Source organism: Talpa occidentalis, unplaced genomic scaffold, assembly GCF_014898055.3.
Source record: "Talpa occidentalis isolate TD23 unplaced genomic scaffold, MPIMG_talOcc4v2.1 talOcc4.5, whole genome shotgun sequence".
Lineage (NCBI taxonomy): Eukaryota > Metazoa > Chordata > Mammalia > Eulipotyphla > Talpidae > Talpa > Talpa occidentalis.
In genome coordinates, this window is record NW_023604861.1 from 130,110,424 (window position 1) to 130,181,735 (window position 71,312).

Below are 71,312 nucleotides of genomic sequence, written 5' to 3' on the forward strand. Positions count from 1 at the left end.
GGTCTGTGCCTCAGACCGTGGGCCCCTTGGCAGGAGGGTGAGGGGCATCCCCGAGCAGAGGGAATTACTGACTATTGGCCCCAGGGAGTTGAGATTAGGATGAGAAACTGACCTTGAGTTAGTCCCCTGGGAAGGCTTTGTACCTGTGGGTGTCCACTTGGTCACGAGGCACCTCTGCCCCTTCCTCCTGACCCCATGCTGGCCATTCATTCTCCTTTGTTCACTTCACCTTGGATTTGGACAAATAAACACATGTAGGTCTATTTCTTTCTCTCATTACCTTAAATGAGTTCATGGAATGAGAGACATCAGTGAGTGCCATCACGCCAGGCCCTGCAAGGGCCCCATGGGGGTCGGTGAGGCCACATTGGCTGTAGGACACTCCTAGCTTATCCAAGATGCATTTTCAGTGCTTGGAGAAAGGGGACCTTGGAAGATGTGCTTGGATTTAGACATAGGACTATGAGTCCTCACAAAATGCCAGGCAACAAAGGAGGTCAGACTGGGCTCCCCGTGTGTAAGGAGTGGGTCACAGCATCGCCATTCATCGTGGGGCCAGGGGTGGGCTCTGTCCACATGAGGCTGCCTCATCCCCGTGGCACGGGGCGGTGTCCCGCTCGGGCTTAATTTCCATTGGGTACAAAAACCAGGCTTTCTCTGTATCTGGGGAAATCCCCTTCAAGGAGATAGGAAGCCACTGGCCCAGAACGAAGAAACTGGTGCCAGCGAGGAAGGCCAGGATTGACTTTTCTGTGGAGTCTTTGAAACCTGACCTCTCTTCCCCCAAGAGAGACAACTGACTTTAATCTTTCGAGTCTCTTCCTCTCAGATGTCCATGCCGTCTGCCGCTGAGGCCCCTGCCAGCACTCACAGGAGGGCGTTGGATAGATGCACTTGCCACTTACAGCCGCCCTCGCTGGACTCGAGTCTGGGCCCTAGAGCAGAAGGCACAGGCCTGGGCTTCTGTCTGGGGTGGGAAAAGAAGAAATCTGTCCCAGGCCTGGTGGAACCCAACATTACTGACCCCTGGGAGGACGTGAGGTCCTGGCCCCTCCAGGACACTCAGGTGTGGAGGCAGAGACAGGCCTCAAGGGTGTCCTGTCTGGGTCCTCAGAAAGCTCGTGAAGAAACAAATTTGTCATCTAAGGATGAAATTGGTGGAAAGGGCAGGACACAGAAGGGACAGGAATGTCACCCTCTGGCAGCTGGAAAAGGTGAAGAGAACACAGGAGAATGAATGCCCAGCACGGGGTCAGGAGGAAGGGGCAGAGGTGCCTCTTGACCAAGTGGACACCCACAGGTACAAAGCCTCCCAGCCATGCGGAGTGTCTGAAGCTGCGCCCTGTGGTCCAGGGGAGTGTCAGAGACCCGGGACTCGGCTGGGAAGAGGGAGCCCGTCCCCATCCAGGTGATCCACAAACCTCACCAGAGTCCCTGTCTGTGGCCAGCACTGTGCTAGGCCCTGGACGCAGGAACTGGGGCTGGCCCCAGCCTCTGGACTGAAGATGGCGGCACTCATAGGGCTAAGGACTAGTGTGAGTCTGTAGTTCTGGAAATGGAAGTGCTTTCCTCTGGGACTCTGCAGCCCCTCCAGGCCTGTTCCCAGGATCTTGGAACACAGAGGTGAGGCTAAGGGAAGAAAGGAAACACCAACTCGGTGCCTACCCCGACGTCCAGAACCACCTTTCCCCTATCCTTGTCTATCTTGGCCAAGTTCAAACTCAATCCAACTCATTAGCCAACCCAAGTCAATGGCCCAAGAATAAGGACAGCTCCATCTCCCTGGGGCCTGCTCGCACCTGAGGCCATCCTGGACCCTCTTTGCCAGGACAGGCAGTGCACTGAGCCAGAGAGTGAAGCAAGGCAGCTGAGGCAGGGACTCTTCTCTGTAGCATCTGCTGAGACAGCACATCACTCCAGGCCCTGCAAGGGCCCCATGGGGGTCGGTAAGGCCACATTGGCTATAGGACACTCCTGGCTTATCCAAGGAGCATTTAAAGTGCTTGGAGAAAGGGGACCTTGGAAGATGTGCTTGGATTTAGACATAGGACTAGGAGTCCTCACAAAATGCCAACTTCAGAAGCTCCTTTGCCTGTCAAATCATTCCAACAGCTCCGGCTGGTCCTGCCCCCGCGTGGCCTGCCCTTTACCGCTCAGCCAGCCCTGCGGCCACTCCTCCGGCTGCCCATGCGCCAGCAGGGACAAATGACCGGCTGGATCCCACGTAGGCCTGGCTTGCTGGCTGCTGTGTACCTTAGCTCAGGACACACTCTTCCTTGTCTTTCTGGAAAGCCTCTCATCTTCAAACACTGTCTGAAGTCCAGCTCTTCAGTAACAGAGTAGAGGGCACTCACTGATGTCTCTCATTCCGTGAACTCATTTAAGGTAACGAGAGAAAGAAATAGACCTACATGTGTTTATTTTTCCAAATCCAAGAGGGAGAAATGGCTAAAGAGGTGGGGGTGGGGGTGGGGGCGGAAGGAGAAGAATCTGGTGGAGGAATCATCTATATCAGGCTTATATGAAAAACGTGAAAAAATATAAAGGCGGGTAGAATTGTATCAGAATTCATTTATTCAATATAAAAGTAGCAACCAAAAATAAGTAAACAATTAAATATTCAAATACAAGTTTTTCTTAAAAAAAACTTTTCCAAATCCAAGGTAAGGGCTCCAAACGTGCTCAAGTTCTAAATGTACTTCAAAGTGTGTTAGACCTTTGAAGGTCTGGCGTACAGACTGCAGACATTTGAGTTTAACTCATTAAAAACAACAACAGGGCCTCCCCTGATGGCGCAGCGGTTGAGCGCTGGGCTGCGAAGCTGCCCGCAGCCTCTGCAGTGCCAGTTCGATCCCAGGCCACCTTCGATCCCCGGCCACCAGGCGAGGGTCCCACATGGCACTCAGACCTCTCCTGCCGCCCGCTGCTCCCCTCAGCAGTGTACTTCGGTCCTTCTGCCTGCTCTGTTCCCCGCTCTGGCTCTGGTGAGTCCTCTCACCCTCCCGCACTTCTGACTGTACCCAGTGCTTGTATAAATAAAATAAATAATTTTTTAAAAAACAACAACAACATTGGGACACTGGGATAGGCATTGGGGCACCCCAAGCCGTTGCCTCGGCTGTGTACTCACCCACCCCTAAGTGGGAGCCTGGAGGGGAGACCACAGGGTATGAGAGTCCATTCTAGAATTCACCGAATGAAGCTGGATGACTTCCAGAACCCCAGCTTGGTGGGTGGCCTAGTTGGGTAGGGTGAGGCCCCGGCAGCTGGTGAGGTGGGAGGAGTCATGCAGAGACCCCTCCCGAAGGCTCCATCCAGCCTCTCCCTCCAAACTGCTCCTCCCGGCTCTGCCCCTGCTCCTGCCAGGCCCTGACACTTGCTCTCTGGCTTCCCGCACTGCCGGGTCTGCGCAGCGCCAAGGAGGGTGTGTCAGGGCTGCAGCTGAAAGGGACACAAAGGCTGTTTTCATGAGAGACGGTGTTGATTCTGTTTTCAAAAAACACAAACCCCACTTCTGAAATGAGTCATGATAGAAGCGATTTGAAATGTGGCATCTTTCTTTTCATCTCTTCTTTTCCTTCTGGATTTTCAAAGTCGAGTCTGGCCATGGAAGTGGGTGCAGATTTAACAGTGAGTTTAGAGAATGCTCCTTCTTTCTCTTCCCTCCCTCCTGCCCTCCCTCCCGCATTCCCAAGCAGCCCATGGTACAAAGACAAGAGTGTGGATTTGCAGTGAGAAGACGGAGATCCAGGTCCCAGAAGACTATAGTCCTCCTGGGGCTACCCACAGTTTCTTGGGGTGCACAGAGTCTCTGGAAGGCACCGCGGACACTGCTGGTTCTGACCTGGCCTGACGGCAGGCAGTGAGTGGGTGGGCTGGCTAGGCTCCCGGCTGCGGTCAGCACTCACAAAGCCCGTACCCTCTGCTGGGTCAGGGCTGAGGCCTGCTTCTGCCTCCCCTGCAGAGAGAGCCACTGTGGAAACATTAGGACTTATCGCCTCAGAGGACTTTGGGCAGGTATGACTGTAAACCAGAAAGAAAAGGAAAAAGAGTAATAGAAGAAGTAATAGAAGTAATAGAAGTAATAGAATAATAGAAGTAATAGAAGAAGTCAAAAAGAGTAATTTGACTTCCAGTTCTAGCCCCTGCCTTGCTGAGATTCCCCAAAAAATACCTCAGCACTTCCCTAAGTCTTTTCTCTGCAACAGGGGGGCACAACAGAGAAGCTTCTGGAATAGCTGAAACATAGCTGGCTCATCCTCAGTCCCCAGACTGAGGGCCCAAGTTCATCTCCAGAAAGGGTTGGTTCTGTGGAGAAGGACGTGGTAAGCTCCAGCCGCATCCCCACATCCAGCCAGGCACGCACAGAGAGGGAGGCCGGGCAGGAAACAGCGGGGCCTTGGGGCAGGCAACTGGACTTGCCCAGGTAGCACAAGTCCCTCACCACCCACGAACCCCCAGCCCCCAGGATGAAGCCCAGGGGACTGAGGATCCCTAGCAACCCCCAGACAGACAGCTGCTACATATATATCCACAAGTGGGATCCACACACAGTGGCCTCATGTCTGGGTGATGGCAGAGGTCTCCAAGTTGGGCTCCCACTCCACCCTAAATGTGGCGTCCTTGGGATGGGCCGTCCGTGCACCATCTGCCACAAGGATCCTCACAACCTCGAGTCTTCTCCCCATATACGTACGTTACTCTTCAGAGTCTCTCCGGATCCCTGCCCCAAATTATCCCACAGTCACTTTGCAAGGTGGGAAGGCCAAACATTACTTATTCCCATTTTACAGGTGAGGAAAACTGAGGCCCAGAGCTCACACTGGATGTACCAGAGTCACAAAAGTTCCATGAGGCAGCTAGCCCTTGAACTCTACTTCCTGGCTCCAGGCTCCTCCCACAGCAGGCCCAAAAAACACATGAACCAGATAATCCCCAAAGACAGGCCTTTGTTTCTGGTGTGCAACCTCACAGGGAGGCGGGCACAGTCGTGGGCGAGCTCCTTTCTATCTTTTAAGGAGCAAACAACGGAAGCTCAGGGCCGCAGCCCTGCTCCATTCAACAGGGGGCTCGTCCAGGCATTTTCTGCCGCTTGATAGGCTAATTGCTTAATTGAATTAGTGCAAATTCCTGATGTCTGAGAATTAAGTTGTCCACGAAATAGTCTGAGTTGGCAGGTCAGAAAGGCAGAGGCAGGGGAGGCAGTAGCAATCGTCTTGCGGAACCTCAGCCAGGCTATTGGAGCCTTCACTCAGGTGGGCGTGTGGCTCTTGGGTGCCAGGGTAGGCACAGAGGTCACGGTCGGTGCCCGGAGGCCCAGGCACTGCATGTATGCTCCTCTTGGGCTGCTAAGTCAGTCTGCTTTCCCTGGCAAAGTGGAGCAAGAGAGGTGGGGTGGGGTGGCTGAGAGGGCCATGGTTCCTGGTCAGCCTGGACTTGCCCAGATGGCATGAGTCCCTCACCAACCAGGATGAAGCCCATCTTGGTTGCATGAGTACAGCCTGCACCCCCCTTCTGGCTGCAAGGGGTAGGGGGGACCTCTTTCAACCCCATCCAGGGTCCAGCCTCACCTGGCCAGCAAAGCTTCTCTGCAGAAGGAAGAGAAAGGAAGCAGGACAGAGGGGCCTGGAAATGTATTCTCCGGCCACCTGCAGCGACAATTTCTGTTCATGACTTTGCACCAGATTGGCTGGGTGACACCCTAATCAGGTCATCCTGACATTGACTTTGGGCATGAGTTCAGATGAAGAGAAAAATATTACTGGAGGTGGATTTGGCAGAGGCGGGCACTGTGATGTGTGAAGCAATTCCTGCTCCTGAGCACACAGTGAGACCATGTTTCCCACCCTCCCTTTCCGGTTAAGGGAGGCCCATGCAACTGGGTTCTGACTAATGGAATAAAATGTTCATCACTGAGCTGCAGACTGATTGTTCCAGTGATGAGTCCCACCTGAGTTAATAATAGTGACACTGACATTTAACCTGCTTTGTTAGGAGATAACAAGGCGTGGAGGCTTTGGACTGTCTTGATTCTGCCACTTCCTAGCTGTGTGACCTCAGGCAAGTTATTTGACCTCTCTGAACCCATTTTTTTTCCCATTTGTAAGAGAATAATCTGCCTTTTCACAAAGTGATCGTAAGAACTCAGCACACAGCATGGCACACAGATAAGTATATGAATTCTAACTGCTATTATTTCAAATGAAATTGAAAATAGTTTAAAAGATTGTTTTAGAATGGGTATCTGTTTAAAACTGTAAAATTCCCTTCACAAGTAGCATGAAAGGACATTGAGATGGATGAAAGGAAAGCGGTCACTTGGCCTCTATAAAAACCCTGGACTTTGTTACCCAGCTGGGAGTTCAAAATTAGCTGATTTTAGAAACAGTTTGTCCTGGATGGTCCAGAGCAGCAGAGCAGGGTGCCTGGCTCCTCTCTGGAGAGAGGGCAGCGTGACCCTAGCCGGCCCGCACTGTGGGTGGTGGGCCTGGCAGAGGCCACAGCAGGTGGCCCAGGCCTCGGGGTGGGCTCTTCCCGGCAGGGGCCAAGCCACTCTCTGGACTGACTCCTCCCAGCTCCAGAGCCGCTCAGCCCTAGTGGTAGCTCTTTGTCCCCCTCGTCATTCTGATGGGTGTGTCGTGATGCCCCTTTGTGGTTTTGATGCCCACTTCCCTGGCGGCTAAAGATGAACCCCCCACCACACACTGATTTCCACCGCCGTGTCCTTTCCTCTGAAATGCCTTTTCTTGTCTTTTACCCATTTTCTAATTGGATCATGTGGTTTTTTTCACTGTTGAATTTTAGGCTTCTTTATAGAGCCTAAACATTAGTCCTGTGTGGGATCGGTAGTTTGCAAATATTTTCTCTTAGTTTGTAGTCTGCCTTTTACACTTAATAGGGCCATTCACCAAGCAAAAGCTTTTAATTTTGATGAAACTCATAGCTTTCCTTTTCATGCGTCAAGCTTTTGTTGTCAAGTCTAAGGACTCCTTGCCTAGTGCTAGTGCTTGCAATAGATCACAAAACCTATGTGTATTTTCCTGAAAGTGAATTGCATCCTGCATACATTATGGCTTTATATTGTTGCCTGCTGCACCCTGCTCCCTCCTGTGTGCTGCTGACACTGTAGAGGCCATCCTACTGGATGTCTCTGTAAGCTTATTGTGTGTCCAGATCACGTGTGCACTATTTTACATGCATGTGTACATATTAGACCATACTATACGTATTCTTTTGTGCCTTTTCCTCTGTGCTGTTGGAAGTAGCTATCATAGCCGTTAGTGGCTATTTACTCAGTCTATTTTCATGGACATTCTTAGCTATCTTTCTAGTGCCATTTAGGTTGTTCATAATTATTTGTTAATCAAGATAATGTTGGTTGAGTTTCCTTATGTTCACGTCTTTGGGGATATAACCCTAGAAGCAGAGCTCTGTGTGAAAGGGATGATCATTTAAATTTAAATGCTGTCTTTCGCTGTTGCACCTTCTTTCTGTTAGGTTGAGCTGATTTCTACTTCCAGTGAGGTGGCAGGAAAGGATCCCTTTCCCAAACCTTTCAATATGGGGTGTTGCTGATCTTTTTCATCTTTGCTACTTTCATACTTTCCCTGAGAGAAGGGGTGGGTGGCGGCATGGGCCCCATCTAAACTGTCTGAGGCTTAGGTCCATCAGGGCCTTGTCCATGGAGGAGCTTCTCCGCCAGGCCAGGCTGGGTGTCGGCCCCCTCTCTACTCCGGCACCACTTGTTTAGGTCACTGGTATCCCAGAGGACGGCAGGAGCACGGAATTATCTACTGCAGGACAACAGATATTCACCTGTAAGGGATGAGCTGACTGTCATCTATGATGTGGAGACTCATGCAGCTGTAAGAAGGAATGACGACCACCTCCTTTATTGCTTGGAGTGCTCTACTGACCACACCACTGACTAAGTGACATGCCTACGCAAAACAGAAGAATGGGTCAAGAGGATGTGGTATATATGCGCAAAGGAGTCAGCGATCAAAAATACAAATGCACGCCATTTGCAGGAACATGGAAGGAGCTGCAAAGAATGATGTCAAGCAAAGTAAGTCAGAAGGAAAAAGATGACTATCAGATGGTTTCACTTATATTCAGGATATAGAGAAACTGCACAAAGGGTCAGGAAAAAGACAAAATCTGCAAGCTGACCACAGATCTGAACTCCTCCCAGGGAAGGACACAGTTTTGAGCATATTGGTGCATCCGGCTGAGGACAGAGGGGAGCAGCACAGCAAACCCCAGATCCTACATGCTGAGCTCCAGCATGGGATCCTCCATGGCTCTTCTTCCTCCACTGTACCCCTTTCCTTGCCAGGCCGGACTGGCTGGTCCTGGCCCATCAGACAGCCTCCAGTGTGCAGACTCTGTCCAGTTTCCCTCCACCCTCCAGTAGACTTACCTCTGGCTCTTGCCCTCACCTGGATCAAACCTTCCGCTGCTTCACTGGCGTTCATGTCCCATGACTCCCTCTGCATATGCCCGGTTCCAGCAGTACCTCCCTTAGGAGGGAGTTAGGCTTGAATTACAAACACCAGGCAAAATGCCACCTTTGCACTTCTGTCCCCACTGTCCTTCGCCTCCTGAGACACCCTCTCTGCATCTGCTGGAACCTCTCTGCAGGGGTTGGGGGGTGGGCTTCATGACACAGCCGCAAGGGAGCTGGGGGCAGGGGGAGCAGGAGGTTGTCTGCCAGGCCTCAGCTCACTCTGGGGCTCTGCAGCTGCTGTCGGTCACAGCTGTGCCTGCTGCCTGGCTAAGGAATGTCCCCAGATCCCTCCTCCCCCAGCCCACAAATGGTAGCTGCTCCTCTCAGCTCTCCACCACCTCTCCCTGACTTTGCTCTGCCTTCTTGTACCCCCATTTGCCACCGTGGCCCGGGGGCAGGGGTCACTTTCCTGGAAGCCCATACAGATCCAGAAGGCGAAGACGAATATCCTTGCTATAAACGGCGTCCTATGTGCAGAAATTGACAGATGTCGTTATTACATTTCAGAGCAGTTTGATGCTTTCCGAAGTGTGAGCTCCTGTCTCCGGAGAAGGGACGTGTTTGTGCCAAGCCTCTGATGAGCTTCCAATGGAGCCACCAAATGCACAAAGCTGCCTGGCAGCAGCCTGCTTCTCAGTCTGGCGCCCACGAGGCTTCCTTGAGCTGCATGGTGACCCTCAGGCAGTGTTTGGTGCCAGGCCCTGCTCCATCTCCTGGGGGTAGTGGGAAGAAGCTCGCATCAGAGCATGGTGAGGAGGCAGGCGGGGTCTGCTCCACTTGCCAAGACACGAGCAGAGTTCCAGTGAGGCTCCACCACATTCCCTTGGAATTGATTTTGTCCTATCATCCTAATGAGGTAGAAAGGGGATAGGAAGGGATGGAGGGTAAAGAGATCCATGCAGGTTGTCCCCTAAAAGGCCCCCATCACCATCCTGCTCCAAATCTGAAAGGGGTCAGTAGCCCTATTCCCCAGATCTGGAGTGGGGTAGTGTGCCACCATGGCCACTACCCAGCACACTGAGTCACCAGCCAACAACTAGCTCCTTAACTACCAGTGGAGACTGCAGATCAGGAATTACCAGTTGTTCCTGCACCCATAAGTGCCAAAATGCCCCCCCGGATATTTTTAGTTCTCTCTAGAAATAGAAAGTGTACCTTGCCAGCATTAGCATCTCAGGATCTATGTGTTGTGGGATATTTAAGAGCACAAATTCTGGAGTCAGAATGTGTACATGAAATCCCACATTGTCCATTTACATGCTGTGTGACCTCGGGCCAATGACTTAACTTCTCTGTGCTTAGTTTTCTTACTTGTATCAATAAAATGGGGATTCTAATACTACTTACCTCTTAAGGTTTTCTCACTACATTTAATATGTTAATATACTTAAAACACATGTAACCATACCCAGCACAGAATTAAGACACTGCTATTTAGCTTTGGGGGATTCAGGATGACGTAAGTGAAGAACACAGGCTTTTGATTGGAATTTGAATCCTGGCTCTGTTGTGTGACTTTGGTCCAGTTATTAATGCTTTGTGCTTCCATTTTCTCATCTGTACAGAGAGCATGATTTAAGTAAAATGGGTAAAGGATTAGATGAATCAGTGTTTGCAAAGAGCTTAGAACAATGCCCAGCAACATACTGGCCATTACTATGGTTACACATTAGCTGTGAAGATGCTGATGATAGTACGATAAGTACCATCATCATCACTGTCATCATCATTATCATTTTTCAGTTGTGATTATGATGGGAGTAGCCACAGGTCCCCAGTTTCCCAAGAGACAGGGGCCCGAAGGTAGCGGCCTTCTTTGGCTCTGGGTTTAGGGACAGAGCAACACCCAGCTTGGCTGAAGGGTCTTTATTTGCCAATAGGGAAGAAGAAGGTACTGACCTCCTCTGGGGGAGGTGTGGAGGGGAAGGGTGGCCCAGACAAGGGCACATCCTCTACAACTCCACAGATGCCCCATCCCTGGCTCTCACTCAGCAGCCTGGGACCCTGAACCTCAGTTTCCCATCGCCCGTTGGTGGGAAGTGCTTCCCTGTGGAGTCAGCTAAACTGCAGGACTGGGCACCTAGTTCAGAAAAGCAGGTCCTGCCCCCTCCCTGGCCACTTAACTCTGTGATATGGGGCCAGCAGAGGCTGTTAAGTTTTAGATTTAGGGAACAAATACTCATTGCATTTCACTTTCCCTCTCAGGACCAAAAGCTTCAGGTCAAAGTCAATTCGTCAAAATAAGAATCCTTCTAACTTTCTAGATTATGATCTTCTCAAAATCTGAGAAGAAGGCATCTAGGTTAGGATGTGGCATTTCTAATTCTGATACTGGGTTGCTGTTTTTTTTTTTTTTAATTTAACCTACAGAATAAATAAATACGTGTGTTGTTAATAAATATAGCAGTGGGTGTTCTTTTTAAGAATTCTAGCAATGCAGGAATATTCTAAGTTAAAAAAAAACGAAGTCCCGCTTTATAATGGCCCTCACCCCTTCCCTACACGTGTCACTACCATTAATTATCCCTGCACTATTTTCTATGCATTTGCAAATATATATACATATTATTTTACTGACATGGGTCCCATCGTATGTTTCCCTAAGACGTCCTGCTTTTGCACGTGGGGCTGCCTCTTCTGCTGCCTGCAGATGAGCCATTAGTGTGGACGCTGAAAGTGATCGTCCATCTCCTCTGCTGGTCGGGAACTGACGACTACAGTTTTGCGCATGTGTGCGCACGCACACGTGAGTGTTCTGTGAGCATGTCCTAGAAATGGGATTACTAGGCCAAAGGATTAAAGAACTACAACTTACCTGTTTTATTTACTACAAATTACAGAACATTCTTGTCTATTGCCTGCTTCTCCCACTAAAATGCAAGCTTAACCAGAGGCGGCCCCAGAGCCGTCTGACTCACCACTGTATCCTCAACACCTAGAATGGTGTCTGGCACATAGTAGGGGCGCAATGATTAAATGAAAATATTTTTTTCCATCTGATAGGGAAAAAATGCTCCCTTCTCAACACCCTTGTTTTACAAGCTCCTCCTGAGCCACACCTGGATCTCACCTGAAGGTGAGCGGCCAGACTGATTGGGAAGTCGTTAGCAGTGAAGATGCCACAAGCCTGGAAGCTGCCTGGGCATGGGTAAGAGGGAGGAGGGGAGCAGGGCCCAGTCAAGGGGGAGCTGTGGGGGTTCAGACCACGTCACAGCTGCTGCTGTAGATGGATGAGAACAGCTGCCACACAACTAGAGGCAGAGAAAACCGCTCCAGGGAGGGGACACTCGGAAGCCAAGATGGGGGAGGGGTAGTGTCCCATCAAAGGGACAGTGTGTGGGCAGGAGGCTGCCAGGCCTGGCCAGGCCCTGTCCTCACAGAGGGATTGAGGTGCCAGTGTGGCCGGCTCTGACAGGCTTGGAGTCATCGACCTTCATCTTCAAAGGTCCTTCTGAAACTCTGTTTCTTCCCTCCCTGAGGAACCTGGTGTGACCAAGAGCATGTCCACGCCTTTATTCTCATCCTGGGCCATCTGCCGCTGCCCCTTCTGCCTGTCACAGTGGATCACCCATAAGGGATGATTTCTCTGGGGGTTCCAGGGTTCAAAGCAGAAACTCTGCAGGTCCCAGTGCCCCCTCACCTCTTCAGCAGGTGCCTGCAGGAGACTCCAGGGCCAGGAGAAAGACATGGGGCTTCTTTTCCAACACCCCTGCCCTGGAGGCCACAGGTCCCGCCCAAGACTAGTAGGAGCTAGCAACTGACCTGGTTGTACCTAGCGCTGTCTCTACCTAGGGAAGGATGGTGCAGTCCTATTCTGTCCCCCACTCCATCTCTGGTGAATCCTCTCACACTCCTGCACATCTGGCCTGTACCCCAGCTCTTGTATAAATAAATAATAAAATCTTTAAAAAAAAAGAGAGAGAGAGAAACCAAGGTGATAGAATGACCTAATGCAAGGTGTGAATCCAGCTTTGAATTCTAATTTAAGTGAACCGAGACCACAACCTCCCCCAAATTTTTTAGTTAGAGAAAGATGAACGCGGCATGATTTCACTCACGTGTGGCAGGAAAAGAAAACAAATGATCAAAACAAAAACAAACGTTAAGACTAGAAGAACAAAATAGTGGCTACAGAGGGGACAGGGGTGGGAGGGAGGGGTAAATAAATTAAAGAAAAGGATCAAATGTAGAGTGAAGGAGAGAGACGAGGCTTGGTCAGAGTGACGTAGTCTGCACAGGTGTTGACTATAAGGCTGTACACCTGAAACCCACTCTCAGCCAAAAAACACTTAAGAACAAGGGGGAAAAAACGTTTTCGTGACAATTGGAGAAATTTATATTTCTAGACTAGATGTTAGATGAGATTAAGAAATCGTTCATTTCAATGGATGCAACAATGAAATTGTGGTTATGTAGAAAACTTTATTTTTTACAGGGTAAAATGTACGTCCATAGGTTGCTTTAAAATACTTAAGCGGGGCCTCCCCAGTGACGCAGAGGTTGAGCGCTGGGTTGCAAGGCTGCCCACAGCCTCTGCAGCATTGGTTCGATCCCCAGCCGCCGTGCGAGGGTCCCACATGGTGCGCAGACCTCTCCTGCCTCACCCGCTGCTCCCCTCAGCAGTGTACTTCGTCAGTCTGCCTGCTCTGCTCCCCGCTCTGGCTCTGGTGAATTCTGTCGCCTTCCCGCGCTTCTGACTGTACCCAGTGCTTGTATAAATAAATAAATAAATCTTTAAAAATAAATAAATAAAATACTTAAGCAAAGACCGATGAAGCAAATGTGGGAAAATGTTAATAATTGTTAAATCTGGGGGACGGGTGTGAGGGGTTTGTACACCATCCCCTCCGTTAACCACGTCCATAATAAAAGCTTAAGAAGGAAAAGGGGTGGAAGAGAAGGGAGAAGGGGTGGAGGAGGGAGAAGGAAAGGGAGGGAGAAGGAGGGAGGCTGTAAGTGAGTCTGGACAAAGTTGGAGCTGAGCACAGAGACCCCAAGGCTCAGAGTTTGCCACGGGCCCCAGCGAGGGCAGAGCCAGGGAGCCCCCTACAGTGCTGAGCCCAGACAGGCCTTGGGCCAGCGCTGGCTCTTTCTCCATGTGTCCCACGTAAGCCCTGGAATCTGGAAGGTCCGCTCCATGGCAGGCCTTGTTTCCAGCACTGCAGAGAGCTGGGTCAAGACTTCGTGGACTGCTGGGGAGGGGGCACATCAGTCAGAGTTGCCCTCAGAGGTCCTTGTATTGACAGGCTGTTCCTGGTGCGGCACTGCCCTGCGATGGCCTTCCTCAGGACCTCGGAGCTGGCGCCCAGCAGGGAGGAAACACAGCCCACAGTTCTGACGGCCTCGTTTCCCGGAGCCAAGTACAGGTACAGGAGGTGATATGTTAACAGGCTGTGCATGGGTCTGGGGCACAAACTCTGTGGCCCTGGCCCAGCAGCCCCCAGAGAGCTGGAGCCAACGCCATCTGCAATGCAGCCAAGCATGAGCTAGCCTGTCTATGTTTGCAAAAACTGAGACAGCACAATCCTTCCCAGAAGTCAGACTTGGCCCGTGTGAGTGCCAGGGAGTCACCCGCAGATCCCCAGCAGGAGCCGGCTTGCCAAGCCTGGTCTTCACAGGAGGGGCCAGGACACACCCCCGCAGACCCCCAGCTGAGAGCCCTCCTGGAGGGAGGATGAGACACACACCCCCCACCTTCCTTTTTTCTCCTTTTGATAGATTTCTTATTTAGAGCAGCTTTAGGAGATTGAGGGACGGGTACAGAGAATTCTCTGCCCCCACAGACACAACCCCCACCAACATCCCCCGCCAGGGGGTACATTCGATGATACATCACAATCACCCAAACCCCAAGGTCTGCACAGATCCTGCCTGGCAGTGGGCATTGTACGGGTTCTGACAGCTGTCTGGTGACATGTTACCACCGTCACGGTGTCAGACAAAGTACTTTCCAGGCCCTAAAGCTCCCCTGCCTCCACCTGTTCAGCAGCAGCAGCCCGGGGCAGCCACTGGTCCTTTCACTGTCTCTATAGAGTCACATCATGGACAGCCCTTTCACTGACTGCATTCCCCATGTAATATGCATTTAAGTTTCCTCGGTGTCTTTTCATGGCGTGAGAGCTCATTTCTTTTTCTTGCTTAATATTATTCCACTGTCCGGATGGGCCACATCTCTCCACTGACCCACTGAAGGGCATCTTGGTGCACACACTCTGGTCAGCACGTTATCTCCTGCTCTCCTGTCAGCTGGCTTCAACCCCCACGCCCTCAGGGTGGGCTGTGTGCGTTGCACGGAGGTGTCTGTACAAAGAGCCTGAACACTAGTGAGAGATTCAGAGGCGGGGTCACCGTGCTCTGTCCACTCAATAAGCACTCACCGAGCACCCATCACTCATAATTGAGGCCTAACACCTTCGCCTCCGTAAGCTCTGTCCCCCTGTAATGTGCGGAAACAGAAGCTGCATGTCTGCCCTGGGGGGAGAAGGCCACTGATAATTCCCTTGCTTAAAGCTCATTCATTTATTTAGTATCCTGCTTGAGGTTGCCTTTTAATAGATTAGGGAGTTATTCCAAAAAGACAAAGGGCCCAGGAATTGGGCAGCCCTTGACCAACGAGTTTTATACTCAGAGAAAGTAGTAAAAAGGACTCAGGAGCTCCTGGGTCTGCTCAAACGATTGCCTGGGAGTCCTCTGGGGTTGAGAAAGAGAGAGAGAGAGCAGAGTTCTGTCAGTCCTTCAGCATCGGTTCAGCAGCTCATAGGGGCTTTAGAGTCTGCTGGGCTGGAAAGCAGAAACCCTCCAGGATGCAAGCACAAGAGGACTTGGAAGGCAGGTGCTGCACCCCGATAAAGCTCACAGGCGGGGCCCTGCATTCAGGAGGAGCTTCTGTGTTCACTCAGGGCGGCAAGCGCCTCAATAAGCTGTTGGGCTGCAGCTTACTGCCCGCCCAGGCTCCTTGTTGATAGCCCCATCCGGCCGAAAGTGCTTCCAGCTGAGTCTCCGTGTAGGCGCCACATCATCGCTGCATGCCGTGCTATGGAGGATCAAACCCTCTCGTCTGGAGACCCAGCCCCTAGAGCTTAAGGATGGAGGACTCATCAGTCAGAAGGTCAGCTGTGCCGACAATGTGGGCTGGGATGACTGGGACACGAAGTGCTGTCTCCCTGGGCTATGTGCAGGGAGGCTCCCAGGCAGAGGCCCTGAGGGCAGGTCTGACCCCTCAATGCACCCAGAGACAGGTTCTCTCTCCCTCACAAGCCAGCATCCCTAGAGATGAAGCTGTGCAAGCACACATCCTCTCTGGAGGGGAGGAAACTGAGGTCCATGAGCCGCTATGTGGCCAGACGTGGCCCGGCCTCACCACAGACGGTGGGCTGAGTATCGGGCCTGCCACGGGCCCAGCCGCCCACTGCGCTCAGACTTTAATTACACAGAGGAAGCTAAACTGCACGTCTGGTCCAGAAATCACTGCTTCCTCCAAAGCAGGTTGTCTGAGGACATTACCTGTGTCAGCCAGCCCAGGCAGAGGGGGCTGGGGAGCAGCATGGCAGACAGGAAGTCTGGGTGCCTCTGATCCCCATCACTAACCAGCCCAGTCTGCTCTCCAGCAACCCCCCTGCATCCCCAACCTCCCTAATGCTGGGGATTCCTGCCCCCCACCCTGCTCTCAATTCCCCAGCTCTCACTGCCAGGACACACCCTTGGCAGAGGGAGCCAGAAAGAGCAGGGGGGGACTGTGTCTCTCTACAACAAAGATTTGGGGTGCTGCTGGTCCCTTGTCCCTCCCATCTGTTCCACCCTGAGTCTGCTCCCCAGACATGTGAACACACAAGGATAGGTCCACACAGAGGTGCACATGCGCACAAGCTCACATTTGCACACACGTCCTCTTGGATGGCAATTCATTCTTCTAAAAATTTGAAAGGAATGGAACTCAAATGTGTGAGGTCATTGGTATTATGAGAAACATTTTCTTTCCCCTTTTTGGGATTGAGGCCAGGTTATGCTGTTCCCGGAGACTCGAGACAGGGTCGTGCAGAGGTTCTCTCCTTGTTGATTTATTGCTTTCCTTAAAAAGAAAAGGAAGTTGGATTCATTTATTCTCAACAGGGGAAAATGCTACCTTTTCCCCCAATGGTAGTGGCTTGATTCGGGCAATATTTGGAGGAGTCAAATGTACCAAATCTTCATGAAAAGATGAAGGAAGCTGTTTCTTATTTCCATTCTGGCTCCATAAATCACATGTGGAGGACAAGCAACACTGTTTCCCAAAAGCCCTCAGGATTCTTCTGGGCCCCCAAGCCTGAGTCCTCCAGGTCAGTTCAGGTTCCTGCCAGGGAGACATGTGGATGCCCTAAGGCGAGTGACAGAGCACATTGAGGTGGCAGGTCCAGCCAGAATGAAGGGCCACCACAGGGTCTGCTGGTCCCATGATGGAGGAGGGAAGGCTTCTAAGAGGAGGTGAAATGTCACTCCATCTTGGAGTGGTCAGGGAAGACTTTATAGAAGAGATAAGTAATGTTTGTCCAGCCTGAAAGATGTGCACTATTCAGTTTGGTCAAGAACCATGAGGAAAGCATCTGGGAAAGGGACCTGGTGAGGGAAGGCAGGCAGGGCTCTGTGGAAGGTGCCCTGAGATGGGAGTCCAGTGAGTGGACCCGTCGGATCACGGAGGAAAGTCTCCTGGGGAATAATGGAACATTCCCCAGGCGGCAATGATGGCAGAGGGGAGGCGTCATACATTCGGGAGCAGGAAAGAGATACAATATTTTAGGGCAATAACTCTGAAGCCCTTGGCAGGGTGTCTGTCAAGAAGAATACATCGTCTTCCTTTGGCCATGCTGAAGCAAGGACATAGGTATGCCCATCTTTCCTGCTGAGCACACCAGCTTCCTTCACACATCGCAGCTGCTTGCAGAAGTCTGGGCAAACCTGCAACACCCACCCCACCCGCCACCGCCTACCCCCAGCCAGACATCCTTGCCACTGTGGGCTCGCCAGAAGGCAGACTCTGATGGAGAATGTGAACAAGAAATTTCCTAAGGGGTGCCTGGGGACGAACCCCATGGGAGAAGGCCAGCCACAGGTCAGGCTGAGGGAGAATATGGGCTACAGGACAGTCAGAAGGCCTCAGCTGACCCCACAGGGCACTCTGAGCTTGGAATGACCCTTCAGACTTGTCCCCAATTGGGGCTGCCCCCTAGACGGGGTATGACTTTGGGAGAGGCAGCTGTCTTTGGCAGAGAGAATCCCCAGAGTGGCCAGCGGCCAGCAGCACTGCTAACAACTGGGGGCTGAGTCCTCCTGTTCTGAGCCAGGGTCTTGGCACAGCATCCTCTACAGCCTTGAATGATCTGTGCTGGCACCCGGGTGTGGGAGGCACAGACGGACACTGGGAGCCCAGAGAGGGCAGAAGCAGAGAAACAGATCTGGAGCCAAATCATGCTCTGCCACTTAAAATCTGTCAGCTTTGATGAGCACAAAACTTTCTGAGTCTCGGTTTCTTCATCTGTAAAATAAAACCATCCACTTTACCGGGTTTTAAATGAGGATCAAGGAAATACAGCAAATGCTCGGGCACAGTGGAAACAGTGCCCTCATGGGCAACTACAGGCGGCGGCGTGATGTAACAGCTGCAGAGGTAAGGATGGTCCCTGCTGTTGGCGCCAAATGCTCAGAGTGGAGCTGGGCCAAAGTCTAGGTCAGGAGCCAGCAGGTGCATGGACTCGGGTCTGGGAGCATGGTCATCATCTCCTTAATTCTCGGGCCAGGGTCTTCTGGGGTCGAGGACATCACTGCAGAGACATCCTCACAAACAAAGGACAATACTGGGACAGAGCTGGCAGCTGTCCTGCCAACAGAGCTCGTGGCAGCTCCATGTGCCAGGCACTAAGAGGCTGGGCCTGGGGGCAGGTAGGGCAGCCACTGTGGGCATCCCCTGGCAGTGGCCAGTCCCAGCATTGGGGCCACATGGCAGATTAGGGGTGTTTGAGTTCACTGCTTCCTCATTCAAACATCAACCAGCAGAAAACCACCTAGCTAGGGTGCTTTCTGAGAAAATGGGAAGTTGAGACTGTAACACCACAGTCAAAACCAGCACTTGAAGATGACCTTCTCTCCAGCTGGGAGCACCCCTTGGGGGTGTGGAACACTTACTTTATCAAGCTGAGATCAGTACTTCCCACCACTCACCTGGATAGGAACCCCATGGTGTCCCAAAATCCGAGCACTTACTTTGAAGGAGGTCTTCATCCTTCATCACCTGTGAGACAGATGTCAATGCCCTCCAGCAAGCTGACCAGGATCACACCTGTCCTGAGCAAGTCGGGCATATCACTCCTTGCAGGGAGGGAAGCAGTGCACCAGCTCGTCTTAGAGAGAGAGTGTTAGAAGGAACCTATCTTTGGAGCTGAATTCAGTTGGGTGGTTTGGAGAGGTCTAAAGAAGCAGGAGTTCGCTCTAGATTGCATGTCATTAGAGAGCAGGGCCAATGTTATGGTGGGTATCTCTGTACAATTCCCATAATGAGGGCGATGACCGGGGCAAAGCTGTAGCTGGTAAATAACTCAGTCGTGGCTTAGTCGAGGGTGTGGTTTTGTGGGCATATAGCAATGTGGATTTTGTCTGGGCTCAGGCAAAATCATGCCATGGTCTAGCTGGGTCTCATGTCCTCCTGGTCTCGGCACCCTTGTCTGAGGCTGGTGTCCTGTGACATTCTCAGTGCCCAAGAAAGAACACAGGCTGACAGTGACCGGAAGACCAGCTACCTGCCACAAGGGCTGTTCTGTGTCCCCTTCTCACGGGCTACTATAAATGTCCCCATGTATAAATGTCCCCATCTGTAAGTCGGGGGTACAGATAGTTTTGAAGAATAACAAGATCAGGTGAGGTGCAGAACTGAAGTCCGCTAGTATCAGTCTCCACGCAGCCCCTAGAATATCACATGGCAGCTGCCCAAGCATCCATTTTATAGCTTAGGAAACTGGAATCAAAAATGTCAGTTCACTTCGGTGAAAATCAGAGGTGAAATAGCCATCCCCAAAGGCTTCGACTAAGACTCATGGCATCCATGATGAATATCCCCCAGCAGCAACAAACTGCTGGCAATGGCAGCAGAGTCAGGGTCGGCCATGGCGGGGCGGAAACCCTGCCACGGGTTTGTGGGGGCATCGGGGAGTGGCCGCTAACAGGCCCTGGGGGTCACTCCCAGAACCAGCCTGGCAGTGTCGCCATGGGGCCCGCTGGGCCTGTGCTTCACTCAGTGACCTGGACGTGGCTCAGAGTGGCCTCGGACGTGGATGCCCAGGACTACCCTGGGGGGCATGGAGTATACCCTGACTCTGAGCCAGGGGCAGAATCAGAACTAACTGCCTTTAGTTCCCACACATAATCGTGTCTGATAATAGTGGAGTTAATCACAAGTGAGATTTCCAGAAAAAAGCCCACCCAGGCTGAGTTTCCCAAATTATACCCTCTCCCTGGTAATTGCAGAGTTGTGTGGGGCTGCATCTGACTTATAACAGCATTTCCAAAAGGACCAGATCCAGTGCCACCTCTCATTTGGTGGAACAAAAGGAAAATTACACACTCCGAGGGCCAGACTTCCCCGCTTGGGGCAGTAGAACGGCTTCGGGGATCTCAGGTCAGTTCCTTCTCAGCTGTGGATCTGGGAAAATATTCACCCTCAACCTGCTCAGCTAGAAAATGGGGATGACTGGAGTTCCCCATCCCGCCTGTTGCCGAGACTCTTGCAGAAGACTCTTGCAGAAAGCTCTAACGAGAATAACAAATTAGGAAGTAAAAATGTTTCCTGTACGATGATCTTTGTTTACCAGCAAATAAGACAGATTTGAAGCAAAAACTGAAAGGTCATGTTATCACTAAAATGTCCTAGGGTGATGTCATTCTCACTGTGTTTACTAACCATGGTGATTCCCGGGCCCTGCAATTTCAGTCGCCAACGTCTATGACGTCTGAGCTTTCCTAGAGATGGGGAAGCTTCTTGTGATGTATTATTTGATCAATCAAGAAAGTAGTGTGGGGGGTTCTGCTCTATTCCAGCCTTGCTTCTGGAATAAACCTGGGAAATAAAGTCATCAAGGGAGCCCTGGAAACTAACACTCTGGGCTGCATAGCTGCTGAATGTCAGTTCTGACCCTGAATGTCCAGGGCCACTGCAAAGCCTGCAGATATCCAGGATCTCTGGGATGGTGCATGCACACACAACCTCACACACTCACACACAGTCTCACACACACAGTCTCACACACTCACACACAGTCACAGTCTCACACACTCACACACAGCCTCACACTCTCACATCTCACACTCATGCACAAAGATACACTCACACAAACTCACACATTGACCCACACACACTCACACACAAACATGGGCTTGCGATTGGAGATGCTACATGTGGTTCTTTCCTAGGTGTCCCCACCAATGTGCAATCTGCTCGTTTTTCAGGTCATCAAATGTATAATGATGAGCTCAGACATATACAGACACACAAAAACACGCACCCCCATATAAACGCATACAATGTACGCACACGTATCCCCCAAGTGCAAACATTAATGCCCAAAGTCATTCCCGGCACTAAAAGGAAGGATAAACAACATTTTTCTAGAAGTGCATGCTGCCTGCCAGGTGCCCCATCCTCTGCTGAGCAGGTGAGCTCCCTTTGTTTCTCCTATTTTCAGGCAGTGACCCCAGTTGTGCATAAGAAACAGGACCTATTAACCCAGCCAGCCCTCTGCCCACCACTTATTCCCCAAAGCCCTTCCAGAAGCTTTCCCTATTTCCCCTGCACTTATTAGGTCGGACCACATTCTTGAGATCATTTATACTTCTGTCCAAATAGCCCCCTAGGGGTTTTGCTCGTCCAGTTAGGCAGGCAATGAAAGAATCATCTCGCAGGATTACGCTGGCGAATATAAATGTTGCTGAGTGGGTGAAAGGGCCACATGCCTGGGGGAGCGGATTAGGGAAGAGTTCAGGCAAACACTGCCCAGTGCTCCAGGGTCCCCTCTCTCTCTGGCCTTCAGGGCCACACTCTGCCCCAGAGCTGCGCTGCCCCCGCCCCCCAAGGCAACCCCGCAGGCCTGGGACTGGCCTCTCCCTCTCATCCAGAGCTGGATGCCTGCCCCAGCCCACTGATATCCACCGACTCCCACTGCCCAGCCACCCTGTGTGGGCACCCAAAGGCCGGGTGAGCCTGGAGTCCTGCACCCCCAATCAACCCCATAAAATCAAAGAAGTGGCAGCAGGATGGTTTGTACTCTGTGGCTACTATCAAAACACCTGGAACATTCTCTGCCTGCAGCTAAAATTTGTGTCCAGAGGGAAGGATTCAAAGAGGAAGAAAGTGAAGTGCAGGGGCTAGGAGGGGGACTGGCCAGGGCCCTGGGGAGAGAAGAGGCACAAATGGGGACATTTCCAAAGCAGTAGCAGTAGGTAGGAAACCCCAAACCTCAGGGGTGGTGTAGGTGTCCCATGTTGTTGAGAAGCCTGAGGCCGGGGAGACTGCAGCCTTACTCAGCCCAGGTTTGGTCGGTCCCAGCTCAGGTTCTCAGTTCTGGAGCTCATCCCTTCAGGAGCCCTGGTCCAGAAGAAGGCGAGGCTTTCACAGCCACATGTGGAAGGGATAGCCAAGCACTGACCAGCAAAGACAGGCGTTGAGGACACTGACATCAGACTTAAACCCCACAGGGCAGAGAGCAAGATGACCCCCAGACTGCAGAGCTAGGACCCCCAGATCGACCGGGCTTTTCCCCATCAAAAGGCAGCCCATCCAAAGCTGGAAACAGAGATATTGTCAGGAGCACTCGACCTATCCTTGGAGGAGTGCAAGCAGGGGCAGAATATTCTGGAAAGTGCCTACAGTGTGAAGAAGTCAGACCCGGTAGACTTTGAGGTCTCGCCCACTCAAGAAGGCCTGGGGTCTGTGGATGGGCTGAGTTACTCTGGGGGAGGGAGGGTCCTGGCCTTCCGGGAACCATCAAAGCCTCCTGGCCCTGCAGGGCATTCCTGAGCAGCTTTTATCATGGCTTTGAAGGGAGAACAATAATCCCATGCTTAACCCAAAGGCTCTGTGGAGGCTCGGCTTTGAACCATGCTTGATCCTTCCCGCCACCCTGGAGGCTCCTAGGGACTCCTGCAAGTGTGGGGGCGGCCCACACCTGCCCCAACCCCAGGGGGGCCTTTGTCAAGGAGAGCGACTGGCACTTGGAACCCTCCATAATCAGCGTGACTTCATGGGATTCAACACAGAAGCGCCAGAGACCATGGCCCCCTTGAAGCCTCTCCAAGATGCCTGGGGAGCAGAGACATTTCAGATGAGGACACTTTCATGGGAAGTCCTGCTCCACCTTTCAGCTCCTGGATAAAATAAAAGTTTAAATGCTTTAAGGACCCGCCAGTTCTCTGTATGAGCTGACTAGGCAAGTGGTTAGATTGCTCTGGGGCTCCATTCTGCCATCTGACAAGGAGCTCACCAACCAGAACTGGTGCTGAGTGATCCCAGCTGTGCATGGTAGGGTTGTTATAGAGCAGCCCCGATATTGAACGGGTTCCTGACTGTGGGTCCTCACCCGCGCGCTTACAAGGGACTTATGAATACTCCACTACAGACACACACAAAAGGTTAATACAAGGTTTATTTACAAGGGAAAAGGAAATAAGGAAATGTACAACTCAGGGAGAAAATAGGGAAATAAAGTCTTTAATGCGTCCTACCCGATCCGACGTCCTGGAAACCCAAAGGCACTCTCAGAGCTGGCTGGACGCTGCGAGCTGGCTGGGAGCCAAAATGGGGGCACCCAAAGCCCACGTGTCTGCCTTTTATATCCACCTGGCTGCTTAACCCCACCCTCAGGTCCCAGCTACCTTCCCTTTGGTGGTGATGGGATTTGGAGTTCCCAGTGTCTTTGGCTTTGACCTGGGGTAGGGGGTGGAGTCCACAAAGCCTGTATGGAATTAGCTTTGGGACAGCCTTTTCCCCCTAACAGGGTGTGTGTGTGTGTGTGTGTGTGTGTGTGTGTGTGTGTGTCAGAGACAGAGACAGAGAGATTTCACATGTGTCCACCCGAGACTTTGCAAAGAGGTCTCCACTAGCCAGTAAAACCACATGCTCAAGTACACTGAGTTAGCCTCAGCTCGGCCTTGAAATACAACAAAGAAGCCACCTCTACCTGCTGGTGGTAGGGGGAAAAGGCTGTCCTAAACCTAATTCCATACAGGCTTTGTGGACTCCACCCCCACTCCAGGCCAAAGCCAGAAGATATTGGGGAAGACAAATCCCATCACCACCAAAGGGAAGGTGGCTGGAACCTGAGGGTGGGGTTCAGCAGCCAGGTTTGGTATAAAACCAGACACATGGGCTTTGGGGGATTTTTCCCTTTTCAGCTCCCCGCCAGCTCGCAGCATCCGGCCAGCTCTGGGAGTGCCTTTGGGTTTCCAGGCATCGGGTAGGACGCATTAAAGACTTTATTTCCCCATTTTCTCCCTGAGTTGTACATTTCCTCATTTCCCTTTCCCTTGTAAATAAACCTTTTATTAACCTTTTGTATGTGCCTGTAGTGGAGTATAAATAAGTCCCTTTGAAGTGCACAGGTGAGGACCCACAGCTAGGAACCCGTTTTATATCGGGGCTGCTCCGTAACACTGGGGCTCTGGGACTGTGTTAACTCCTCTGCCGGCCAAAGTCACTGAACCAAAGTCACCGAACTCTCGGAGCAGGTCTCCTGGCTGCATCGTCTCCACGAGGGTATGACGAAGTCTTCCAGGGGCACTCGCTGGGGCACACATGTGCACACACGCGTGCTCTTCTAGTGCAAGTGGCCTTTCAGGACCCGGGCCCTGATTTGACTAGACATTCCTAGTTCTGACAGGGGCTGGTGCAAGGCAGTGGCTCAGCGATGAATCCATGATGACATGAAAGAACATGTATCAAACCTACTAGGTTTTACGGCCAATGTCCTGAAGACAGCGCCGCCTGTTGCGGTCACTCCTCAGGCCTTTAACTCAAATACCTAAGAACTTTTCATTGGAAAAGGACAGGGGGTCACAAAGGGTGATCTGGACTCTTATTTCTGCTCCATCACTTCAGGCAACCCCCAACTTCTACAAACCTCAATTTTCCATGTTTAAAATGAGGGGGTCTGACTGAATGGCCTCTAGTTCCCCTCCCATTTCTGGCAGTCTATGAACACTTAAAACAATAGTATCTTACAGGGAAAAAACTGTATTCTAATAATGACATTGACTTTGAAACGCCCCACTTTTCATTGTCTATTCATTGGTTATTCCCATCTTTAGTGTTCCAAGGAGCAGTAGAAAGGTGAAGAACTCTCCTGGGCCACCTCCAAAAGTTGGTCATGCGCCTGTGCTGCCCATGAGACCCCACCTCAGCCAGAGAGCCCAGGAGAGCACTCCAAGGACATGTCCTCTTGACCGCAGCTGGATACATAACCGCCCTGGAGACTCCGCAGCAGCCTTCAAGGACATGGTGAACCTGCCCATACGCCGGGCTCCGTCCCAGAGGCAGCAGGTGCTGGCCACGTGGGGGTGGCTTTCGGGGTTCCTTACCAGAGCCCTTCCATCCTACCTGTCTGTGCTCCAGACGCAGAGGAAAGCAGCTTTTCTCAGGACGGAACGCAGCTCTTCCAGCGACCAGATGTCCAACAGACAGAGAGGGGTCAGATCCTGGGGATGGAAAGGTGTTCTCTCCCCGTCAGACTCCAGTCCCAGGTGGCCCACCTGACAAGTGTGGAAACTCACTGGGCTTGCTGAGAGAAATGAATGGACTTCATGCATGGCTGGAGGGCTCTAGCCCATCAAGACCAGCATTCTTGAACCAGCAGGAGAAAAAAATTGCCCCACCCTGACAAGGTACTCCACCTATCAGTCAAGCCATTCTGAGGGAGAAATCCTCAAGAACTAGAACGTGGCTGACCTCAGAAAGGGACACTCTTGGAGTGCCTCTGAACACCCTCCAAAGTTGTATAGTTATGTCAACAACTGTAATGTCCTCCAAGCAAGCCAGAGAAATGCCTTAACTTCTTTGAAAGAGGGGGTCAGTTGGGGTGCTCCTGTGAGAATCTTACCTGCGAGGTTACTGTTGACTCGGGCCAGGAAAATGTCTGACTAGCAGGGAAAGCGCCCACCCCACGCCAGAGACAGCACACTGGCCAACACAAGAGGCATGAGGTCTCTGGCTGCCCCGCCACTCCCTGAGGTCGCTTCAGGCCAGATGGAGGCAAACAACAGAAGCAGCTGCAGATTCAGACCAGGCATCAAAGGGGAGACGGTCCCACAGATGCTGAATGCTGCCCAGGAGCCCCTGGAAGCTGCCCAAAGGCCACAGGGCAAGCCCATTTGTGGATGTGTGTCCAGAGCAGAAGCCTCTTCCTCTCTTTGCCCAGCTCACGAGTGGATTGACAGTGTCCACTTCTGCAGGCTGAACAGGTGCCTGCCAGTGTGAAATTAAAATGTGGGGCTCCTGGCTCAAAAAGTATTAACATGGGCCTCCCCTGGTGGCTCAGCGGTTGAGCGCTGGGCTGTGAAGCTGCCTGCAGCCTCTGCAGCACCTGTTCGATGCCCGGCCGACGGGCGAGGGTCCCATATGGCGTGTAGACCTCTCCTGCCGCCCGCTGCTCCCCTCAGCAGTGTATTTCATCACTCTGCCTGTTCTGCTCCCCACTCTGGCTCTGGTGAATTCTCTCACCCCCTGCACTTCTGACTGTACCCAATGCTTGTATAAACAAATAAATAAATCTTAAAAAAAAAAAAAAGTATTAACAATTTCAAGATGGCAAGAGCATCACCTTAATCCAAGCCCCACCTGATCCACACACAACTGCCCTGTCTGTGGGTGTTCCCTGACTCTGGAAACTTTTCCCAGTGCAGCTCACCTTCAGAGTTTGAGGACAAGTTAACACCATTTCGATCGGAGTTAAGAAAACAAGCCACAATGGCTAAAGAGCTTAAAGTACCTCCATCCCACAAGCAGGCCCCCAGCAGGGACCAAAGGTAGTGCCTTCATGGAGCTAACCTTCCGGCAGGGGAAGCATCTTGTCTGGGTCCTTCCCAGAGTCCTTCTGAGACGACCTGCAGGCCACCGACTGAGTCAGCACCTTCATGACCAGCCTGGTCCTCGGAGAGCCGTCTGGGTCAACACTAAATTGTTCTTTGAATTTTTCCACATTTTCTATTTTGGCCTCCACAGCGGGGCCCTGAGCTCTTGCCTTACAAGAAGGTCCTCGTTCAGTCTGCTTAACAAATGTCTGTTCGGAATCTATGCTAGCCCCAGGTGTAGATGCATGGTACCCATGCTCCAGGAGGTCACCTCTTAGAGGAGAGTCCTATTGTTAATGACCCTCCAAGAGGGAGGAGAGCAATAAGGAAGGAACTACTTGCTGTGAGAATAGGGAGTAGGGGAGGTCAGAAGAGGCAGCCCACATTTGAGCTCTCTTCGGTAGACTTGGATACCCACTCAGGTGTGGGGACTTCTCCAGTGCCCCTAGTTAGCTCCAGGCCCCCTCTCCTGGTCCTGCACAAAGGCCTGTTCTTTGCTAGCACCCGAGGAAGTTTCTGCCTTTTGAGAGCATCACCCCATCTGTTACCTGCAATCCCTCCCCCACACCTTGGATGGGGTCATGTAGCTGTGGTATGAACATGTTCAATGACAGGGCCTCATGACCTTCAACTCATGAACTTTTGTACTCTTCTGGTTGCTAGCATGTTCTTCTTTGAGCCAAAATCTTCCCTAGAACTTCTTTGGGGTGTTCTGTCCTTGAGGCCCCACACAGAGATGACCTATCAACTCATTCACCCCCAGATGCTCCCAGCCCACCTTCCATGTCCAGCCAGCAGGATGGGCACAGAATTGTCCTCAAGGACTCCCAGATGGGGGGAGGGGAGGGGGGAGGTGTCTTTTAGTATGTGCAAGATGAGTGTTGGGACAAGGATAAGGTAAAGTGCTAGAAAGCACAGGAAGAGCTAGCCTACTCCATCTCGAGAGGTCAAGGAAAGGCTTCGACAGGACACAATGCTCACCCCCAGTGCCTGCAGAGCAATACCTGCCTAGACCCCAAAGGCCCAGTACCCAGGAGAACTGCCCTTTAAACAGTATATATATATACACATACATAAATGTTCCTGGGAAACAAATGCTGGAAGGGACAGCCGTGCCCAGTGGTGTTTGCGGAAATACCAAGATGATGAAGGAAGCATTGCCACAGAGAGCTTACAGATTGAGGGGTTTAGCTGGGTGCTCTGCTGTCCCCACAGCACCTGCTCACAGCACACAGTAGGTGTACAACCCACATGTGCAGATAGATTGGACACCTTTGGGTCCCGAACATGGTCTAGATGCTCTGCAGCCAACTCTGCTGTGAACAAGTGAAGTGAGAGTGAGCAAGACATACAAGGGGGGCAGGAATGGGCCCAAGATCTTTTTTTTTTTTTTCCTTCTCTACGAGTACTTTCTTATTTTTTTTTTTAAGATTTTTTTTTTTTTAATTTTCTAGAGGCATGTCTTATTTCTTTACTTATTTGTTTGTTTTGTTTTTGGTTTATACATGCACTGGGCACAGTCAGAAGCGCAGGAGGGTGAGAGAATTCACCAGAGCCAGAGCGGGGAGCAGAGCAGGCAGAAGGACTGAAGTACACTGCTGAGGGGAGCAGCGGGCGTCAGGAGAGGACTGCGCGCCATGCGGGACCCTCCTCCGGTGGCTGGGGAGCAGCCGGGAATCGAACCGGCGCCGCAGAGGTGGCGGGCAGCTTCGCAACCCAGCGCTCAACCGCTGCGCCACTGGGGAGGCCCGCTTAAGATTTATTTTATACAAGAATTGGGGTACAGGCCAGATATGCGGGAGGGTGAGAGGATTCACCAGAGACAGAGTGGGGAACAGAACAGGCAGACGGACCAAAGTACACTACTGAGGGAAGCAGCGGGCAAGACAGGAGAGGTCTGTCCACCATGTGGGTTTCTCCCTGGCCGGCTGGGAATCGAACTCGTGCTGAAGTGGCTGAGGATTGCTTCATAGGTTGCGTCTTAACCCCTGCACCACCAGGGAGGCCCCCCAAGATCTTGATTTTAGAAAACATGGGAGAGAGGGTGGCTCTTCACACCTTCCTCCTCCCACAAGCCCTGGGCCCAGAGCAGCAATGGCCCAGGAGGATGAACTGGACCAAGATAGGCCTTATCCCTTGAAGGCACAATGACTAGTATAAAAAGAGGTAGACAGTCCCCCCAGAAGAAGTAGCCCCAGTCCTTCCGCAAGGAAGAACTTTCAAATGCCCTCACTTTTGAGTCCTGGGCCTCTCCTTCACCCTCCCCCCTCCATCTCTCTCTCTCCACCCCTCCCCCCATCACAGGGCATGATGATAATGGGGGAACCATAGGTCCAGATGGGACATGGGTCAAATCCCACATGTGGTCCTTTAGCCTGCCTTTGAGAGGAGCTCCCCTACCCCAATTTTTTTCAATAAGACCTGAATCCAGTTGATTCAGTCTCTAGTCCAACTTCTGGACCACCAGGATCTGAGGGGCGGGCCCTCTGCCCTCTAGAAGCAAGTTCAGAACCAGCTCTGCCTCGTTGAACTCAAATGGCATCTTAACTCCTGACCTACTGTCCAAGGCGGGGCCTGGTGAATTTGAACGTGGTTGAAGAGGACACGTCAAAAGCCAGCTTGGGGCCCAGAGGCCACTTGCAGCCTGAGCCCTGAAATGGGACCTTGTGCTTCCTAACAAGCTGAGCCTCATAACACCCTGACCCTTCCTCTGCTCGCCACCAGAGCACAACCTCCCCAGACCTGGAGTCGCCGGGCCACAGACCCAGTGTTTGGCCCAGTTGAGTTGATTCAGGCATCTATTTCCAAGTCACTTGGAGAAAATCTGCCAAAGTAAGAGGGGAGCAGCCAAGTGTCCACCCAGCAGCCAGCCCACCCTCCCCACCCCCGAGACACAGCCCCAGGCCCTGTCAAGGTCAAGCATTACAGGATCTCAAGTTCGGTCTCAGTTGAAAAAACTGGAATGTGCGGAGGGTGAACACGAAAGGATTTACCTTTGAGTGAGGATTCCATACTGCTCCCCTGCCCTGTGCTTGCGACTATACAATTTTTTTGTTCTTATTTAACAAGAAAGTAAAAAAACAACATTGGAGCCAGCCCTGAACAAAGGCCTCTGCTCCAGTCTAATCCTGCAGTCTAATTAAGCCCGGCTCCTACCTCCGTGCCAGGAGAACCAGTTTGCCCAGACATAAAGCAATTACCAGCTCACTTGCGGTGAGTTTGGTAAACTCCTGCAGAACTAGCGCTCTGGGATCCTGCTCTCAGGGGCGCTGTGGTCAGATGATCTGTCTCCCCGTTCCTTTGTTTCTCAGCCCATGGAGGGGCTGACGGTGTTGCTGAGCCGTGTATGAGGCCGAGAGTGCTGCGTTCGGTTACTGCATCAGAGGCTGGGGCCTGCACGCTCACGGCTGACACTGGATCTATTTAGCATGTGTTTCTTGATCACATAGGAGTGGACAGCATTTTTCCTGGCTTGGGCTTCACCTGGGGAAGGTATCGACTCTCCTTTCATCTGTGATGGTATCAGCAAAGTGACACTGGGCGGGTTCACCCCTGCTCTGCCCCTGCTCCTTATTATGAGTCATTGGTCAGCAGACTGGCATAGTTCCTGTCCGGTCTCAGCTGACTACCAGAGCACAGGGCTCCTAGCAAGAAAGCCTGCTGGTCCCCAGGGCCCTGCAGCTTTCCCGTCAGCACTGGGGGAGGGGGCTGTGGGGTAGGGAGGCTGGATGTTTCTGCTACCACTTCCTCTGGGACCTAATGTGGGTATTTTTTCCCTGAATACCAAGTTCATCCCGTGCAATCTCTAATTTATCAAGTACCCTCAAACTATTACTTAGCAACTTAGTAACAACTTAGTATGCTCCTACTATGTGCCAGACAGGAGGGAGATAGTGCAGTTGCAAAAAATGAGTACTTGTGATACCCTGGGGAACTCACAATTGAAAAGGTCTTTGATAAACAAAAGCATTGTTATTATTATACACTCATATATTTAGCAAGATTTATTCCACTTCTAGGTTGTGCTGAAGATGAATCCACTAGAGGGAAGGTAATCAAGATTTATTGAGGGCTTAGAATGAGCTGGGCTCTGTGCCAAGCACTCTGTTTGATCTTGTTTAATCTTCAAAATTATTTCCATTCTACAAATAAAGAAGCTGGGGCAGAAGAGGGTAGAAGGAATTGACCCAAGAACGCACAGACAGTGACAGCCCTCTAGAGCAGGACTTCTGCCATATAGTCCTGGTTTGCCCCAGGAACTACAGGCCTCGCCTGCAGCCAAAGGAGGTGAGCAGAGCAGTGGGGCAGGCGCTGTGGGAGGTTGGGGGTGGCACATGGCCCACGCCACTGCTGCTCCTCTCCTGACCCTCTTTCTTGAGATCCCCAGTCAACCCATGAGCTGCAAAATCTTTGGGCACCCAGCTGAGGATGGGAGGGTTGCACTGACCCAGGTGGGTTCACGGCCCAAGCTGATGTCATTCAAGGCCACTGCTGCATGCACCCTCCGAGCCGGTGCTGGCCCTCCTGCACCCTCTGTGATGAGGGAGCGAGGCTGTGTGCCAGGTAACCACTCGGTCACAGAAGGAAGGATCGTAACAGCTGCTGAAAGACCCCTGCCTGTCGAAGCCCGGCTAGCACTTCTTTCCGTTGAGTTGTTTGTGCCTTCACTGCATTGCATTTGTGTTCGTTCTTTCAAATTTGGCGGATAACCAGCTAGACGATGTAATTTCAACATTACCCTCGAAGTAAAGACTGGCGAGTTCTCCCTCGGCACAGCCAGACACACCTTCTGAGAGCCCGGGCCGCCTCAGTATGTTGCTGTAACTTTATGCCTCTGATCTGACTCTCCAGGCGGCCTACAATGCTGAAGACTTCCTGGGAGGAGATGTTGAAGCACAAATTTCTCAACCTTGAGGAAAGGGGACCAATGAAGGGATCTTCCCGTTACAGAGTCAGCCTGGTTATGCGACCAGATATCACATGTTCCCATATTTGGCCATTACTGACGATTGTGCAATTTTACAAGTGACTTTTTTTAGCACTCATATAAATAATACTTTTTATTCTGTCAGCATCCCATTTATAATCTTCCTAGCCATTAAATAGCAAATGCATTCCTGCATTCCTTTTAGGTGCCTCCAGAAGGTTTCAATTGTTTATTCAAAGGTCAAACAAGTTCTGGAATCAAGTGAAATCAATCATTAACAAAGCAATGAGGAATGGGCTTCTCGTAGATTTGTTTCTTCCCTTTTCAGGACTGAAGGGACAAGAAAAATAGCTTCAAATGACATCTGGGAGACAGGTCACCCGGAGTCAATGAAAACCCCTGCCTGGTTCCTTAACTGCTAAAACTGCCCGTTCAGATCATGTTTTCTAAAATGGAAAACACAGGCAAGTCGTGCCAGGCTCTCAACCCAGAATCCAGAGCTGCCTGGCTCCCTGCACCACTTGAATCCCAGCCCACAGGGACAGGCGTGAGCACTTGCAGCCACCCAGGTGGTCCTAGGGAGGTGCTGGCTGCCTGCTCATCCCAGGATCACTGGAAAGATTTCCCCAAGGACCCAGCTAGGTAGAGCTCAATGTCATTTCTGCTCAGGGTGGGGGCCAGAGCAGGCTGTCTCTCAGCTGCTGGAGCCAGTGCCCCAAGCCCAGCCTTAAAGGACCCCCTCCTTTACTCCCCAGGACAAAACCTCTGCAAGGAAAACAGCCAATTCCTTGTGCTTGTTGCATCACACAGAACTCGGGTGGGTCAAAACAGACGTGCCTGCTTTGTTCTATTTTGACTGTGGCCCCCCTATGCAGCCCAGTCATTCTGCTTTGTGCTGTTTTTATCAAATGGGTTTCTGACCTCATCTAAGTTTCAGGTGTACTGCTCTATAACTCCACATCTGTATACACTTTATCATGCTCAGCACCCCAAGTCCAGTTTCCACCCACCATGTAGAATAACCATCTCACCTACTCCCCCAAATCCCTTCCCCTCTGGTAACCACCAAGCTGTTCTCTAAATCGTTTGTTTTTGTTTTGTTTGTTTGCTTTGTTTCTTTATATTTCACAGATGAGTGAAGTCAGAAGGTGTTTATCATTCTCTGCTGTCATAAAACCACAATGAGACATCACCTCACACCTGTTAGAATGACTCTTATCAAAATGACAAGAAAGAGCAGGGGTTGTGAGCAGATGGAGAAAGGGAGCCCTTGTCTGCTGTTGGTGGGAGGCAACCTGGTGCAGCTGCCACGGAAACCAGCATTGTGATTCCTCAAATATTAAGACTAGAAATACCATCTGATCCAGCTACTCCACTTCTGGGTATTTACCTGAAGACTACAAAAGCAACAATATGAAGAGATATATGTGCACCCCTCTGTTCATGGCAGCATTATTTACAAGAGTCAAGATATGGGAACAACAACCTCAATGCCACGGATGGCTGAGCGAACAAAGAAGACGTGGCATGTATACATGTAACGTGGGGTGCTACTCGGCTATAAAATATAAAGGATGAACCCTAGTCCAATCATTATTGAACCACCTTCCTTTCATTCCCCACAGCGGCTGTTGTCACTTCCTCAGGTCTCTTAGAAGTTGGCACTCCCTAAATCTCTTTCCTCTTTAATTAATTAATTCTACTACCACTCTAATTAACCAATTCATTCTACTACCTCTCACTGAGGTCCTGATCTGGGCCAAGCACCATACTGGGCACTATGGACACAGCAGTGACAGAGCACTGCTCTACATGCGTACTGGAGCCCATTTAGCTTACCGTCTCTCAGGCATTAGCTGCCACCCATGGGAGCAGTAGACCCTCACCGCCGCAACTGTCATCCTAGAATGTCTGCATTCTTAGGATACACACTCTGACCTCAGCTGAAACCATCATGGAAGAAACCCTTAGAAATATTGCTTCTCTTACCCAAACCTGTGGGTATGGGTAAATATTCTTTTCTTAAATATTCACAGCAGAACTAAAGCCAGTCTAGAGCCTATAGCAAAACTTCATTGAAGATTCCCAAAAAACAGAGGGAATTAATTATCCACCAGGTATAACCTACAATTGGTCACTAGATGTGGTTTCTCCTAAAACTCACTGGCCTGGATGGCTCCAGAGGGTCTCTGCCCTAGCTGGGCCACCAACTTCAAGCAAAGGCCTCCTCCCCTCCCCAAAGCCATCACCAGCCAGCAATACCTTACACTAATCTAGAAAGGGTCTTCCAAGGGAAGCGGCGTACAGGACTTTCCCGTTGCCTAAGGTCCACTGTCCAAGGCCATCGACCTATCCCAGGACTCCCATCTTCCAAGGAAGGGCGGCCTGATGAATGCACCCTCTCTCCAGAGGAGGCTTCTCACCCATAGAGATGGTGGCCTTGCCTCATGACATGAGGAGCACACAGAAGTCTAGCTCCATCCAGATCGTGGTGGGGGAAGGGAGGGGCTGAGGATGAGAGAATAGAAGTCATTTCCATAGGTACCTCACACTTGGTGTATCCAAAACAAACCCAACATTCGACATTCAACTCAAACCAAGACGAAGCTATCCGGTGCTCTCTCTCCAAATGCTCATCTTCCGTGCATTCTTATTTTAAACAATGGTATCAGCATGCTCCACGTCCCCCCAACCAGAGTGCTGGGGGTCAGCATGGAGGAGTGCCCCCCTCATTCCCACACCTCCTGCCTCCTGGATGTCATTCCATGTGCCCTCTCCTCCCGGTGCTCATGCCTTCTCTTCTCTGCCTAGACCAGGGCACAGCCTTCCTCGACGATCTTCTTGTCCGCCCCCCTCCAACCTACCCTCCGCACTGCAGTCAGGGTGATTTTTTTCCCAAGTCATTATTTCACCATATACGAAAGGGTTAATCCTTGTGTCGGTCCACTTGGGTTCAAATCCATACCAGTTTGTGACCACAAAGAAGTTCTTTAGCCTGTCCAAGGCTCAGTTCCTGTAATAGTAAATGAGGGAACAGTGTCTATTTCAGAAGCAGACGGGGGACTAGGCTGGACTACTTCTAAAATGGCTCCCAACAACCCCTCCTTCTGGGATGCAGGCCCTTGGGGCATCCCCACTGAATGTGGGCTGGACCAATTACTTGCTTTTAGCAAACAGAATACAGCAAAAGCGAAGAGATGCCACTTCCAAGATTAGGCTGTAGAAGCCTGACTCCTGCCTCACCCACTTCTCTGTCAAGGGTGTGAGTATCCCATGGAGAGGCGCCTACAGGTAAGGCACCTGTGGGGCGGCGCCCAAGGAGGAACGTCATCTGCCAGCGACCAGGTGAGTGGGTAGCAGGAGCAGATCTTTCCTCCAGTAGAGATAAACCCAGGCCCAGCCAACACCGGATTACAATTTTCAGAGAGACTCTGAGCAGGACGCGTTCAGCACAGGACTGGCGAGTGCAGTCGGCTGTACCTGGATTCCTGAACCAAAGAAACCGTGAGGTAATAAGCATTGCCCTAAGTCCCCAGTTTGGGGATAATTTGTTATGCAACAATAACTAACTAATACAGAGATTAAATAAATCAATACAGATAAGGGCATAGAGCAGTCATTACGGCTTGTCTAGATGCACTGCTGGGCCAGGGTTCTCAGTGGAAGGCACCGTGTCTGCTTAGTTGTTTACTGGGTCCCAAGTTCAACAATAAACATTTGTCGACTGAAAGAATGAAGAAGGGATGACGGAGGGGCCTCCGACGCTTTCCTCCCTGGCCAGAAAGGGGTTGCTGGGAGTTGGGCAGACTGAGTGCCTGGTCAGGGGAGAGATCAAGGACGGTGGACAGGGTCGGTCCCCCACAGGCTGGAGACAAGGTCCCTTTGTGGCGGCGCCGCCTCCGAGCCCAGGCTGCCTGCTTCCCAGGAGCTTCTTATCACAAAGCTGGCCCTTGTGCCCGCCTGCATCCCTGGAAGGCACAGAGGAAACAATGGCGCCTCCCCACCAGCCTCCTCTCCTGGCCTGTGTGTGGAAGGAGGGAGGGGAGAGGCTGAGTTTGACTTGGCTGGGTAACATTATTCTTCTTGACTGAAGAAATGGATGCCAGAGGGGCTAAGACCAGAAGCAGTTCTCACCTAAGAGAGCTTTATTCCCCAGAGTTCAGACCCCACAGTTACACAGCCGTTCCCTGGTATCCGTAGGGAGTAGTTTCCAGGACCCCCAAGGAGAAGCCCACGAGAGCTCTAGTCTCGTATGTAAGATGGTGTATACATGCCTCCTGTATGCTTTATTTAATTTTTTAAAAAGATTTATTTATTTATTTATACAAGCACTGGCTACAGTCAGAAGCGCGGGAGGGTGAGAGAATTCACCAGAGCCAGAGCGGGGAGCAGAGCAGGCAGAAGGACCGAAGTACACTGCTGAGGGGAGCAGCGGGCGGCAGGGGAGGTCTGCGCGCCATGTGGGACCCTCCTCCGGTGGCCGGGGAGCAGCCGGGGATCGAACCGGCTCTGCGAAGGCTTCGGGCAGCTTTGCAACCCAGTGCTCAACTGCTGCGCCACCGGGGAGGATCCCCTCCTGTATGCTTTAGATCATCTCAAGGCTGCCGCTCATCCCAAACACAATGCAAACACTGGGTAAAAAGCTGTACTATGTTACTTAGGGAATAATGACAAGAAAAATAAGTCTGTCCATGTTCAGTCCCGACTCAACCATGGTCAGCCTGACTACATCATGCATTTTCCATCCGCAGTTGGTTCAACCCTCAGATGTGGAACCTATAGACCCAGGTTCTTTATGCATAAAGAAATAAAGAAATTGTCTGCATAAAGAAATTGTCTCCTGCACATCACCCACTTGTAAGACTCATCTCAACTGGTCTCTCTGTGTAGTCCTCCCAGCTTCCCCTGGGCTCCTGCTGTGCCCTGGGCCTGCTGTCTCCATATGAGCATGCTGGAGTTGAAAGCTCAGTGATTGCATTTCCAGAACCATCCATGCACCAGAAATAAATAGGACTGTGTCCGATTTGCTTTGGTATCCATCTTAGCAGAGCTGTGAGTGGTTGCCAGTGCTGAGTGAATTCCAGAGCACTGTTGCTTTCTGAATCCAGGAATGGCAGAAATAGGTCTCTAGAAGGACATTAAAACCCCCATGGCACAAGAATATGGAGGAGATAATGGTGGTGTGTGCTTCATCCTACAAGGGAAGCCCCGAAAGCCCTGGACTCTGTGGGGTAAGAATCAGGGCTGCAGAGCCAGAGGCGTTCCGTCTCCTTTCCTACAGGAAGCTCCCTCCTCTGGGGATTAACAAGGACACTCCCTATTCTACACCAGTGGTTCTCAGAGTGATCCCCAGATCAGCAACACAGCATCCTTTAGGACCTTATTAGAAATTCAGTTTTTTTAATGCATACAAGCACTGGGACACAGGCCAGAGGTGGGGAGGGGGCAAGAGGACTCATCAGCGATAGAGTGGGGAACAGAACAGGCAGACTGACTGAAATACACTGCAAAGGGGAGCAGAGGGCGAGGCAGGGGAGGTCTGCTGCGCCATTTGGGTAGCTCCCTGGCCGGGGATTGAACTTGTGCTGCAGTGGCTGCAGATAGCTTCATAGGTTGCATCCTAACCCTTTGTGCCACCGGAGAGGCCCAGAAATTCTAATTTTTGACCCCACCCCAATCCTACTAGATCAGAGACTCCTGGGAGGGCAGGGTGGGCCCAACCAGCTGTGCTTTAACCAGCCCTCCATGTGATTCTGATGCTCACTTAAGTTTGAGAACCACCTTCTGGGTACGCTCAAATGCCTGTGAAAGAAGCCTTAGAAATACAATCCAGATTGATTTAAAATTAAGATTAAATGAGAACTCAAGCCAGTGCCCTCGCTATAAAATGCCCAAGATCAATGAAACACCCCACTATTCTCCACAAAACCCTTCAACAGGCAATTAAATGAACTCAGCACATTTATTTTAAATGTGCAAAATGAATTTTCATATCCGAAGAGTAACACCAGATGTTTTACCTCTTTTTCCTAATTGATTTTCCAGCCTACAGCAATTCATCTTTATACTTTCCAGTCGGATCCTAATGCAGCAAGAAGAGTGTGTTCCGGCAGGATTATTAAATGCCATGCATTTTAAAACAAGCATAACTCAGGCTGCCATGCGTCATCTGGGTTTGTTGTCTTCCCAAAATAAAAAATTTAAAAAACCAGACAGCTAGGGGTGCCCAGCAGATGTGAGGGGGGGGGGGGAGACCTAGCAAAGGCCCTTTCAGCGCTGAGTCTCCAGGCTCTTGGCGGGGTACACTCAACCCCAGCTTGAGCTCTTCTCCAGATCCTGCACTCCCTGGCACCAGAGGATTTGCTGACTGTAAAACCTGCAAATCAACATTTCATTTTTCAATGGGAAGTTTTGTCTTTAAAACAAAGAAGAAAAGTTGTAGGCTCTGGGGATGTAGGTGAGTGGGGCCGAGGGCTGGGGAAGGGGTGAGGCAGTTGCTCAGAGAAGCAGCCCCTGCCTGGAGAGGCCCCCCAGCTCCCCTTGGTTGGCCACTGGGCCTGCTCAGCAGAAGGCTCTGTAACTGCGGATTGAAGTGGGTGAAAGGTCACCACCCAAAGTTTTCCTCTTTCAACATAAGCCCTTGGGAGTCTGGGGAAAGACACGGGAACAGAAGGTCAAGCTTTAGAGCCAATGACTTTAGAAGGGGGCATCTCTGTCTCTGCCCCTGGTGTGTGTGTGGAGGGGGTAGGGCAAGGGAGGGGGCGCAACTATTGCCAAAAACCCCAGAAAGTGCTGACTGCACAAAGGAAAAACCGAGCTTCTTAGGTGACTGGGAGAGGCAGGCCCTTCACTGCCTTCCTGAGAGCAGCTGCGAATCAGCAAGTCTGAGCCATTAGGCCTGCAGCAGATTTTAACAAGATCTGCAGAACAAAACCGCCTCTCTGGTTCTGAGGCCACAGCAGTTGCCTCTGTGTCTGAAATTAGAGCAGCTCAACCTCAAAAAGTGGCCAGTCCAACTTCAAACAACACTCCAGCCAGTTCTATCCACAATGTGGCCATTCTCAGGACTGAGGACAGAACATTCTAGGTTCTATACACACATTTCAGTTAAAGTTGGACAACAGAAGAATCAGTTCCTAAATTCGGTCCTCCCCCAGTCCCACCCCAGAGCTCCAGCCCCAAAAATAACCACCACCCAAAGCTCATGAGGTTCAAAGTAACCTGTTGACCATGTGCAGGGACCCCAAGAACCAGGCTCCTAGAGAGAGCCTGGCCTCAAACTGGTTATCAGCCACAAAATGTTATTATCTAATTGTAAAAAGCACAACTGACACCGTTCAAGGACGACAATGTAAGGCCTCGGGACCGGAGGTATACCAGTGTTGTCGAGACCTGCAGAACAGAGCATGTTAGGTCAAAGGTGTTGGCACTGGGTGCCTGGGAATTCACCCACGGTCCTCTGGGGCTGGGACAGCAGTGCCACCGTCTCCCATGGCCACCCAACCCCCACACCCCCAAAGGGATGTCATTCGCACTGCAAGCATTAGAAGGGGACATGGAGGTGGTGGCGAGAAAAGAAGGACCTGCCCTAGCAGAATTCTTCCCTTGCCCCCAATTCACAAGGATATTTTTACACACGAACCACAGGAGCCATTGTATAAATGTCATCATCATAATCTTTTAATATTTTACATAAAAAAACTGTATACACAGCTTATAGAACTTTTATGTAAACATCATAAACTCACCACTTTGTCATTTGTCAGTTTATTTAAAAAATGAAAAAACAAGACAACAGTTTAGTAGAAGTACCACTGGGCGGGGTAGGGAGGGGGCGAAAGGTGAGACCAGGCAGGTTCATTCTCTGTACAGAGATGCAGAGAAAACTTCACATAGCTTTAGAGACTGCCTTGTGAAAACAAGAGTTTTAAACAGGCCCTAATACTTGCTACTGCCCTTTATCAAAATAGTGCGCATACCTGCACAAATAAAATCGCAAAAAAAACCAACAAAACAGTGTTGCCACTTTTTTCAAGAAAACAAAAACAAAAATTAGTGGTTTCTTTTTCCTCTCCTTGTTTTTTTAAAAGTCATCATCATTTTTTTAAAAAACATCAGAAGTAGATGAGGTTACAGCGTACAAGTGTCATCAGAATGCTACCGTCGTATGCAAATGACAAGTGCATTAAGTGTCAAACAATGAACAGTTGTGCAAAGAATTCCTCCCAAAAAAAAAAAGAAGTTTTAGCCTTTAAATAAATCAAATAACATCAGTTTCTTGGACTAAACAATTTTCACTTGTAGGACAGGCACAGAGTTCGCTTATGGCAAAAACCTCCCGCGGCACAGGCGCCCTCTCCGGCCTGGCAGGTGAGGGGTTCCCCAGGAGTCTGGAAGCTGCGTCCTCTCAGCCCCAAGTCAGTCGCAAGGTTCTTCCCCAGGGGTTTGGAAAGCCGGCCGAGTCCTGGTCACGCGTGGGCGGGCGCCTGACCCGGGCCGGGCGGGCGGGGGCTGTTCCGGCGCCCTGTCGCTCCACCCACCACCACCATTAAATAACACCATCCTACCTCCGAAAATAAAATTATATCTATATTTATACAACACCCCCTCCTCCCCAGCCCTCCCAGCTCCCGCGGTCTATGTTACAGACAAGGAAGAGCAGGCGCTCGCTGCTCGGGGGCGCACCTCTGATGGGGCGCGGCCGCACCCGGGCGCCAAGCTCCTCTCTGGGGACCAGCGGCGGGGGCGGGGCGCAGACGGGCAGGCAGTGCGGGGGAGTCGAACACACACACAACCACGCACCCTGAAGAGGCGCGGCTCTCCAGGGAAGGGTGCTCAGGGGGCCCTTGGCACGCAGCGGGGCGCCGGGCCTGTGGCACCACCCAGCCGGGCGCACGCGGACACTGGAAGGGGCACCCGGTGCCTCCCACGCCGCCTCCCAGCGCCCGAGCCGCGGTGCGCGCGCCGAGGGCGGCCCGGTGGGGTCCTGGGGGGCGCGGGCGCCCCCTCCCCGGGCTGGCGGGGGCCGGCCCGGGCGGGGGGCCGCGCCGGCAGGGGCAGGCGGGCCGCGCGGCCCTCATAGCACCTTGCAGCAGTTGATGCAGCCGTTCTGGGAGCCGTACCGCTTCTGCAGCGCGGCGCGCGTGGCCGTCTCGAAGACCTCGCGCACGCCCTCCTTGGTCTTGGCGGAGCACTCGAGGTAGTCGTAGGCTTGGATGCGCACGGCCATGGCGCGGCCGTCGTCGGTGCGCACGGGCTCCTGCTTCATGCGGGCCAGCTCGGTGCGGACGTGCTCGTCGCTGCGCAGGTCCTTCTTGTTGGCCACCAGGATGATGGGCACGTTGGGGCAGAAGTGCTTGACCTCGGGCACCCACTTCTCGGGGATGTTCTCCAGCGAATCCGGGCTGTCCACCGAGAAGCACATGAGGATCACGTCGGTGTCCGGGTAGGACAGGGGCCGCAGGCGGTCGTAGTCCTCCTGGCCCGCCGTGTCCCACAGCGCCAGCTCCACCTGCTTGCCGTCCACCTCGATGTCGGCCACATAGTTCTCGAACACGGTGGGCACGTACACCTCGGGGAACTCGTCCTTGCTGAACACGATCAGCAGGCACGTCTTGCCGCACGCGCCGTCGCCCACCACCACCAGCTTCTTGCGGATGGCCGCCATGCGCGCGCCGGGCCCGCGCCGCCGGGGGGCCCCGCGGACGCCTCGCCGCCGCCCCGCTCGCCGCTCAGCGCCGGCCGCTCGCCTCGGGGCGCTCGCCGGGGGCCGCCCGCCTCGGGCCTCGCCGCGGGGCGCGGAGCCGCGGGCTGCAGCCGGGCCCCGCGGGGGCGCGCGCTCTCGGGGCGCTCGGGCCGCCGCGGCGGGGGCGCCCGGGCATAGGCGCGCGGGCCGCTCCTGTCGCCGCGGCCGGGGCCGGGGCCGGGGTCGGGCCGGCGCCTTTGTGCACTCGCCGGGCCGGGCGGGGACGCGGCCGGGCCCCTCCCGCTCGCCTGGGCTGGCCGGGGCGCGCGGACGCGGACTGCGGTGGCAGATGCGGGCTGCGGCCCCAGCGCCCGCTATTTAAAGAGTCCGGCCACTTTCTTAATATAGCCGGCCAATGGGGAGCGAGCCGGCTGAGCTCATCGCTGCGGAGCTCGGCGCTGATTGGCCGGCGGCGGCGGCGGGGCGGGGCGCGGCGTTGATGGACGGCCCGGGCCGCGGGGCTGGGAGAGGCGGCGCCTGGGGAGTCTGCGCCGGCCGCGCGGGGCCGAGCGGCGCCGGGTGTCCCTGCTCGGCCGCGGCCCGCGCGCTCGGGCCGGGCGGGATCGGCTGCGTGGAGCGCGGGGGGCCTGGGCCGGCGGGTCTGGGGTGGGGAGCGGCGCCTTGGGGGGCTGCTGGGGACCCCTCCCTCTCCGAACTGCCCGGCCTCCTGCCAGACGCCCAGCGGGTGGCCGACCTGCGGGCGCGGGGCGGCGCCTCCAACTTGGGTTTATTTTTAAATAAACAGACGCACATGTTTGTTTCCAAGCCTGGGGGTTTGGTTCTGTTTTCTCTGTTCTTCTAGAACCGGCCCCTCCCCGGCTGGCCGGCCCCCCATCCCCCACCCCGACTTGCCCCAGGGCTGCCCCGGGTTCGGTTCTCCAGGGGGCCGGGCTGGGGCGCCCGCCGGCTCCCTCAAGCCCCGGGGCCGCGCCTTCCCGCTCCGGGACGGTTAGGGGCCGCGTGGGCCACCGAGCAGGTTCCTATGATTGGAGCAGACGGTAAAGGGGAGTCCTGAGCCCTCCGTGGCTTCCTCAGGCTGTTGCTGCGCTTTTAATACAGAGCTGCAACCAGGGACAGGCAGGCGGGGGGCCGGCAGGCCTCCAAGCACCCCCAGGTCTTCGCTCTGGGCTTCTCTGGCCTTCTTTCTCCCCTTCTCTCTCTCACCTGCCTCTCCTACTTCTGCTTCTCTTGGCAAATATCCCAGTACTGCAGGTATGGCCCACAGAAGCTAACAACACAACTTACAACAACGTAACAAATGCAGGTGCCCCATCAGGCAGGGCAAGCCTAATGGCAGGAGGGCAGAAAAGCCTGAAAATCATTTATCCTACGGAGGGACCGTGAAAGGGAAGGCCGAGGCTAACCCGTGAACTTCACATCCGCTTGCAGCGAGTTACCGGGCAGAAGGCAGCTTAGGCCCTGGTGGGGTGATTCCTGCGGGTCCGAGCAGTGAGGCCGAGGACAGGCTCTGTGGCCAGTACCAGCTGCAGCCCACACCCCGTTGGTCAGGTGAGGGGCCTGCAGACAGGGACCAGGAAGCCAGTGTCTGGCGGGGCTAGGTCCCTGGTCACCTGCTGTGCACCAGGATTTAATCTACCTAACTGGTGGCTCCTGCAGGAGATGAAACCTCCCTCTGACCTGGAAGGACCTCCATCAACTGACTCCAATGGGCAAAAGAGGTAAGAGGGAGGGGAGGCCAGGAAGGTAAGGGAAAGAGTTTGAACAAAGTGAGAGGTGGCAGTGAAGAGAACATAGCCCAGCAACTGGGAGAGGCCCGGTGAGCCTGCCTGATGGCTCTGGTTAGGCCCAATCTTGAAGGGTCAGGTACCAGCAGCACAGGTAAGCCGGCCCCTTGTAAGGGCGTGGGCTGCTCACTGGTTTTCAGCAAAGAGGAGACCCACCTCCCCCTGAGGCGGTCACCCCCTCATCAGTCTGCCTTTCTAAGACAACCCTGTCACAGGGCCAAAATTTCGTCTGACCTCAGCATTTGAAGCCTTAACACCATAGCTGACTAGTAAGTGGCTGCAGGGAATTAACCTGAATGCTCAGGAACCCTGGTTGTATTCTCTGGGGGTCCCTTACCTCAACCCCAGACTCTGCTTTAACAATCATCCAACCAAACCAACACAGCCAACTGTTTTCGCATGGAGTTGGTATGTGGAGATACCATCTCTGTGGACACCGCAGGTCCAGTCAGGTCCGGCAGGTATCAGCGGGCTTAGCCTGGAGTGCCTGCCCTATAGGACGTCTCTTACAAAGCTCTCACTGGATTAGCCCCATGACAACGTCTAACTTTTTGGTTTGGGATTTGTTTTTCTGATCTAAGGAATGAAACTGTCAACAAGTAAATAATTTTTCCACAAGGGCATCCCGGGAAAGAAAGTACGTATTTTCTGGTCACTGGTTTAGACCTCCAATTTGAAAATGTTTTCCTTTTTTTTTTTTTTTCAGTCTGCATATTAGAAAAGTCATACCTAAATGTTTATTTTTCTTCTTTTAGCCAAAACTATAGGTGTATTTTTACTCGCTTTCCTTGGTCTTACAGAGCTTGGGAATCTTGGCTATGTTCTTAAGCGTCAAATATTAAAAAGATATCAGGCAAGTAAAACTTTGTACCATATATTTTTGAAAGAAAAAAAGACTAAAATAGAAAGATTTGAGAAAATTGTTCAGTTCACTCATCTCCTGATTCCCAGGTTTATTACCTGAGGTGTTGCAAGCTTGAATTTCAATATCACAAGTAATTTCTGAGAATGTCCAGTTGGTAAATGTGTCAAAGTAAACAAATAGGAAAAATCCACGTTTGGGAGCAACTTCTTTTCATGGCATTCACTTTTTTTATCCAAGGTGCATTGACAGGCTCCGTGGAGACTGGCTACTGCAGACGGCATCACTGCAGGATTAACTTCTCCAAAGTGGGTGAGGTACCTGTCTCCTCCCTGCCTCCACTCACTCTTTGCTGTGCACCCCCACTGGAAGGCAAGACCAAAATCGATTGTCTATGAGAACAAATCATTTTAATGTTCAGTTTATAAACTTAAAGTTAAGTTTATTAACATACTGATTTGTGTACGGCAGATACCCACACCAGGGAGAGGGGAAAGATCCTCAGACAGAAGGGATTGTTAATCTGTCTCCAGTCTTCTGTTTGATTTATCTGTTTTGCTTTTTGTTTTGTCCACTGGCCCACAGCACCCCTGTAAATCACCTCTCAACTCCTCCAAGTCCAGAGGCGGGGGTGTTCATTAGATTTTAGTGCCACCTTGTGGCAATATTTGCAGATTTCTTTTTCTAAAAAATATATATATATATCACAATAAATACAATAAATACTACACTTTCTATAGCATATCTTATATATTTTATGTTGTATCAAAAAGTATTTAATAATATATTTATATAAAATTGTTTATCTGATCATTAAAATCTTAGCTAGTCAAAAAGTATGCATTTTATGATGATTTTTAAGATCTTTCACAAGATGTAAAACCCTAAATGTTTCACAGTAGGTTCTTTAGAAATTCTTCGCATACATACTTATATATAACTTTTTTTCATATATACACTAAAAAAACTAATTCCTCTCTAGTTAAATAGTAACTTCTAAAAAGAAATTAGAGCAGGGAAAGGCTTGGGAACCCCAGCACTTTACATAACAATGGGCCTCCTTTTTCCCTAATTATGTACAGAAATGTAAAACAACTTTCACCACAAAAGCCATGTATTTCTCCCCAGTGAAAAAAAAACATTATTAAAAGTAATAATCATTTATTTACTAATAAACATTTACTGGGAGCCACTAATGCCATAGACATTCTTCAGAGCGATTTGATTTCTTTTTCTAGTTTAAAGAGAAGCTTAAACTGTGTTAAATAGTAATCCAACCATAATTTTAAAACTCTAATTGACTCTATTATATGATTCATGAATTGGGCAGTATCCCATCTAGCAGACAGAAAGGTGCAGCAAGAACTTGTACAAAATGGAAGATTCTGTTGTCAGAAAGAGGGTGGGACAAGGTTATTTGCAAAAAACAAAACAAAAGGATTATTTTAGGCAAAGGCACCTTCTCTGAGGGTGAGGCAGGGAGTTTTATGCAGAGGACCTCACTAGTGCTGACCAGGAAGCTCCATATTGATCGGTACAAATTCTACTTTCGGGGCCAGCTGAACCCGTAGTTGGGTTGGGTGTCAAGTCTTGGTGGGGCTTGGCATGAGGGACTCCATTTTGGACCTGTTGTTTCATATGAGCCCCGGAAAGACTTTTAATCTTCCTAGGGGCGGAGGGTAGAATTTTATTTGTCCTGTTAACCTAAAAATTCAGGACACCAATAAAAGGGCAAGACATGTTTATTTGGGATCAAAGATTTGCAACTCAGGGTTCATGGCTTCAGGTAGAAAACCTAAAACAGAGACGTACAAAGTCAGGGATTTGAATGGGAAAAAAGAAATATAAGGCAAGTGATTAGAGAGTTGATTATTGTTAACAAGCTTAAATTATTCTTGGCTATAAAAATTGGTTACTGATTGTCTTGAAAGGATGCAGAGGAACTGACTAATTCTATCCTGATAAAAGTCCATTGTCATCAGTTCCCATGATCTGGATAACTTCTGAGACAATCGTTTGTTTTGGTAGTTTCTTATTTCTTACAACAATTGCTGTTTGTCCCAGTCCAAAGATTTTTAGTCCTTTCAAATGAGACAGGCAATGAGTTTCTCTGTAATGATTGACCAGCTTCATTTTCTTTTCACTTCTGGTTGACTTTTTGTTTATTTATTTATTTATTTATTTATTTATTTATTTAAAGATTTATTTATTTATACAAGCACTGGGTACAGTCAGAAGCGCTGGAGGGTGAGAGAATCCACCAGAGCCAGAGCGGGGAGCAGAGCAGGCAGAAGGACTGAAGTACACTGCTGAGGGGAGCAGCGGGTGGCAGGAGAGGTCTGCGCGCCATGTGGGACCCTCCCCCCGGGGGCCGGGGATCGAACCGGCGCTGCAGAGGCTGCGGGCAGCTTTGCAACCCAGCGCTCAACTGCTGCGCCACCGGGGAGGCCATATTTTTATTTTTTTAGTCTTATGAATTATTTGGAGTTTTTTTCCATTTCCATTCTTTTTTTTAATTAAACATACTTTTTTAAGCCACAACCCTGATGTGCCCATACCACATCTGCCTTTCTCCTCCGTCCCCTCGACCCTTTCCCCATTACCTCTGGTAACCATTCTCTTTTTTTATGCTGAGTTCAATTTTTCTTTTCTCCTGTTATTTAAGTATGATTGTTTTTTGGCTATTTATATCCCACAGATAAGTAAAACCATTTGAAATCTGTCTTTCACTTTATGACTGATTTCACTCAATAACTCAATATAATCACCCCAAGGTCTATCCATTTTGCTCCAAATGACACCACTTCATCTTTCTTCACGGCTGTGTAATATTCCATCGAATAGGGGCACCACAGTTTTTCTATACATTTATCTGTTGAAGGGTACTTGGGTTGGTTGCATGATTTGGCAATTGTAAACAGTGCAGCTATGTACATAGGTGTAGATGGATCATTTTGTATTAAATTTTCAAGTTGTTTGTATAAATGCCTAATGGCAATAATACTGAGAATCCCTTCTTCACTGCAACCTCGCCAACATTTGTTAATTGCATTTTTTTTAATATGGGTCATTCTCACAGGGGTGAGGTAGTAATTCTGTGGCTTTAATTTGCATTTCTTTTATAATAGGTGATGTTGAACATCACTTACTATATGTATGTAGGCCATCGGAATGTCTTTAGAGAAGTGTCTAGAGAGGTCCTTTGCCCATTTTTAAATTAGGCCATTTTCTTCTTTGTTGTCGGATTGTGTAACTACTTTATAAATTTTGAAGATTAACCTCTTGCCAGGTGTAGGAATGCAAATTTTTTTTCACATTCTGTAGGCTGCCTTTTTGTTCTTGTCAGGTTTCTTTTGAGGTACAAAAGATTTTAAGTTTGCTATAGTCCTTGTTTATTTTTGCTTTTTTCCTCTCTTGCTGTTGGGGCTGTGTTCCCAAATACATCTTTGCAGTAGATGTCCTGCAGTTTGTCCCCTATATTTTCTTTCAAGTACTTTGTTGTTTTGGTTTTCATGTCCAAATCTTTAATCCATTTGGAGTGGTTTTCTTTTTTTTTTTTTTTTTTTTTTTTAATTTTTATTTATTTATTTATTTGTTTGTTTGTTTGTTTGTTTGTTTGTTTATACATGCACTGGGTACAGTCAGAAGCGCGGGAGGGTGAGAGAATTCACCAGAGCCAGAGCGGGGAGCAGAACAGGCAGAAGGACCGAAGTACACTGCTGAGGGGAGCAGCGGGCGGCAGGAGAGGTCTGCGCGCCATGTGGGACCCTCCTCCAGTGGCCGGGGAGCAGCCGGGGATCGAACCGGCGCCGCAGAGGCCGCGGGCAGCTTCGCAACCCAGCGCTCAACCGCTGCGCCACCGGGGAGGCCCTGGAGTGGTTTTCCATTTTAAATGTGGTATCATTGATGTCACCTTTTCACAGTCCTGAACACCACTGAGTTCAAAGGGGCCCGGGTTCTCAGATGACTGCGATTTGGGGCATGTTGGAAACTCCCTGTCCTACTTTCACAGCTGGGCACCTCCAGTTCTTCTCTACTGTCCTCGAATGCGGCAGTCCCCCCACCCCCACCCCCAGCCCCCTTCTCATCCCAACACTGAACTATATTTTCTTAACAGTAGAGACTGCTTGGGCCATTTTTACATGGTGACTTGTTTTCCTTTTCAAAAAAGACAATCAAAATCCAGGCCTTGTCTAATTTTCGTAGAAAAGTAGGGGGTATAGATAGCTTTCAGGAACTCTCATACAACCTTAATTTTGGATTCAATTCCATAAACATGGATTGACGACTTCATGGAGCAGGGGATGGAGACACAAATATAAGCAAGGCATAGACCCACATAGACACATGCAGAGTGGGAAGAATTATTACCAGCTTGTAAATGAAGGCAGAGCTGACTGTACACAGGAGGTCACATTTGAGCAGGACCTCAATTGAATAAGAAATAGGATTTTTCCAGAAGAAAGAGAGGCCCATGTGTACTCTCTGAAACATGTAGTGAAAAGTTCCAACCAGAGTCATTTGTTGAGAAGAAAGAGGTAACCATAGACAGAAGCAGAAAAATAGTGCTCCCTCCAGCGTGTGGACAGCAGGGGCTGAAGCTTGTGTGTCCTGAGTGGGAAGGCAGGAAAGAAAGAGGAAGGTCACAAGAACTTACCGTTACATGAGCGCTCTCATTACAGAATCCACCCCAGCACATGCTTGCTGTTCCTGTGGTGTATGCTGAAATTGCACATACATTTATTAATTCAGTCAAAGTTACAGAAAGCAGATGTGGAGATGCAGTGAGCAGAGGGGCAGGAGCTTCGTGCCAGGAGGCCAGAGAGCTGCTAATTTTAAGTCTTCAATTTCCTACCCTTCCAGTCCTGAGCAAATCCTTTCTAGATCTCATTTTCCCCATTTGTAAAGTGAAAAGCAGAACTCAGAGCTGGGAAACGCAAATGTCCAATGTGTATAAGGTACTGGGCAGTTCTGGAATTTGCAGGGACAAGGGGCCTGGAGAACATGTCTTATCTACGCAAGAGTTCAGCGTTAAAAAGTAAACTATTGTCTCTGCGACGCCGGTTCGATCCCCGGCTGCTCCCCGGCCACCGGAGGAGGGTCCCACATGGCGCGCAGACCTCTCCTGCCGCCCGCTGCTCCCCTCAGCAGTGTACTTCGGTCCTTCTGCCTGCTCTGCTCCCCGCTCTGGCTCTGGTGAATTCTCTCGCCCTCCCGCGCTTCTGACTGTACCCAGTGCTTGTATAACAAAAAACAAACAAACAAACAAACAAATAAATAAATAAACATGCCTCTATTAAAAAAAAAAAAAAAGTAAACTATTGTGCTGCCCAAAAAGGGCAAAGGCAGAGCGGGCTGGACCTGGCTACAGACCAGTGTAAGGTCTCTGACCAGATAAATTTTATTTTTAACAGATCAAGGGGGCTGCAGAAAATAATAATGTTAATCTTTTCATCACATGACAAAAATTTATAAATCAAAAAAGAAGTCCTTATTAATCTCATTATTCAAGACCTTTTATTTGAATTGTTTATACTGAGATCCGAAAGATGAAATATTCCATTGGGTGGAAATTAGTTTTTTTAATTAAAAATAAGTTATTCTTACAGTTCATGGGTGGTTAGCACTCAGCAGAGTGAGCGAAGCGAACCGCTTATGTCAGTCCAGAGGGCAGTAACACCAAGAGTTTTTTCCTCCCTCTTTTTAGTCTTGAAAGCAAATGATCTAATCAAAGTATTTTTACAGGGATGATTCACTTATTGTGTTCTCTTATGATGTCAGAATTTTGCAACAGGGAGGAGGTGAATTCACAATGAGTTTCCACACTCGGTGCATTACCACTAAAGATGTGTCGGTGACTATTTATAGCAGGAGGCAAAGCCTATATTAGGAGCCACTGCTTAGAGCCCGGGGTCTGGGGCAGATGGCACGTTCTGGGGAGGCTGTGATGGATACACTTCCTCCCTCCCCTGCCCTCTGCTGCTGCTCCAGCTGTACACGTCAGTGAAACATGGTTCTGCCAGAAAAACTTCTTCTGAAAGGTCTTCCATCACTGAGCACTGAAAATCTTTTTTTGGACCATTGTTTGGCAAAACTGCTTCATTTGTAGGATGTGGAGTTGTGTGATCCTGTTGTGCCTCAGCTCAGTTACAATGTTTTGTCTAAGGAAGAAATCAATACATTCATAGCTTGGGTGACATGATATCCAAGTTCCTTCCCCTCCCTCCCTCCCTGAGTCCTTCCTTTCTCCCTGCCACCCTTTCTCTCATAAGCCACTCCTGCAGCCAGGATCTACCAGCCATGCTTTAAGGAGCTCAGGGACTTAGGATACTTGGCACCTCTCAGGTATTGAATTTCCTGCATCTCACTAAGGTAGGGACTGGGCTTGAACTAGATTTGAAGGCGGTCATGATAGTTGTCATCATTCAATCATTTGTTCTGTAAACCTACTGTATAGGATACAGGAAGGAATTAGAGTCTTGGCCCTTGGAGGAGCTCTTGTCCATAAATATCAATGCCAATACAGAACAGTAGTCACTGCAATTAAACTATTTGAATCAAGCGTGGTTGGTGCTAGAATGGGTAGGCACTGGGGAGGGCTGAGGTCAGAGAGGGTTTGGCATAAGTGGTGCATGGACGCTTGGTGGCCCTCTGTGAATGTGTTCATCACCTGGGGGGGGGGGCTGCCACCGTGAGTCTCTGCTTGGCCAATGGGACACCACCGGAACGAGGCAGGCCACAGCCTGGGGAGCACTTGCACACTGGGCTTTCCCTTGGCCAAAGCTTCTTCCTGGAACCTGGTCACCATGCCTTAGGAAACTCAACCAGCTATGTGGAGAGACCCATATGGTGGAGAACGGGGCTTCAGCTGAACGACCAGCTGGGCCAGCACCCTTGCCAGCTGCCTGGGTGGGGCCACTGGAACCTTCCCTTGGAACACCCCAGCCAAGGCCACGGGAAGTAGAACTGCCTGAGGCAAGCCACCCAATCAGAAGGAATAAGCTTTGTCTGTGCTCAGTGGACCAGCAACATCAGCATTTCTGAGAAACTTGAGACCTGGTTGCTACAAATCAGCGTCAAGTTTACCAAGATCTCCAGGTGATTCCTCTGAAGCTGAGGTCTGAGAAACACCAGCTCGGCTCATCCCTCCCTGGCTGCTGGAGGTGACATGGCAGCCATAGTGGTCGAGGGTGCCGTCCCCCGCCCCCTTGGGCCCCTTGCCCTGGCGTGTGTTCCAGCCTTCCTCCTCCAGTCTTTAGGTTCTCACCCAGGCGAGAGGGGCATCGATACCACCCCCTGCTGGCTCGTGAGCTTTAAGTGTGCCGGCATCACATGGCAAGTGAGGGCGGTGCCCTGCATCAGCCCGTGCACACACGCCCCCACCGCCTACGAAGGAATAGCCTTCCTCACATAAACCACCGTGATGGAGAGCCCCCCGGGATCCTGGAAGCTGTGTCCGGGGTGACACACAGGAGCCTGCACCTACAGCCCTTCAGTTCTGGGAAAATGGCTCCCTCCAAGTCTTCTCATGTCCAGGCAGTTGTGGCCCATACACCACCTATCTGCAGGGGTTCCAGCTGCCATCCTGGGTACCCGCCTCTGAACACATAGGGCTTTGCCTGTGTCCTTCTTAGGGACAAGACCAAAGTCAGAAGCCAGACTCCCAGGGTTGCCTCATCAGTGCCCTCTCAGATGGGCTGGTTCAAGGGCCCAGGATGAGACCGCTGTGCGGTGGTGCTGCCAACGGGTGATCCAGGCTGCAGGAGGCCACCATACCTAGGGGGTCTATCCTGAGCAGAGAGGCGGTGGGGCACCCTGGCAACCTACCCAGCCCTCAAAGGGAGGCCGGGGGATAGGCGGGGTTGTTTGGTGGGCTCCCCAGAACACGAGAGGGCGGCTCACCAGTCCCTTCACATCCATGTCCCGGGTCACAGGTAGGAGGGGACAGAGGGTGACTCATCCCAAATGGGGAATCTCTTGCACAATTGGACTTAGAACTTCCTTCTAAACTTTTGGCTGATTCACTTGGAGTTCAAGCAAAGTAAATAAGTCCTTCGGAATAATGCCAAAGTGATGATTAGAAGAGCAGGAATAACTAGCCGTTTGGGGACATTGGTGTGAGTGTCAAGCTTTTTAAATACACCGTCTCATCTAACCCTCACAGCAAGCTTGAGCTGGGCACTGGCATGACAGGGATAAGCAATGTCAATGCTGAAAGCCTTCCCCAGTAGCCTCCTTCCCCTCGGCCCCTTTCCAGAAGGAATCTGAGCTTGAGCTGGACCACAGGCCCTTTCTGTGATCATCAGTGGAGAAAAGCGGAGCAGTCCAAACTCTGAGTTGAGTGACATTTTTAAATGTCGTGGAGCTTCTCCCAGAAGAAAACTGTTGCAGAGGCCAGAGAAGGGCCAAGAGAAAAGTGAGAGATCTGGAGAAAAGAGAGATTTGGGGGAAAAGCTACCTTGATGGTGGAGCTCAGGGGATTTGTCAGGTACACCCTCTGTAGTTTTTATTGTCTCTTTCGCACTTAGCTCCCCGGGGCCTCCTCTGTGGGAGGTTTATGTCCATATTGATGTTTCTTCTCAAGATCTTTTTAAGTTGGAGTTAGGTATCTTTACAAGTGACATGGAACCAAGTTAGAAAGGATCTGGCCCGGTGGTTCTTGCATGGCACTCTTGTTACCCCGCCACACAGAGCTAAGGAAGCAGAGACTGGAGAGTTCATATAACCTGCCTAGGGGGGCACTGCCAGTAAATACTAAAGCCAAGCCCATGTGAGCACTGCACATGTGGGCAGCATCCCCGGCCACAGGGGCGAGCGTGCAAACTCATGGCCACTTTCAGCCTCCTCCAGCTCAAGGGTGTCCTAGTTACTCCGTTCACACGGCAGAGTGACTCCAGAGCTCTTAGGCTGTGAAGACGATGTGTGCATACCCTTCTTTGAAGCATGTTTCTCAGAATGTCCCTTCATATTCCTTCATCTCCAGTGAAAGCCTCTCCCCACCAGAGAGGCCTCTGTGTAGGCTCTTCTGGGTGGGCAGCATCTGTGTGGGTGGACACCCCCCAGGTCCCAAGCTTGGACCCAGGACTTTAAAGCCAGTGGCTGCCATGGCTCATGAGGGCCCGGCAAACCTGGCAGAGTTGGCACAGGAAGTCGTGCCAAAGTCACTCTCAGTCATCATTTCACCCTCAGTCATCATTTCTTGAGCCCACACAGGAAAACAGATCTCCCTGGAGGCAGCTCTCCCAGAAACGCCCCTACCCTGAAGCTCTGTTCACCATCAGATAAGGGCCCAGGCCACAGGCCTCCATTGTTTCCCTCCCCACTGCCCCCACATGGTGGCAGGAGGCTGCCAGTCAGGCGGTGTGGAAGAGCGTGGGTTGTAGAAAGATATGCCTGACCAGGACAGAGAGGGCACAGGAGATGTTGTATTTTTGATCATAAAATTATTCAAGCATAAAGGCCTCACATCTGCCCCCAGGCAATCCTTGTGTTTCCTGTATCTACCTCAAACCCTTTGGGTACATGTGAGGCTCCTGCAGAGCCCACCCTTGAATATCTTTCCGAACGTCTCCGTGTGTATATTTATGCGTTTACTACAGAAACACGGGTCCCTAAGAATATATGCTGGCTCTTGTTCACTCATTTTACCTGTCTCATATTCCATCTTTGTAAATATGCGCCCATTCTCCCGTGTTGGGCATTTGCATTCTTTCCAAGTTTTTTTTCTTTTTTTTCCCTGCTATAAACACTGCTGCAGCACCCAGTGCTTTCCCTGGAAAGGCCAGTGTTACGCACGGAAGAGTTTCAAGACCATATACTTGTGTCCTGGGAAAGAACTTTTCATATGACCAGTTTGGAAGTTCAGCTGAGGGCATAAGGGATGTGCATGGTGACTGTCTCCAGCTTCCACCTGGAGGCCCGTGTCCTAGAGGGCTGTCCTAGAGGCTGACCACATTCAGAACGTGGTCTCTGATCATCAGGGATGTGGCCCTGACTTGCAGACTCCTCCAGAGTCGCAGCATGGGTAGACTCTGCTGTGAATCATTTGTCTCGTCTGTGTTCTTGTTTGAATTTACCATTGGAAATAGCAACATTCTGGAGTGTTCTGATGATTCACAGTGAGTGTGGCAGTGAGAGAGTCAGGAGGGAGGACATGACTGTTCAGAGAAGGGGAAATGGGTTTATCAGATGAAAATCAGGGGACTGATATTCCACTCAGTTGTTTCTGGGTAATAAGCCAGCCAGCAAACATTTATTTTCCCAGTTCTGTGGGCTCCTCTGTTGGTCTCTCTTGGACTTGCTTAACGGCTAGTTTTAGCCAGGGGGTAGAGCTGGCAGAAAGGCCCAAGAAAGTCCTATTCACATGTCTGGAAGTGGGTGCTGGATGCCCACAGGTTCACCTTGGTTCCCTCCAACAGGCTAATCAGCTTCCTAACACTGTGGCCTGGGTCAGCAGTCCAAGAACGGTTGCAGGCAAGGCCTAGAACTCACATTGCATCATTTCTGCCCTATTCTATTGGCCAAAACAAGTTATAAGGCCCAGTGGGAAGACTAGTTGTTAGAAGGAGGAACAAAGTCATGTTGCACAGGAGCATGGAACAAATTGCTTCAGCTGTCCCATGATTCAGAAATTTGGGCAAAGCTGGAAATTTAACATTCACTATTGAGATTTTAGAGTTTTCTGTGCAATTTCTAAAATAAGTCAAGATGATATAATTCTCATCAGCCTGGCCAGGAGGCTTGAAAGAGATTCATGAAAGGAAGGTTAGAGCTTTAAATTATCGATAATTGATGGTTCTTCTCTTCACCTGAAAGTCCAATAAGGAATCTGCCATCAACGATTTAAGTAGCTGCTTTTTTTTTTTTAAGATTTATTTTTTATTTATAACTGGGCACAGGCCAAAGGCGTGGGAGGGTGAGAGGATTCACCAGAGACAGTGTGGGGAGCGGAACAGTCAGACAGACCGAAAGCACTGCTGAGGGGAGCAGCGGGCGCAAGAGGAGAGGTCTCCTGCGCCATGTGGGAATCTCCCTGACTGGCCAGGAATCGAACCTGCTGCAGACAGCTTCACTGCACTGCACTCAACCCGCTGTGCCACCGGTGGGGGTGGGAGGGCCCTTAAGTAGTTGCTTTTTAAGCATCTAGTATGACCATGCATCATGCCAGGTGCTGGGGATACAGCAGTGAACAGGTGTGGTCCCTGCTGTCCTGGGGTTTTTGTTCTATGGAAGGAGAGAGGCATTAAGAACTCAGTATACACTTAGAGATCTAACTACAGTGGTATTCAGTGCCACAGAAGAAGTAAGGCACGTGAAAACAAAACAGGGGGGCCCTGACCTGGTGCGGGGCTGTGAGAAGCCTCCTTGATGTGTGAGCTGAAATTTTAGGAAGAAAGTGGCTAAGGGCGTGAGGGAGAGTGATTGAAAGGAATGTTCTAAGCAGAAGAACCAGCACGTACTCGCGTCCCGGGAAGGGCAGATGCCTCCATGTTTGAGGAACTAAGAATAAACAGAGAAAAGGGGCGAGCTGGTAAGAAACAGATCATATAGGACCCTGGTGACCATGAAAAGGGTTCTGGTCTGTCCTGAGAGCAACAGAAGTATGTGCGCATAAGCTATGGCCTGAATTGTGTGTCGTTGTCGTGTCCCCCGCCCCATATGTTCAGAGATCGGCTTTTCAGGAGTTGAGCAGGATTAAGTGAGCTCATATGGGCGGGGCCTTCATCCACCAGGCCTGGTGTGCTCATAAGAAGCAGAGCCCCAGGAGAGCTCAGGTAGAGGAAAGGCCTTGTGAGGACACGCAGCAAAAAGCCAGACGTCTGGAAGCCAAGCAGGAAAGCCTTTCCAGAAACCAAACCCGCCAATGCTGTGACCCTGGTCCAGCCTGTGGGACTATAAAGAAAATCTTTCCCGATATTCGGGCACCCAGTCTGCAGCATCGTTACAGCAGACCGAGTGAACAAACACAGCACGTGTGCTTCTCAGGGATCAGCCTGGGTGCTGTGGACCTGGGAGAGTGGACCCAAGGGGTAAAAACTGCACCTTAGAGCTCCACAGAAGTGTGGAGCAGAGGAGAGTGGATGGAGCAGGGTAGTGATGGTTAATTCCATGTGTCAACGGGCAGGAAAAGGGATGCCCAATCAGCTGGTAAAATAGTATTTCTGGGTGTGTCTGAGAGGGTGTTTCTAGAAAAGATTAGCATTTGAATCAGTGACTGAGCACCATGTCATCGTCCAGTCCACTGAGGCTACAATGGAATAAAAAGATGGAGAGAGGCTATAATTGTTCTCTGCGTGGGCTGGGACTTCCATCTTCTCTGGCCTCAGGCCCTGGTGCTCTGGATTCATGGACCTTCCGACACAGGCTGGGACTTACCCTCTTAGCTCCTATGGCTCTCAGGCCTTTGGGTTTGGACTAGAATGACATCACCTGCTTTTCTGGGCTTCTCTTTTGCATATGGCAGATTGTGGCACTTCTGCCTCCTTAATCACATGCGCCAATCTCATAATAAATCTCTTCCTATATACCTATATACATTGAATCTGGTTTTCTGGAGAACCCTGGCTAGTACTGTATCCCAGTGAATTAAAATCCAGTGCCAGCCTAAATTACCGCAGGCGTAGACCGGTCCTTAGCACATGGAAGTGGATGGTGTGGTCTGGGCCACTCTCTGCTCCCTCCTTTCGCCCCCAGCCCCAAATCCAGGCTGTTTAGAAGCCCAAATGTTTCAGATCCATTTATAGAATAATGAAATCAACCTGAATGCTCAGTGACACCCAAGAATAACTCAGGAGCAGATGCGAGAGCTCGGCCGAGTGCTTCGAGCTCTCTCCTATCGCCACCATTCATTTTTAGAGCAGCCGTTTTCAGTCTCGAAGGATCATCAGAATTGCTCATCTCGATTGTTGAGCCCCATGACAAGAGTTAATGATCCAGTGAGTTTGAGTAGGGCCTAAGAAAATGTGCATTTCTCACAAGGTCCAAAGTGACGTATCAGTCAGAATTCTCCAGAGAAATAGAACAAATGGGAGATAGATTTAGATACAGGTGTATATCCTATTCTAATAAATCTCTGTCCATATGTGTGCGTTTGTGTGCATATGGAGTTGGCTGACATGATTATGGAGGTTGAGAAGTCCCAAGATCTCCAGTTAGCAAGCTGGAGACCCAGGAAACTATGGTGTCATTCCAACCTGAAAGTCGGTCGGCTTGATACCTAGAAGTGTTTCTGTTCTTGTCCAAAGGAAGGAGAAAAAACTCCAAGGGAGTGGTGAAATGCAATCCCACCTCCAGCCCAGCAGAGAACCAGAAAAAGATGGTGGACAGCACTAATGACCACCAGAGCAGAGGACTGAGGCCCCAGTGTGGGGATGGAGACAAAGAAAGCACCACACAGAAGCCTGTCCTCGGCACACACAAGCCCTGAGGGCTTTCTCTAGTTGCCATCTGGCTTACTTCAGGAAGGGCAGGCAAGAGTCTGTCCCAGAGTCTGTCCTCTCAACCACGTTCTAGAAAGCACCAAACGACATTCCAGAACGTGGGGTTGCTGTTATCGGCACGGGACATGTAAAATGAAGCAAAACAGAGTAGTGGTCATGTTTACCAAGATACAGGAGCTCTCGCAGAGCTTGACCTAGAGGTGGAGGGTAGAGCTGCACCCCAGTCCTATTCAGACTTCCTCCCCAAACACTGGGACCTCCCCCATTTAAGCGTCTGCCCCTGGCTCGCAGAGCTTCTGTTCACAGACATTATATAAAAGCGATCTGCAGAGCTTTCTGCCAGGACTGGGATCTGGCAGCAGAAAACCTTGGAGATGGCCATGGAAGGGAAGGTACAGGGGCATGGAGGACGCAGCGGGCACCTCTGGACCTGCTTCAGTCCTTGTGACCAGCCTCAGCACTCAGGGTCCTCACACCCCCTCATGATTCTTAAAATACAAACACCCTGTTTTTTCTGGTCTCGGTTCCTGTTCACACTGCTTCTTCGTGGCTGTTTTTGCCCCTAACCACATCAGTCCTTTGAGGTTCTGTTCCAGCCCTCCTCTTCCGGGAAGCCTGCGTGACTGCCCTGCCTCAGAGAAGTCTCCCTTTCCTGAGCTCCAGCAGCATGTGGGGGCAGCACCCTAGAGAGCAGGACTGGGTTATTATATCCAAGTCTCTGGCCCATCCCATCGGGCCTGTCCTCTAAGGCCAAGGGTCAAGCAGGGTGACCACTATATCCCAGATTGCTGGGACTTTCTGGGTGTTAGCACTGAAAATCCAGCCCCGTAAGATCCTCAAACTGACAGTTCTTTTGGGTCCCTTCCAGTTCTAAAATCTGGGGACCTCAGGACAGTGGAGATTGCCCAACCATAGCAGCTCATTCCCCAGCATCCCAGTCCTGAAATGATGGCTCTTCTGGAGCCCAGATGAAGCCACCTGTAGTAAATATGGGCCAGTGGAGGGAAGTCCCAGGGCCCCCGTCCTGTGGGCACATTGTGGGGTATCCTCAGCAAGGGTAGCACCTACCACACAACCCAGCCCACACGAGTCAGGGAGTACGGACCTGGCCTGCTTCTGAAGCTGACTCATGTGGGGCAGCCCACCCACCAAGAAAAAGCTGAGATGGTTGCCAAGCCCCCAGTCGCACCAGGGACAGGTTTCTGGCCAAGGCACCCGAAGAGCTGTGCTATTTCCTGCGTTCACTCTTGAGTTGCTTATTCCTTTGCTCACATCCCGGGGCACACATGCATGGGCTGGCTCTGGTTTTGGCACAGGCGTTGCAGTTTCTTGAGGGAAAAAAAAAAAAAAAAAACCAAGCCCGTGAAACAAAGCTACACCTAAGATGGAATGTGATCAAAGTGAGAGCCAGATTTTCCAATGCCCAGATTCAAAGGAATGGTTTTATTTTAGCTTTGAAGCCCATATTGTCAAAAATACTCTCTACCCAGCAGAGATGGGCAAACTACAGGCAGTGGACCAAGTCCAGCCTGCAGCTTTTTTCTGTGAATGAATTCTTCTGGGGACACAGTCTCACTAGTCTGCATCGGCTCTTTTCCTGCTAAAACAAAGTTGAGTAGTCCCATCAGACAAAGGCCCACAAAGCCTAGAATATTGACTATCTGACTGGAAGATCCCAGTTCTGCAGCATAGGAGCTCGCCTCATTGGGCCGTGGGCCCTATTACACCCACAGCCAGACAGAGCACACCCCACTGTTCACGCGAATACAGCTACCAAGTTCTGTGCTTACTGGAGAACTCACCATTTCTGTAATTCCATAACTTAATCAAGGGAGGCCTAGTACAGGCATTTGGGTCCGGTGAATGCAGGAAGCATGTCTAGTTTTCAGCAGATTTCCCGTGGCCTCAGCATAAGTAACAATAGTGGGAGCTGCTGGTATTGGGAGATTGCACACCTGCCCCCCACCCCCAAGAAGTCTCATGGATTCACATCTGGGCTCTTGAGCTCCTCCAGCACATAGCTGAGGCTATTCCAGCTGTCAAAGGACCACAGCGCCTGGTAGAAGGCCATGCCAATGTGCCCGACCTGCAGCATCATGTTGTAGAAGGCAGACAGGAGGGCTTCTGTGTGGCCATGGCTCTGGCCCAGCACCACAGCCCCGTCCCCCACGATAATCAGCAAGGACAACACTTTGGCGACCGTGCATACGTTCATCAGTGTGGTGGCCAGCTGGGAGCTCCAGCAATTGACCAGCATCAGCAGCAGGATACAGGCGGCTGCCACACCCTTGACCATGGCCTGAGGCAGCGAGGAGCAACCGGGATAAAAGGGAACCACAACGTATTCCGCAAAGCTGAGAGAGACGGCAGTGATGGCTGCTGGTCGGCCCACCAGCACGAGCCAGTAGATGACCAGGAAGGCTGGCAAGGAGCCAAAGGCTCGCAGGATGTAGGTAAACACCCCCCCCCCCAGATTCAGGAACCAGGCACCCAGTTCAGCATAGCACAGAGCGCCCAGCATGACCAGGAGGCCATAAGCTGCCCAGACCTGTGTAGATCAAGACCCTCTGTGGCGGCATGAAGATGCCGGAGCCGATCAAGCAGCCAGTGAGCAGTGACATGGAGCTCCACAGGCCCATCTTCCTCCTCAGCCTCAGGCCTCCACCAGCTGGCTCCCGCCCTGCCACCCCCTCACTGTCATCTCTTTCCTGACCTCTCTCCATCTCAGGACTTCAGCTGTCACTGTGTCTGGTTGAGCAAAGTAGATGCCCTGATAGTCTTGTCTCCTGGGTTCCCGCAGGAGTTAATGATTACAGCAGCTGGAGGGAGTGTGTGCCAGAGACCTGAGAACTGGACGTGGCCTTTGCAAGGGACTGAGCTGTCACGGAATGCCAGCCCCTGCCCAGCCAGACCCCAGGACAGGCAGCTGGTAGGAGCTCTTTGCCAGTGTAGCCCAAGAAAGGTCTTAGTAGGGGTCCCTGATGCCTGATCCCACAGCAACGTGGGGGTAGTAGCATTGGGAGGACTATTTTGTGCCAATACTGGGACTGCAGTGCAATCGCACATCCGCAGCCTAAGAAACCTCCCCGACAGCTTCATCAACCAAGCAGTACACCCCCTGCTTCCTAGAATCCTCAGGAATGAGAGTCTATTTAAAATTACATGAGCCCTACCCCAAAATGATCAAAGAACAGCACCTGAACAGCACGGGACAGAAGTGGTTCCCAGAGCAGGAAGGGGGCAAGTGGTTAAGAAGACATGACCTGGAGAAAGACTCTGTATTCAACCCTTGCTCTAGGACATCAGAGCTGTGGGACCTCCAACAAGTTCTCTGAACCTCACCCTACTCATCTGCTGATTAATGACAACATCCACCACATACAATTGTTCTAAAGAGTAAATAAAGTAGGCCATTCGAAACAGCCAGAATAGTCTATGACACAAAAACTTTCCTTAAATGTTAGCTCCTACAACATGGCTAAGAGTTTCACTAGTTCCCTAGTTTTGAACATATATATTAAATTTAATTTGATACTTAATTTCATTGTATGAGTAATGCTTATTTCAGGATATAGTGTATAACTTTTTCATTGATCTTCCCTTATATTTTTCTTTTATAATTTTTTTTAAAGATTTATTTATTTATTTATACAAGCACTGGGTACAGTTAGAAGTGTGGGAGGGTGAGAGAATTCACCAGAGCCAGAGCAGGGAACAGAATAGGCAGACCGACGAAATACACCGCTGAGGGGAGCAGTGGGCGCGGCAGGAGAGGTCTGCGCGCCATGTGGGACCCTCGCCTGGCAGCCGGGGATCGAACCGGCACTGCAGAGGCTGTGGGCAGCTTTGCAGCCCAGCGCTCAACTGCTGCGCCACTGGGGAGCCCCAATCTTCCCTTATATTTTTTAAAATCTTGGGGTGTAGAACCTTTCCTAGTCTTTATAGAAAGGCCTATGGACCTCACTTGCATTTGGGCCCCACAGGGAATAGGCAGGTCCTGGCTGGCTGGGCTTGAGCCAATTGTAGGGCTTCTTGGATCTCTGGGGCTGTTGCTGGTGGACATTGTAAACATCAGACAGCTGCAAAATTTGAAGTGCCCACAAGACCACCCTAATCTCTGACACCAAGATTATCCTTAGGCTCAATTATTTGCTCCTACATGGATACTGAGCTTCCAATTTTTTCCCATGGAGTCAGGACAGCGTGAGTCTCCTGGGCTCAGCATGTGACAATATGAGCCTCGGTGTCCACTGTCGTGGGGATTCGTCACGTACACTCAGCTGGCATCTCGTAAGGCTGAGCTCGGTTCCCAGTCATTCAGTAGGTCAAGTTGACATTTCATGACCCAAAGCACCCATCCAAAATCACATGATTATTACCTGCCTGGCCCAAGGGCACCACCCAAAGACACTCTGATCAAGCACAACATTCCAAGGGCTTGAAGATTACCTCCCAGAAGCTGAGGGCAAGGTGAATTTCTTCACTATGCGGGTGCAGAGGTGCCAGTGGCCTAAAGAACCTTATGAGAAAATAAAGATTATTCTTAATCACTCATCCTTCAAAGGCTATATCTAAAGAGACCCCTCAATTTCATCTTAAGGAGCCAGGACCAGTGGGGATTGGGGAGGGAGAAGAGGTTGAGTGAAAGTAAGGGTGGGAAACGGCCACCTCAGGATTCAATGGTGCTGCCACCAGTGTTTCCAGGGCTTCTGTCTCAGGCTGCCAGGGTCCATACAGAGGTGGGGGAAGTCCCCTCTCCCCAGAGTGCTGAGATACTTTGTTCAGCCCCTGGTAACTTCACTTGCCCACATGTCCAGAGATAATTAACGTGTAATCACATTATAAGGGCACATTTCCTTAATGTCCAAAACCAACTGAGTTCCTTCTTCCAACCCCAGCTAGGGGGTGGATCTAGGTTCTGTAGAGCTTGAAACACAAAATGTGAGGGCCTCTTAACACATGATTGTTGTGGTAGTGACATCTACATAAATGGTGGTGTAAGGAACTTAAGAAATATGACCTTCCCTAAAAGCAATGAAAAAACTGTGAGAATGAGACAACATTTTCAGAATTCTAGAAAGAACCAAAGCTCTTGATAATCAGGGAAGTGCATTTTAACTTATTCTCATCTCTTTTCCCATCCCCCTAGCTCAACTACAGCCTTAAAAATAAACAACCTAGGGCCTCCCTGGTGGCACAGCTGTTGAGCTCTGGGTTGCAAAGCTCCCCCGCGGCCTCTGCAGCGCTGGTTCGATCCCCAGCTGCTCCCCAGCCACTGGAGGAGGGTCCCACATGGCGTGCAGACCTCTCCAGCTGCCCGCTGCTCCCCTCAGCAGTGTACTTCGGTCCCTCTGCCTGCTCTGCTCCCTGCTCTGGCTCTGGTGAATTCTCTCACCCTCTCGCACTTCTGACTGTACCCAGTGCATGTATAAATAAACAAACAAACAAATAAATAAACAAATAAATAAAAATACATGCCTCTTTAAAAAAAAATAAAATAAGATAAAAAACCTAAATTCCTGGTACAGAATCTATACAGAAATGAGGAGGAAAAAAATCACTCATAGCAAGTTGTAATTACTTGTATCGCCTGTCTTGGGCTCTGTGAAACACTTGCCTTATCACCTTTAACTTGGAACTCACCCAGTGCTAAAGCAACAGTCAATAATAGCCAGGGCAAACAATAAACTAACCAAAACTCTTGGAAGGAAAAGCTGAGGAATGAGACATTTGGGGGATAACAACTTTGGAAAACTTTAGAATATTCCTAGCAATCTAGTAGGCCATACACATTTCCCAGTGCTCAGGAAAGATGTGAGAAGGCTCTGAACTCTGCGCTGGCTGACCTTTCCTTGCATAGGCTCTGTGCAAGCAGGCTCTGTGCAAGCAGGAAGTGAAGGCAAAGGCAACCTTGCAAGCTGCTTAGCTACATGAGAAAAGTGTGCCCAGGACATACACAGAGCCATCTGCAAAGACTAGATGTTTCTGTACCAGCCTAGGAGGGAAGTCTCTGTCTGATCCTACCTGACTTCTAAACTAACAGAACAGAGACTTGAGGGTTCACACACAATTAAGAATACAGTCTTTAAAAAATTAGCACAGAAAAGTCACTACACATCTACAACACACAGCAACAACAAAAATAAACCCTTGAAAAAGGAAATAATCTGATTTCCAGAGTTGTCACATTACAATATTTAAAATGTTCAGCTTTCATCAGTAACCAAAAAAATGCTGAGGTGTACAAAGAAATAAGAAACTATGGCCCATAAATGGGGTGAGATGAAGAGGAAATCAACAGAAACTGTCACTGAGGAAGTTAAGATATTAAGCTTACTAGACAAAGATTTTTTTTATGAGCTAGTTTAAAGATGTTCAGAGCTAGACTAAACCCTATCTGAGGATTAAAGGAAATCATGAGAACCATGTCTCATCAAATAGAGAACAGAGCTCATAAAGAAGGAACCAAGTAGAAATGGTGAAATTGAAAGTACAGTAGCTAATACTTTAAATTTCATTAGAGTGCCTCACCAGTATATTTGGTCAGGCGAAAGAATCGTCAAAGTTGGAGATGTCAGTTGGAATGAAACAATTTAAAGAAGCGAGAGAAGAAACAATGAAGAAAAACAAACATAGCCAGAGAGACCTGTGAAATACTACCAGGTGCACCCTCATATGCATAAGGGGAGTCCCAACAGCAGAGGCGAGAGAAAAATGAGCTCACAATGGATCAAAGACCCACACCGAAGAGCTAAAACTATGAAAACCTATAGAAGGAAAGAAAGTTACAAATTTTCATAATCTTGGTTAGGGCAGTGGTTTCTAAATATGCATCTTTATTTTCTTTAGCTGATCTGAGATACCCCCACTCCTCTGGGTAGGGAAACAAACTTGCTGTGAGTGATAAGCCTGCGCTCATAGACAAAACAGTGTTTTTAATCCAATCTCTGGAGATAAACACCAAGTTGTTCGCTGTGGCCCCTCTCACCCTCCTCCCTGCAAGCTCTAGGGAAAGGAAAGGGAGGTGATCTGGGGGTGATTTGGGCCTCACCCCCACCAGAGGGCAGGGCACCAGCAGTGGCTCCTTGCTTGAGCTGCTGCCCCCTAGCGGGCACGGAGGGAAGGTAGGAGCAGGAACTGAACTAGAAGAGAAGCAGGGGAGGGGAGAGGAAGGCCCCAAAGTCAAGGGCAGGTAGAGCTAGACGGAGGAAGACACAGGAGAGGGAGGGAGGCCCCCGCGGGAGGTCCTTCCCCCAGGCATGCTGTCAGGGGCAGCACTTCCAGCTGATTGGACATGGCCCTTGAGAGCTTGATCAGGTGAGTGTGACCAGGGCTCCGCTCAGCTCCACGAGCCCCCACCCAGCTGGGAATGACGCCACTGGGTTTCCTGACCTTGTCCAGGTGCCTCCTCCTGAGGACCAGCTGCCAGAGGAACCAGCTCAGGTTTCCTCCAGTTGGATTTCCACTCTACTTTAGGGTCCTGCTAACTGTGCTTTTCTGTCCCTGATCTTCCTCCAGCCTCCAGACCCGTGCACCCAGCTGTCCACTGGACACCCTGCCTGCCTGTCCCTGACCCCTCGCAAACCAACACATCCACAGGAGTGCTCGTCGCCTGCCTGCCCCACCCACACTCCTCCTCAGAGTCCTGCCCCATCCCCTTCCCCCAGAGTCTGCATGGGCTGCCAAGACCCCAGAAAAGACCGCTTTCCCCCTAACTACGAGAGGCAGAGCCTACAGAGCGCTGTCAGCCTCCCTCTGGGGCTTTCTCAGTTGCAGGGGCACCTGACCAAAGGTCACACCTGTCCCGGTAAGGCCCACATCCGAGACCTCTGAGCGTGAGGACAGAAAGCCAGGCCCCGCTGCTTGGGGGTTACAACCCGCACAACATCTCCGCCCCATCAGCTGAGGGCTCAGTTGAGGCTGCACCTTCTCCATCCTCCAATCCCGCCCTTCCCTCCCACCGCCACTGGTCCCAAGACAACTGCCAGGTCAACCTTGGGGATCTGAATCTCTCTCTCAGAGACCCCTTTCCCGGGAATGCAGCCCCCAAGCCCTCGTCATCAGGGCGCAAACCCAAAGCGCCTCGGCTGACATTCCTTCTCACCCGCGATCAAGAAGACCAGGCAGTCCCTGGGCCTTCTGTCTCAGGTCCCTCCACACCCTCGTCCCCACTGCTTCCTCCCTGGGTCCCCTAGAAGCCACTCTCAGCCGCATTCCCCACAGCACAGCCAGCCAGATTCAGCTCCCACATAAGCCCCTCTCCAAAGTGGCAGCTTAGCTCTCTTGCCTTTGGAATAAAGCCCAAATGCCTCACTCAGGGCTCCCCAATATCTGAGTCAAATTGTCCACATCCTTTCCCACTCTTGACCCCACAAATGCTCCGTGGGCCACCCCTCATACCTCACTCTGGCTGCAGAGCGGGCAGCCATGGGGACCTTCCCTCCACTACCAGCTGGGTGGCCCTGGCTTCGCGGGAACTGACGGACTGGCTGCCCAGAGAGACAGGGCGTCGTGTCCCCCCATCTGAGCCTCACACTCCAGAGACCATGCTCTGGGCTTTGATGATGAGCAGTCATAAGTGGTGCCAGGACCGACGGATGGCAGAGAAGAGGCTCCGGAGCATGGTCCCCAGACAAGGGCACTAACTCAGACTCCCCCAGCTTACCCAGCCCTCACCGCCCCCCCCCCCCACCCCCAGTGAGAAGTGAGCATGGGGCAGGTTGCTGTTCTCTGCCAAGTGGTCTCCTTGTTCTTTTCTCATCATCTGGACTTTTCTTTATCTTATATTGCTGAACTGTACAGTCTGAATCAGTGGCATCGACTAGGTGATAAATTGTCTATTCATCCCCTAAGTGAAATCAGGTCCACAGAGGCCATTTACACATAGATTCAGAAACTTTTATTTCTTTTTATATTTCTTTAGGTTTTTATTAGTATCTAGCTTTTAGAGAGCTTTTAAATTTGTTTTTAATGTTGCCCCTTATCCCGTTTTTTAAATAACAATGTATTTGCTCTTTAAATTTTGAGATGGCTTTTAGACAAACTATACAATTCTGCCCTTTTAAAAAATTAATGAATGTAAATTTTCACCTTCATAAATTATAGAAGCTTTTTGTTTTTAAGTGAAAAATATGTGTATATACAAATCCAAACATTACTTTCAAAACACTTTACTTTGAAGTGATTTTCAAGAAACTGTGTGCCTCTCCCATTATTTAGTTCTTAGAGTATTTCATCCATCATTTAGAAAAGACATCCAAATAAAGGTTCTTTAAATTGATTTGCAATGAGACCAATATTCAGTGTCATCCCATTTGCTCCACACACTTGCTCACATACACAGGAGCATGGACATTTGTATGAGCTTGGAAATTTTCTGGAAGGAAGCAGAAGAAAATTGAAGTGTAATTTCCTCTACCGAGTGAAATGAAGAAGTGAGTACCTGCTTCTACGGCTACTGGCATTTCTGCTGGTAAGCACGGTCAAGGACACCTTGTTTTTTCCCTTTGGTTGCAGAAAGAGAAATCTCAATGGCTGGCAGTAGCTGTGTGTTTGCAAAGTGACAGGGTACACTTATGTGAATCACTATCCAGGTGGTATATCCTCAAGTCAGCTGCTGGGATGCGACTTCCTCGGCAGTCCAGCACTGTAGTGTCATTATTGGGGAGCCATTCCTGGAGATTCAGCCTTCAGTCAGCATCTCCTGCCTTCCAACAACTTTCCCATCACCACATCCCTGCATGAAGCCTCTTTCCACTTAAATTATCTGGAGTCATTTCCACTATCAGCAAGGAGACCTCAAACTAACACAGGGGCTGAATGTAGAGGGGAAATTACAAAGAGCAGAGAAGGAGACTTCATGTGACATCACCAGCAACCTCCTTTGTACCGTGCATCCCCTCAAGATGAACACCACCCCGATCCCAGCTGGCTGGCATTACTGAGCCTTTTCTTGTTTGAGTTTTTCCACCTCTTCAATGGGACATCTCTGTTAGGAGTATTCAGTTGCAAGTGTTGGAAATTTTAAACTCAATGTACTTTAGGCAAAAAAAAAAAAAAAAAAAAAAAAAGGGAACAAAAAAGGGATTGTGTTAGACACAAATAGCCAGAAGGACAGCGGTAGATCTGTCTCCCCCACCCTCATCTCTCTCTCTCTCTCTCTCTCTCTCTCTCTCTCTTTCTGTCTCCTTCATTCAAGTCTTTCTAGGTGAGCTTGCCTCTGGGTTGGCTATCATCCACAAAATTGCAACTTAGACAGCCAACAGCTCTTGGCTTCGATCACAGTTTGGGAGAGGAGAGAACAGGGGCTTTCCCAGCATCAGTTTGAAAACCCCTGGGGGATAATTCGCCCTGAATCAGCATGGTTCACGGGCTTGTCCTTTGGATAAATCACTGAGTCATTGCTTGGATCAAGCAGGGTCTGTGACTGGACAAGACCGGAGGAGATTGAAAAAAGTTGAAAAAAGTCAATGACACCACAGCTTGGACAGCTCCGCCCACACACCCCGCCTTCACAGATAAAGCTAACAATGGTTGTGGGTAAAAACTGACTGTCAGCTGCAAAATGACCACGTTCAACACAGCTGCCATTAATCTTTTCCCGGATACCCTTGTTCTGTTATCCTAGTGAGATAATGGTAAACTGAGGGGGAAGCCCTGGTTTGTAGCATGTGCCAGTTTCTGAGGCATCAATACCCCCATCATAACAAGATACCAGCAGGTTGACCACTAGCTTGGAAATTCCTATAAATTTAGTAATCTGCTTTCAAGTTTCCATGCCACTGTCCATACCTCCACTCCCCTTGCAAGCAGCTAGGGCTGGATCTCATGTGTGTGATGATGGCAAACTTGAAACGAGCAGACTTTTAAAAGTGTTTGCTCATTGAAACTTACCCTCTCTTGATCCACTTGGAGCCCTGACATAATGTGAATGAGTTAGGTGAATGAGCGGAACAGCCAGAGACGCATTACGTGGTTCCCAGAATAGATCTCCAGACTCCAGCCAGAGATAGGAGGCAGCCATTCACTGAAGGCCTCTGAAACTGCAGAAAGGCCACAGAAGCTTGAGATTGCACAACCCAGACAATAGCTGGGTCCAGTGGACCAAGCCCAAATTGCAGACCCCTAGTCATTGACTAATAAATCCCCACGGATTCATTGACTGGTAAATACCCAGACTCATTGACTAATATAAATGGCAACTATTTTAAGCCACTGATGTAAAATCATTTGTTATACAACTAAAGCTAATTGATACACTTCTCCTATTCCCCAGAGAGAAACAGCCTATGAATTAAATCCAGAGACTGCATTCAGCTGAGTCCAGGATCTCTTAGTGAACTTTGTTCCTCTGAAAATTTAAAACATGGTTCCTCCTCATGAAACAGCAACCCACGTGTTAAAGTAGAAACACAATCATCTGATAAACAGTGCTGGAGAGATGGGATAACAAAAAGGGAAAAAGAAAAGGAAAATATCTTTTGTACCAAGTTTAATGACATTTGTCATTATTTCTGACTGCTGCCACTTGAGCTCCTTTTTATACATGAGGAATCCCTCACCTTATGAAGCAGAGCCTGTGTCCCCTACACAAGCTAAAAAACATTTCTCAGACCCCCTCCCAGAGTCAGTATGGGCACATGGCCGATCAGATGCATTTATATTTTGAACTAGAAAATTGATGTGAAGAAGCAGAAAGCCCACTAGGCTCACAGGTGGTGAGGGTCATAGAGCCAGTGTCCAGTGCGAGCACCAGTGGTGTGGGCAGCGCAAACCTTGGGGTCTTTCCCAGTGCCTGCCCCCCATAATGCTTCTATTATGATCCAGAATATTGTTCCTGCCTTTGTGTCCTTGTGTCTTACCTTTGTACGTGAATTTTTTAGTCCCCCCTTCTTCCCAATACGCTCACCACTACCACCAGTTCTACAGTGTCGTGGCAACAGACACGCTTTGGAGTCCAACAGCCTGAGTTTAAACCCTGGTTTTAATTAGCTGTGTGACCTGGAGCAATTCCTTAACTTCTCTGTGCCAGCTTAAGTTCTTTAACTTCCCCACTCGAAATGTGAGGTTACTTATAATACCAATCTCAGATACTATTATTGCTATTATGAAGGCTGTGGTAGGGATTACACAAGTTTCATGCATGCAAAGAATTTCGAATGATGCTTGGTTAGTGTGAATGTTTAAAAAATGTTAGCTATTATTATTGTGTCAGTTCATTAAAAATTCCTTTATCTGCATATATCAGTCAGTTTTGTGGCTTGCAATGAGAAACACTGCCAGATCCAATTAGTCAACAATTCAGAGTTTATACCATATCCTTGTAAATAGGAATTTTAAGGTAGATGGCCATTGTTGGGGTCTGCACCTCCCTCACAGCTGACCTGCTACTGTACAGAGACGGAGAGCCTGGGGGGAGTTTTGATGCTTGCAGCCCCACCCTGGAGCCACAGGAGACCAGAGAGAATGTCTCGAGGCACTTGCCTAACAGGCCACGCCTCCGTACTCTACATTTCTTGGCTCTGTCATGCCACTTGCATGACTGGGGCAATGCTATGACTTAACATGCTTTCCTGGGGCTTCCCCTGGGAAGGAAGCACAGATTCCTCTGCCCTCAAATTCCCAGACATATCATCTGCATGTTCTCTTGTCCTCTTGTCTCTACGTGACTCTTGTCCCCACACTAGCACACCTCCCACTGCAGGGATGTTCCTGCAGGTCCTCCACAGAGCTGAAACCAAGACAAGGTTAAATGTGCAAGAAATGTACTAGGGGAAACCCCAGTGAAAGAAAAAATAGGGAAAGAGTCCGAAAAGCCTGGAAATGATGTCGGCCCCTGAAGCAAGTCTGACGTTGAGTGAAGGAGAAAGGCCAGAAAGAAGAAAAGTTGGGGGAATGTATCTTGAGCAAGGACATTGAGGAGTCCTCCAGGCAAGGTCAGCCTTCAGAGGAGACCCCTTCTCCCAGGAATGGGTCTGCCTTAATCCTCCTGTTACACTCAGTAATGAAGTGTGAGCAGCTGTGATAAGCACAGGCTGGTGGAAAAGCAAGAATGGATTTCAGAGAAAGGAACTATTAGTACATGGCACTGGTACAATTCATTATACGCAATGAGAAAAATGTTAGCATCCTTACCTTATGCCATTAAAAAAATCAAATGGATAAAAGATCATGTATAAAAAAGAGTTATGAAAGAATGTGAGTATGGAAGAATCAAAAGACTTCTGTATAAACGTATAGAGAAGAAGTCTAAATGTTAAAAGAAATAAGAAATCACTATAAAAGTCAAAAAGGATCCTCTGAGATCGAAGAGAGGGGTGAGAAGGAGTGGACCAGATCTGTAATATTTTGACTTTTTAAGCAATTAAATGCAAATAAAGGTAATTCAAAAAAGGGAATGAAAGAACCTTTTTCAACAAATCTGAAACTTAGGGAAACAAATAGGTGAACTGCATGCTTCTCTAACTTTTAAATAAATTAAATCAGAAGTTAAAGATTTTATGAGAAAAAAAAAACAGGTGCAGGTGACTTTACCGCAACACGCTGCCAAATTTCAAAGAACAGATCATTCTAAGGTTATGCAAATTCTCAGATCATTCTAAGGTTATGCAAATTCTCAAAGGAAGGAAAAAACCAGAAACATTGCCCAGATCATTTAATGACATCAGGCCAAAATAAGACAAAAAAGAAAAATTGAAAGTCAACCCCATTTATGAATATAGATGACAAATTCCTGACTTCACAATAGAAAATTGAATCCAACCATGTTTTTTTTTAGTTTATTATGACAAAGTAATTTTATTGCAGTGATGCAAAGAAGCCAAAGTTCCAAATATTAATATAAATGATCTGCCATACTAACCAAGGTAACACTAGGCATGATTAAAAAAAAAAAAAGGAAGCAACTGAAGAGCTCTACTTCATCTCAATGTAAATCTACAAAAAAAGCTACAGTTGGGCCTCCCCTGGTGGCACTGCGGTTGAGCGCTGGGCTGTGAAGCTGCCCGC

At 50.2% G+C, this 71,312-nt stretch overlaps 2 protein-coding genes across 2 annotated transcripts; both read right to left on the minus strand.

The window, feature by feature from the left end:
• Positions 1-40,561: 40,561 nt before the first annotated feature.
• Positions 40,562-41,200, minus strand: RHOB (ras homolog family member B). The gene has a single exon (XM_037526957.2). It carries the CDS (start codon positions 41,179-41,181, stop codon positions 40,591-40,593), a length of 591 nt encoding a protein of 196 aa, XP_037382854.1. The 5' UTR covers positions 41,182-41,200; the 3' UTR covers positions 40,562-40,590.
• Positions 41,201-59,283: 18,083 nt separating this feature from the next.
• Positions 59,284-60,028, minus strand: LOC119258678 (b(0,+)-type amino acid transporter 1-like). Its single transcript, XM_037526899.1, is given in 2 exon segments — positions 59,284-59,851; positions 59,853-60,028. Coding segments are annotated over 2 exon segments (744 nt in total).
• Between the last annotated feature and the right edge of the window lie 11,284 nt (positions 60,029-71,312).

What these genes read in the sequence shown, in the direction of transcription:
- RHOB (XM_037526957.2), bottom strand. Translation starts at nt 41,181, where the DNA reads ATGGCGGCCATCCGCAAGAAGCTGGTGGTGGTGGGCGACGGCGCGTGC.